At 35.4% G+C, this 63,517-nt stretch overlaps 3 protein-coding genes and 1 pseudogene across 4 annotated transcripts; 2 read left to right on the plus strand and 2 right to left on the minus strand.

The window, feature by feature from the left end:
* Nucleotides 1-15,289: 15,289 nt before the first annotated feature.
* LOC114748375 (DEAD-box ATP-dependent RNA helicase 53, mitochondrial) lies at nucleotides 15,290-21,341 on the plus strand. Its single transcript, XM_028936749.1, has 8 exons — nucleotides 15,290-15,698; nucleotides 15,912-16,039; nucleotides 16,199-16,610; nucleotides 17,139-17,237; nucleotides 17,467-17,691; nucleotides 18,844-19,005; nucleotides 20,121-20,712; nucleotides 20,792-21,341. The coding sequence occupies exons 1-7, from the start codon at nucleotides 15,318-15,320 to the stop codon at nucleotides 20,703-20,705; spliced, it is 1,992 nt and encodes a 663-aa protein (XP_028792582.1). The 5' UTR covers nucleotides 15,290-15,317; the 3' UTR covers nucleotides 20,706-20,712; nucleotides 20,792-21,341.
* Nucleotides 21,342-22,788: 1,447 nt separating this feature from the next.
* On the minus strand, nucleotides 22,789-30,601 carry LOC114748372 (N-acetyl-D-glucosamine kinase). The gene is made up of 8 exons (XM_028936746.1): nucleotides 30,463-30,601; nucleotides 29,892-30,141; nucleotides 28,197-28,344; nucleotides 27,413-27,604; nucleotides 26,683-26,811; nucleotides 25,665-25,834; nucleotides 24,088-24,218; nucleotides 22,789-23,198 (listed from the first exon to the last, which is right to left on the minus strand). The coding sequence occupies exons 1-8, from the start codon at nucleotides 30,517-30,519 to the stop codon at nucleotides 23,118-23,120; spliced, it is 1,158 nt and encodes a 385-aa protein (XP_028792579.1). The 5' UTR covers nucleotides 30,520-30,601; the 3' UTR covers nucleotides 22,789-23,117.
* A 4,546-nt stretch (nucleotides 30,602-35,147) lies between these two features.
* LOC114748376 (uncharacterized protein At3g49140) lies at nucleotides 35,148-45,550 on the minus strand. Of its 2 annotated transcripts, XM_028936750.1 has the most exons (12): nucleotides 45,352-45,549; nucleotides 43,039-43,132; nucleotides 42,315-42,540; nucleotides 42,060-42,162; nucleotides 41,834-41,898; nucleotides 40,113-40,229; nucleotides 39,898-39,996; nucleotides 38,904-39,057; nucleotides 38,153-38,262; nucleotides 37,838-37,978; nucleotides 36,055-36,150; nucleotides 35,148-35,529 (listed from the first exon to the last, which is right to left on the minus strand). In XM_028936750.1, the coding sequence occupies exons 1-12, from the start codon at nucleotides 45,389-45,391 to the stop codon at nucleotides 35,434-35,436; spliced, it is 1,341 nt and encodes a 446-aa protein (XP_028792583.1). In that variant the 5' UTR covers nucleotides 45,392-45,549; the 3' UTR covers nucleotides 35,148-35,433. The 2 variants fall into 2 exon arrangements, with proteins under 2 accessions (XP_028792583.1, XP_028792584.1); XM_028936751.1 differs by lacking the exon at nucleotides 40,113-40,229 and having other exon boundaries at nucleotides 45,352-45,550.
* A 7,324-nt stretch (nucleotides 45,551-52,874) lies between these two features.
* On the plus strand, nucleotides 52,875-60,736 carry LOC114748374 (auxin response factor 6-like; annotated as a pseudogene).
* Nucleotides 60,737-63,517: the final 2,781 nt, after the last annotated feature.

Here is a 63,517-nt window from a genome sequence, read left to right on the forward strand (position 1 = left end):
TAATTGTCTCCTAAAAATGAAAAAAAAAATTGTACCAAACTTTAGGGGTGAGTTCAAATAATTAATATCATATTTGACAACTTATAACAAGAACCATTCATTCCTTTTAAAAATTGTCTTATAATAAGAACTAAAATAGTAAGATTTCATTTTAAGATACTCTTTCGGATTCTCATTATAAGCTTCACATAAATAATTTATAAATAATGAATAATTAGTTAAAATTAGTTAAAAATAATAAATATGTTAAAAATATACTATTATTTTTAAATATGTCCTTATAATAAAATGAAAAAAATGATGAAAGAGATTGTATGGGAAAACCTAATAAGAGAGAGCATGGTAAAAGGAAAAAAAATAATTAAGGATAAAATTAAAAAAAATATTAAATGTTCAAATAAACTCCAAATTGAAGCTTATAAAATGGAGAGAGTATTTTATAGAAATATTTGTCATGCATTTCTATTGGTATTTTTATATTAAATGATTAAAAATTCTACATAAGCAACCCAACAATCACATCACAATAGGCATAAAACTTAGAACCAACTAGTGAAAATTGCTCCAAGATTGTACTATTGGACCTAACCTTAGCCCTGATGTGCACGAACAAATTTGTAGTGTTATAATAAGAAGAGAAATATGAAGCACAAATGCACATCCATCCTTGACAGCAAGTGTGGGACTCTAACGTAACACTTGGTCCCAACGGCAAGATTCTCTACGTTGGCTTATGAAGGGACCGACATTTAATGCAATAATACACTGAAAACAAAGTACTTAGAAGACTGGCACACCACTCCATTACTGAGAAATAGGATGCCTGTACTAATTTGTTACCTTATGGCCTGCAATGAATACGAAGGACGGATTGAACAGGTACTGTATATTTAGAATCTGCATGCTAACAAAAAACATGGAATTATCTGCTCACAAGTGAAAAGTCTTGGAGTAATTATGTGATCAAATAGAACAAATAAAACATTTGATAAATGATTAAAGATAGAATATATACAAGAAAAGAAAATGAAAACATGTTATCATGTCACCAAATTTTTTATGGGAGAATACTATAAAATCCCAAGCAAGAAACGTAATTATTAAAAAAATCTAATGACAATAAAACAGTTTGTAATGATAAATTTTATGATAATAAATACTCCTCCGGTCCTTAATATAGGACCCAATTTTTAAGTTAGTTTTGGTCCTAAATATAAGACCCATTTCTCATATTTATCATTTTTCTCTAAATTACCCCTATGGATACTCCCTCAATCATAATCAAGTAGAAGAGGGAGAGGGGGTATTAAGAAAGATGATTATGGTGTTTTAGGAAAAATATATAACTTTTCTTGTAATTAACTAACTTACCTAACTTCCTTAATCTAATCAAATTAGTTAAATGGGTCTTATATTAAGGACTGGAGGAGTATTACTCTTTCAGTCCTAAATATAGGACCCTTTTTGTAATGTAATTTACATTATAAAAAAGATTTTATATTTAGGTTTGAAGGAGTAATTCCTTCCTTATTACTGGGACTAACGGATAATTATTTTCTTTTATCACGACTTCATTATAATATTCCCATTTTTCAGTGACACATATTCTTCACAATGCGTGTGTGTACTTATTCTTCTGCATGTACTACTCAAGCTAATCTGAAAGCTGATCATTTGAGAATCGTTTTCTATCACGCTTCTGTATATTTTAGATAAAAACGTAAATAAAAAAAATGCCAGTTTTGAAGTCATTAACAAAGATGTATCACAATTAATAAATTTTTACATTCCCTACACTTTTTTTTTTTAAGATGGCCAAGAAGAAAGTGAATTTATTTGATTCCCCTTAATCAATTTTGAATCAACTAAAGTCTTTAAGTAAAAAATAGATTCAACTACAACAAGCTCCTCTAAACTTCAGACCAGGTATAAATAAATCTCTTTAAGATTTAAAACTTAATACCGAATCCACTTAAACTTTTGAAATCCGTATAAATAAATCCCAACTATCAATATACCCTTTATAACGCCTTAAATTTTAAGTTATATGCATATAACTCCCCAAAATCTTAATATATATGTAGAGAAGTAACGAACAAAACTATTAATTGTAGAGTCATTTGCATAAATGTAGGAAGATCGATGGCAAAGTTTCAAATGTTAAAGTACGTTATCACTTATCACCACATAACAGAAAATTAAGGAAAATTACATATAATTTCATTAAATCATAATTCAAATGATAGTGGTATAATATTATGCACCTTTAAACACATGCTGGAATCCAAATTCATAAATTCATGAATTCCTAACAATAATATAATGGGAAAGTAAGGATCACGCTGTTAAAGTATACTACTGGTCAGTGACACGAAAAGAAAAGGGAGAATTACAATAAGATCCCAAACAAGAAAAATAATTAAAAAACAAGTTCCAGAGGATATCATTCTCACTATAAGACTTGTTATTATAAGTTATTGATGTTATTATTAAAACTTTTTGGTAATTATTTTTTTTATATGAGATTTGATTGTAATTCTTTCAGAAAGAAAAATACGATCGGAAAAAAAAAAACACTGGTGGATGTGAAACTGAATAGAGAGTCAGAGTCCCACTCACAGAAAACAAGAAGATCAGCGCTAGTTTGAATTCTTCTTTTGCTTCGGTTTCCCAAATGTGCTAGAGAGTCATGTACGCACAAGTCTGAGTTAATATTTTATGTTAGTTTTCATCTGAACCCAATCTCAATAATTTTTGGTAAGAGGAGAAAGTTTTAGGAAGGGGGTCCCACAGTTCAAAGATAAGGCAACTAACTTTTGACGCACTCCCCTAAATAATGTAGCATTCTTGGCCAACTAATTTAAGATGGCAGGTCTTAGCTTTAAAAATAAGAAACAAAAAATCAGATCAGGTACTAAATTGGTTGAGATAGTGGTTCAAGAATCAGTAGATCAGATCAGGATCAACTCGAGATCAAACCGGTCATATTAAAATAATCTAATTTGATTAAAAATAACAAAATATAACGATACTAATAATAACTAATAACAAGATATAAGAAAATACAATAATAGTTTGATTATAACAATAATAAAGTATAACAATATTGAAAATTTTGATCTTTATGATTCATCAATAACTAAAATTAATAGTCATTGATACTAAAATCATTCTTAAAATCTATTTAAATTTATAATGACTGAGATATTAGGTACTGAATGAGGAAAAATAGAACAAATAGTAATATAATGATTTAAACCAGTTTATTATCGGTTCACACCGATTACTGGTTTTCATTGATTCACATTGGTTTGACCAATTCGAACTGGTCCTCGGTTTAATCTGTAAACTAGACTGGACCACTAACTGGTTCACCGATTTTCTGATTGAACTCACCAGTCTGGTCTGGTTTTTTTTAATATGTTTAAAAATGCCTTTCTCATCGTCGTGACATGCTTGGGGATCAAAGCTACACTCTTAGTGACGGAGTCCAACTCCTTTGCCTCCTAAACCCACGGATAAGGGGTCAATCGATTGTTATTGTTGGTTGTGTAATTTTGAGAATGGCAATACTAAACTTGAGGACATGAAAGAGCGAGAGGTAACGCAATAAATAAATAACATAAGTGATTAATGCTCTATCCCAATCAATAATCTAGTCATAATAATCGCGCAAATGGGTATTGCGGGACCAAGTGATTGGGTTGTATGTGATTAGCTAATTTTCTTACCTTATTTTATGGATGAGCCCAATCTCTTCGCTAGAATTTTATCGCAACAAAAAAATTACTACCCAACTTATTATGTAAATTATAAATTCCATATATTACAGAAGAATGAAGAAGCAAAGGGCAATCACCTCATTCTTCATGCAAATTTTATGTTTTTGTAGTATTTTCTATAGATCTAACCATCAATTTTGCGTATAAAATAGAATTATTTTTAATTTCTAAAAGCTAAAGCAAAATTGAAAGCTGAAACACTTGCTTCGACAAGTGAAGAAGTTCCAATGAGAACGAAAATTTGCTCTTGTAAAGTGAGACAAAATGGTCAAAAAGTCTCCAGTTTCTCATATCTCCTCAGTATTTCTTTTTGCTATGCATTGGTGTCCTCTTATTAAAAATAGTTCTATTTGAGATATTATCAGGCACTAAATATAAACATCTTTCCTGACAAAGATTTAAATATTGATTCACTACATTTTGAGGAATTAGCCTCTTCTGCTGAACCTACCTCTTCTTAACATTTCAATTGTGGGGCATTGGGACACAATTTCTCATCTGGCCCAAACAATTTCTATATTGGGCCAAGTCCTCTGTAATGGGCTCGAATTATAAGTGGATTAAACAAAGACCCGTTTTGTGAAAAAAACATTTAGTTGTGAAGCTGCAAAAAAAATTTCTGCAGTAGGCAGCTGAAAAAATGAAATAATTTAACATCACAGGTAACAAGCAAAAATTGTTTTATAGAAGTATTTATGAAATTATGCCAATAAGAAAAAATAATAATAAGAACCATAGGTATTTATTTAATTTGTATTGTCACAAAAACTTATTAATTACATTATCATGAAAATAGACATTACATGTCTGTTTGAATTAGCAGTAGAAAAAAGTAACTTATTTTCAATTAGATTTTTTTAAAAAATTAGATTAGGTAAAAGTTAGATTGGGTAATGTGATTTATGTTTGAAGTGACTTTTATAAATAAGTTATGTTGTGAAAGTAAAAGTTATTTGGATTATAATTGAATAAATAAGTTTAGTTTGTAAAATTATCAAAATAGAGAGAAAAATTGGAATTAATCAAAGATCATTGTGAAAAATAAACATACATCCCATATGACCATACCTGAATCTTCATCAAGCTCAACGTAGAAAAATAATATAAACTTTCCTCAATCTCATGATTGGGTTTAATCTCATCTAGCTGTTCATTAACTTTCCTTCTCATCAAACACCTATCATGCATAAAATTGGAATTAATAAAACAAGCTTCCCTTCTCTCAACTTCTACAACACCAATTAAATTTTTTCCTTCACACATTTCCTCAAACATCTTATGGACATTTAAAATTAACTCATAAATTACCAACCATACATAATCAAGTCTTACAAAATTTTCTCAATTGAAGTTTTTAACAAAATTCAACTCATGATCACAACAAAACAGTATTAACCAAAAATACTTCATCCCCACTCCTACTTTCACACATAACAGTTGAAATGGGGGGGGGATTGAGCATACCCACGGCCACAACACACCAACATAGCAAAGGAAAATAGAAAGAAGCTAGTAAGTAGTGAGGTACAGAACAATGGAAGGAGAAGAGGGATGTAGGAACCCACATAATATCCCTTGACAGTGGCAATCGGAATCTCGCGCATGCACACTGAAAAACGGCAACAAGGAGAACGGAGATGAAGATGTGGAATAAAACCAAGTTCGACTCGCCTAAATTTGATAGTCGCACCCCGCACCTCGGCCTAATCGGGAAAATCAACCACCAGAAGGATGCTAGATGAGACGGAGCTCACTTCTTCCTTAACAGCAGGTGACACAAAAAAACGAAGAAAGAAGACAGGAGAATTTTGGCAGCCTTGCGATTAACAGTCCCCACCTACCATGTCAAGCACAATTGAAAGGTCATAAGCACTGAATATCCTCCTCATCTAATCGTCCTCCCCCCCCCCCCCAAAATAAAAGCTTTTGGCCAAAAGCCTATCCAAACATGACCGTGAGTTTCCGATCATGCTTATAGGATAAAAAGTAGCTTTTTTTTGGCTCAAAACGTGCCAAACAAAGCCATAACCATTTAAGGTCATTTTTAGTATTGCATAAAACCGTAGTATATTACTCAGTGAGAGAGAAAGCTAGAGAGAGAACGTGTGAGTATTTTCCATGTTATTGCCGGAAGACACTTCCCCTAAGCTACCTCCCGACCGTCCGTCGGACGCAATGGAGATGGTGAAGGGGGGAAACAAACGTGAAACAAGCACGAATGAGAAAGGAGGGATAGAATCTCCTCAGTGTCAGCTACCAGAAGCAGAGAACACACGACTAAGTCTGGAAATGGAAGAGGCGAGAGGGAAGCTACAAAGGAAGGAAGGTGAATTCACGGGTAATGTTTCCCTAGCGCAGAGAGAGGAAGATTGGATGAATACTGAAGATTGTATCGAAGCCCCAGTGAAGGAGACAATGCTCTCGTACCGAGAAGCATTGAAACCAAAAGGTGACAGGAATGAAGGTAAGAGCAGTAACGGAGAGAAGGAAGAAGCGTGGGACCGCAACCTCTTGCTCAATGACGATCAAGAACTCTTTAAGGGAGTTACTATCAAGGATTCGATTGTAGGACCTGTCATAGAATTCTCAGAAGACGAACGGCGAAGATTGGCAAAAAGGTGGGAATTCTCCCTGATCATAAAACTCCTGGGTGGGACACTGGGTTTCATGAGGATGAGGAGACAGGTTCAAGCAATGTGGGGAAAAGGAGGTTATGTGGACCTTTCAGACATCGGAAATGGATTTATGATTGCTACATTTCAGAATATTGACGACTACTTCTTTGCTCTAGAGGGCGGCCCGTGGTTGATTCAAAACCACTACCTGATGGTCCAAACGTGGAAGCCAAATTTCAATCCTTGGAATGAAAAAATACAAAGAGTTACAGTTTGGGTTTGGCTCCCAGGGCTACCAGGGGATTATTATGATAAGAAATTCTTTTTCCATTTAGGGAACAGAATCAGAAGAGCCATCAAAGTTGACGAGATGACTTACCTTAGAGCTAGAAGAATGTACGTGAGGATGTGTGTAGAGATCGAGCTGAACGCCCCACTACTCCCCTCCTACACAGTTGATGGAAATACGCTGAAAATCGAATACGAAGGCCTTCATATGATTTGTTTTGGTTGCGGTAAATTCGGGCATGATGCAGTACATTGCCAGCTAAGACAGAACCGGGAGCCACAAGAGCAAACAAGGCAGGAAGTTTAGAATGAGAAGAGAACCGCCGATCGGGGAAAAAACACGGTACCATCTCCGACGAGTGTGTATGGGGATTGGATGGTTGCACAAGCCCCGAGGAGAGGAAGGCGCACTATCCAAAAAGAAGTAAGTCAGGAAAGAGATTAGAAGAAGGGGGATAGGTTGGCAAAGAGGGTCAGTATGAACTCAAGATTTGCGGTTCTGGAAATAGAGGAGGAAAGAGAAGATGACAGTAATACAGTCAAAGAGGTAAGGCAACCCCTGAAGGACCTGTCGAACATTACTGAGAAGGATGAAGGGAAAGGGGTGGATATGAGAGAGACAAGCAAAAATGTGGGCGGAGCAGGATGGAAAAAAGAATCTGTAGGGAAGGATAGCAAAAAGACAGAGCAGACGGCAAAGGGGATAAATGAAAAGGAGGAGTCAAAAGGGAAAGGAAAAGGCAAAATAGTCAATGTAACAAGACCATTAGTGAACGAAAGTAAGAGTGAGAACGGAGCATTTAAAGAATTGGGTCAGGAAAAGAGAAGCATCACTGGGCCGAGTAAGAAATTGGAAAAGGCAAGGGAGAACCAACAAGTGGACACCCTTCTGGGCCATACCGATAATCCAGTGGTTGTTAAGGAGGCAGGGCAAGACGTGACAATGGATGAGCATATTGTTGTTAATTTTTTAGAGAGCCTACCAGAAGAAGTGAATGAGACAATAGAGCTGGATCAACCCAAACCACCAGACCCAAGAGAGTCCACAGAACTAATGGGCCTGTCCGATGTGGAGAGGCAATTAGGCGACAGTGCAGAGATTGAAAACTTCAAAGATACAGAGTGCTAGAAGAGTATAGTAGCGCGGGGAACCAATGGATCCCAGGAAGGTTACTAAGGTGCCTGTTACTTTCATTACTTGTTTCTTAATGATTCTTGTGTGGAATGCTAGAGGAGCTGCTGGAAAAGATTTCAGTCAGGCTCTGAATGAAATAAGAAGAAAATTTAAACCGGAGATAGTTGTCCTAGTGGAAACTAGATGCAGTGGGGTAACCACCCAAAATGTGATGAAGAGATTGGGGTTCAATTACCAGGAAATAGTGCAGGCTTGCGGAATGTCTGGAGGCATATGGGTACTCTAGAATAATGATAACATTAAATTCAGAGTTCTGGAGAAACACAAACAATACCTGCATGGGGAAGTGACTGGTTTGAGCAACTGGGTTTGGCTATTTACTGCTGTGTATGCGAGCCCAAGGGAAACCAAAAGGAAGGAATTTTGGCAAGAAATAAAAAGGTTGTCCCAGGTGACTAATCGCCCTTGGCTTCTTGCAGGGGATTTTAATGATATCAAGCATCCTGAAGAGCAAAGGGGAGGTGTCCCAACCGATGCTAATAAATGTACTAGATTTAGAAACAACATAGAGGAATGGCGATTAATTAATATGGGTTCTGAGGGGCCAAGGTATACATGGAGGGGTCCTATCACCAGACATGCTAGTAGAATATATAAGAAGTTGGACAGAGCTATGTGCAACTCGGCATGGAGAAATATGTTTCATGAAGCGACTGTTAGAGTTGGCCGAGACTAAATTCAGATCATCATCCTCTACTTATCCAGCTCTGCTTGGGAAGAGGGAACAGGGAAGCAAGGCCCTTTCGGTTCGAAGCTGCTTGGCTACAACATGAACAATTTAAAAATGTGCTGAGAGAAGCCTGGTCCGGGAATAAAGAACTAGTTCGGGAACTTGAAGAACTGACCCCGAAGCTGAAGGAATGGAATTGCAATGTGTTTGGACATATTACAAAAAAGAAAAATGAGCTCTTGGGGAGAATTGCTGGAATACAAAAGCATAATAAAAAAAGGATAATCCCTACTTAGAGGAGCTGGAATTTGAACTGAAAAAGGAACTCTAGGAGGTGCTCGAGAAAGAAGAAATTCTCTGGTTCCAAAAAGCTAGAATGAAGTGGCTGCATGATGGCGACCATAACACTAGGTACTATCATACAAAAACTTCCATCAAGAGGAGGAAAAACAGGGTGACGGTGTTGAGGGATAATGAGAATAATTGGGTGGAAGGTAAGGAGGAAGTTGGTAAACTTGTTCTTGAATTTTTCAAATCACTATTTCAGGAGGAAGAAGAAGACAGGGAATGGGTCCAAACTCAGCATAATTGGCCGGAAGTGAATGAAGAGATGTGGGGAGTTGTTTGTGGGGATATTACTGATGAGGAAATAAAGTCTGTAATGTTCTCTATTGGAGGGCTAAAAGCCCTTGGAGAGGACGGCTACCCTGCTATCTTATACTAGAAGAATTGGGGAATTGTTGGAGATACTGTTACTAATTGGGTGAAGACCTTATGGGAAAGACCAGAGAAGATTGGAGAAATAAATCAGACCCTCCTGACATTAGTCCCAAAAAATGACTACCCTGAAAGAGTCAGCCACCTCAGACCCATCTCACTGTGCAATGTGGGATATAAATGTCTATCAAAGATCATTGTTCAGCGACTAAAGTCCATTATGGACTGGTTAGTCTCCCCCTTCCAGGTTAGTTTTGTACCTGGTAGGAATATTCATGACAACATAATTGTTGTTAATGAAATGATTCACACCATGAGAAGGAAGGAAGGGAAAAAAGGCTACATGGCTATTAAGGTTGATCTGGAGAAAGCATACGATAGGATGAATTGGAATTTTTTAGACAAAGTACTAAGGAGCTACAGTGCCTGAATGGCATAAGGGACATGATTATGTACTGTGTCACTTCAGTCTCCACGAAAGTACTTTGGCATGGAGAAAGATTAGAATAGTTTCGCCCTACAAGAGGACTATGCCAAGTAGACCCAATCTCTCCTTACTTATTTGTGCTTGGCATGGAAAAGCTCACACATCTCATTTTAGACCGAGTAAGAGAGAAACATTGGAGAGGAGTGAAAACTGGGAGAGAGGGTCCTATCATTTCCCACATGATGTTCGCAAATGACCTCGTGCTTTTTGCCGAGGCTAATACTGACCAGATTGAACTTATTTTAAATTGTTTGCAGGTGTTTAACAGGTGCTCGGGACATAAGATCAGCTATGAAAAGACTCAAATCTATTTCTCTCCTAACGTGAAGAGGGCAGACAGGAAGCATATATGTGATATCTACAAGTTTAAAGAAGTGGAGGATCTGGGGAGGTATTTGGGCGCTGAAATTGTGCATCCAAGACAAAGGAGAGATAAGTATAAGCTTATCACCGAAAGACTGAAGAGAAGATTAAATGGGTGGAAAGTAGAGAGCTTGTCGCTGGCTGGTCGTTTGACACTGGTGAAGTCTGTTGCAAGTTCTATGGCATTGTATACAATGCAGCATGACCGGCTACCACAGGGTACCACGAACATTCTTGAGCAAGAACAGAGAAGATTTATTTGGGGTGAACAAGGAAGCAGTAGAAAGAGGCATCAAGTGTCATGGGAGACAATATGCAGACCGAAGGAGTGGGGTGGGGTCGATATAAAGTCTTTACAGTGTATGAACGAAGCCTTTTTACTTAAATTGCTATGGAAAATTAGTACTTGTCCAAACGAACTATGGGTTAAAGTACTCAAAGCAAAATATGGGGGGGGGGGAGAGAAGCAACAACGAATTGGTGGCAAAGAACTATGACTCCAAGCTATGGAAAGAGTTGGTCAAAATGGTGGACACCTTCCAAGAGGTGGTGATGGTGGAAATCAAAAGTGGATGCAATACCAATGTGTGGACAGATAAGTGGTTAAGTGGAGAGGGTAATTTAAGCTCATATTTATCAACAGATTCAAATATTGAGCTGAATCTAAGAGTCAGCGACCTGGTGGATGAGGAAGGAAATTGGTGTCTTACCGGTATACAACAGTGGCTACCAAGAAGGATTCTGGAAAAAATAGCAAACTCCATTCCACCACGAAGGAGGGAGTCGGAACGTGATCGCTTGAAGTGGAAGCTCACTGGAAACGGTGAATTTACCATGAGAAGTGCTTATAGGTGGTTGAAAGGGGGGCACGAAGGAGTGAGGAGCAAGTTCTGGAAGGAGTTGTGGAAGTTACAAGTCCCAGAAAGAATTAGAACCTTTATATGGATTGCAGGACACAACAGGTTAACCACTGCAAGCATCTCTAGAAGATGGGACGGAAGTAACGGGGAATGTCGATTTTGCCGAGGGCAAGTAGAGGATGGGTTACATGCCTTAAGAGACTGTGTGTGGGCTCGGTCTATATGGAATAAATTGGTACTGGAAGAGAAGAGAAGCGTATTTTTCTCAAGCCAATGTCGAGACTGGCTAGAAAATAACATTGGAAATCATGCAAGAAATCAGGATTATGTTCTTTGGCCTGAGATTTTTGCTGTAGGGTGCTGGGCAATTTGGAGATGGAGGAATCCACGTCTTCATGGAAAAGGAGCAGATGTATCGAGCAACGCCGAGCTTTTCATCAAACAGTACCACAGGAATTATATGAGCAGATGGAACGGCGAGAATATGAGCAGATGGAACAACGAGGATACGCAGCGAAAAGAACAAGAACTCAGACTAGTAAGATGGTCGCCACCGAGAAGACGATGGTGCAAACTGAACACAGATGGGATGCTTAGACGAAGAGGAGTAGCAGGTTATGGAGGTGTGATCCGAGGGGACCAAGGAGAGTGGATAAGGGGTTTCTCAGTAAAATTAAACACTAACACAGTAAGAGAGGCAGAAGCATGGGGGGTTTTGGAAGGACTCATACTATGCTGGGAGTTAGGATTCAAGAAAGTGGAGGTTGAAAGCAATGACGCGACTCTAGTCACAGAATTGAATCGGAATGGCAGGATCTCGGGGTGTTACCTCATCTCGAGCAAGATCGAAGAAATTATTCTGAGAAACTGGGAAATCAAATTCATGCATATATAGAGAGAAGGAAATCAAGTCGTAGACCTTCTGGCGAACTTGAGCAGCAAATAGGCGTGCAAGAGACTTGTTTGGAGTCAACCCCCTGTCGATATAGTTGAAGCGTTACATAGGGATGCCTTAGGAATTGGGGCTTTTAGACACGTGTAGTCTGTTTTTGTGTTTATTTTTTGTCGTTAGGCGTTAGCCTCTCTTGTCACCAAAAAAAAAACCGTAGTATATTATGTATTTCTCTGTCTTAAATATAAGACTATTAATATTTACACTATAAAAATAGTTTTATATTTAGAATCGAAGGAGTAATATTTATAAATAATGAATTAGTTTAACTAATACTACCTCCGGTCCTTAATATAAGGCCCTGTTTGACTTTTATTTTGGTCTTAAATATAAGACCCCAATCCACTTTGTCTCTCATATTTATACATTTTTTTTCAAAGTAGCCTTTCTAACAATGATAGGTCTAGTCAATACACTTGGTTAGTAAGGATATTTTAGGAAAAACAACATTTATTTAGGACAAATAACTAACTTAACTTCCTTCCTTAATTTCCTCAAATTAGTCAATTGACTTTTATAATTATAATTAGGACTAGAGGTAGTAATAAATAACTAATAATAAACATGCCTTGGTTTTCTCATGCAATAGCTTTGTTGCCTATATATAGGATATTGTTTGAGGTAGTCATGCACGATCCTCTTTGTAAAATATACTTACAGGTGACAAATTTTAACGAACTTTTTTCATTTTTCCCCGTTGAACCCTTGATATCATTGCATTATGGCACTATCTATTCATAAACAAGGATATATCTGAAAAATAAAATACATTTTTTTGCCTTTAATTAATTCTAATCTGCCTTTTAATTTTCGTAATTCAATTATTTATATCTTGATGTAGGTCATATTAGCCCATGCTATAATTTTGGTCTAATTGTTGAGCTTTTATTGCTTATCCCCACCTAATGTAAGCCGCAACTGATTTGGTCCTAAATATAAAAATTAGACAAGGAGTTTATTTTTATTTTACATTTAAGACCTTGATCTATTTTACCTCCTAGATTTATAATTTTTTTGATCAAAATATTCTTATTAATTACACATATTAATGAGTTTTCTAATTAAGGGGTAATTCCAATGGATATGATTAAAGATGATATTTTAAGAAAATCAAAATATATTTGTTACAGATAACTATCTTAACTAATTTTTTTTAATACTATTTACAAATAAGTTATTCAACTCCTATGTTAAGAATGAGAGTTAGTATAATATTACTTTTGATCCTTAATATAAGAACTAGTTTGAATTTTAATTTGGTCCTAAATATAAGACTTCAATCTGCTTTGTCTCTTATATTTATCTATTTTTTTCAAAGTAGTCCTTGTAGTAGTTATACATGTTAAAAATTTCATCAAATGATAGTTCTAACCAGTACATATAATTAGCAAGGGTATTCTAGGGAAGACAATACCTATTTATTACAGATAACTAATTTAACTAACTTTTTTAATATACTCAAATTAGTTAATTAGCTCTTATATTATATATTGGGGCTGTGAAACAATGCTGTCTCGTTGTAACATACTAACATAAAGGGCCAAATCGCCCATAGAGTTCTCCCCATTGATGTTAACCTGAGGGCAATGATTAATGTCGTTAGGCAAAAACAAATGGATGTGCACTTCAAGTGGCTTCCTCCACAGTGAGGTTAGAGTAAAAACTAAAAGTGGACGTTGCTTTTGAAGACTAAAGAGGAGTCGCTACTTGTAGTTGTCTTGTTCTTGACCACAATTTTGATATTTAGATCAAAGATTCTATTAAAAAAGTTGACATTGTACTAACACTACCAAAGAAAATTTTGACATCCTTGAACGATCAAAATCATGCCCTGATCACAATTATGGGGAAAAAAAAAAGCAAGAAAAAGCGCCAAGTTATAGGGAATGGAAAATTGCAGGAGAAAAACATCATCATATATCAAAATCATGCCCAGATCAAAATTTTGTGATGTGAAAATTTTCCGCAATTTTTCATATTTATATGGCATTAATTTTTTTTTATATAACTATCTTCTTGGTTTAAATTGTGGCATTGTGAGGCTCATTGACATTTAAAAAAACTGATTTTTTTTTGGGGGTATGAAATATACATATAAGACTGCTCCATGATGCACTTGACATATCCAAATGTATTGTCATTATTTTTTCCCCCTCTATTATGAAATACTACTTTTCTCAATATAACAACCTGTTTGAATTTTAATTTGGTTTTAAATATAAGACCCTAATATATTTTGTCTTTTATATTTATTCATTTTTTTAAATAGTCCTTGTGATTTGCACATATTAAAGCTTCTATCAAATGATAGTTGAGGGTGTTCATGAGGCCCAAAGACCCGCAATGCTCACTTGAGCCCTGTGAAATATGCCCACTCTAGAACTAAAAAAGCAGCTTAAACAATAAATGGGCATTTTCCAATAGGACCAAATGTTGGGCAAGCCTGGGCATCGAACAAGATATACTGCCGTACCCACTTGGTCTTGCCCAAAGTTTATATATATAATTATATCTAATATATATATAATATACATATATTCATTAGATATAATTATATTTAATATACACACACATGTTATATTCATATATGGTAGAATTATATATTTCAAGATTTAAATCAAATTATGGTGGTTGTTTGAAAACCTATTATCTTGTTTTTTATTATATAATTATAAGGAGATATGGAATGATAAATAGATATATGAATTTGTAATGTATTGTTTATATCTCTTCATTTAAAATATCCTAAATTGTGGAATTATAAAATGCATTTAAAAATCAAAATATTATTTATTAGGTCTGGTGAAAATCTTCACGTAATATGAATAATATATCAACGCATCATCATTAAGGTAGGTAGGGAAGGCCATTCTGCCCAACTCTGTCCTACATAACTTTGGCTTTCATCGGGCAGGACTAGGTAGTAGGCTTCAAATGGCTTGGGTATCGGCCTAACCTTGCCCATATGCAGCTTTAAATGGTTCTAATTAATATATATAATTAATAAAATTATTTTACAAAAGTCAATATCTATTTATTAGAAATAAGTAATTTAACTAATTTTTTAATCTTTTCAAATTAGATGATTAAGTTTTATATTAAGAATAAGAGGAAGTATTAAAATGAAAAGATCTACATGGGGAGCTATACGAGCTCATCGTGCGCTCACCAAGAAATGAACGCACAGGATCATCCCCTCAAATATCTTCTCCGCATAAACCCTTTTGTTTCTCGAGGTTCTTACAGCCCTCCTTCCTGCTCCATTACTATAAACCCTACAACGCCTTTGTTCCCATAAACCCCATAACCCGTTATCTAGGGTTCTCTCTTCACCATCTCTGCAAATCCCATTCCCTCCCTCTCTCTTCTCTCTATCCCCGTGGCCACTATGATTAGTACAATTTTCAGAAGATCTTATTCTTTAGTCTCAAGGCGTGCTTTCGCCGCCTCCGCGTTGATCGAGAATCAGCATCACCTTATCTCATCAGTCGCCGGCTATGGTGGGGTTGCCGGTTGTGAGCTTCGGCCATTCTCCAACTTGTTTGGTTCCGGTGTGTTCAAGTCAAGCGCATTTCATTCCCAAGCGGGGCCGTTGAATTTCCGGGCGTCATTGGTTCCTCGTGCCGAGTATGCTGTTGATGATTACTCCTTCGAAGAAGGGCCCAAGGGAAACAGTGATGATGGCCTTGATATAGCGAAGCTCGGTATTGCTCAGGATATTGTCTCTGCTTTGGCCAAGAAAGGTATAACGAAGCTCTTCCCTATACAGGTACGTTTCAATTGCATAAACATTCGACCGAGCCACAATTTCGGTCATTTTTATGTTATTTGCTTGGGAGATATGCTGTAGTAAGCTGTATAATTATTTGTTTTAATCTGAATATATTATTTCTCTGTTGAGATTATATATCAATCGCGGCTCCTATTTCTGATGGAAATAAGTTCAAGGCACAACCGTTAATAAGCTCGTCTTAATATGTAGAGAGCTGTTCTGGAACCTGCCATGCAAGGTCGTGATATGATTGGTCGAGCTAGAACAGGAACTGGGAAAACTCTTGCTTTTGGGATACCTATCATGGACAAGATCATTCAGTTTAATGCCAAGCACGGGTTGGTTCACTCAATTAAACTTCTCTTACTTTTTCTCAATTCTGTGCTCATTTTTTTCTGCTTGAGAAGGCAATGTATGAGGCAGGGCTACTGAGGTATGGTGGTTGAAGAGTTTGATTCAATTTTAAATTATGCATGTTTTTGTGTCTCACGGTGCAGACGAGGAAGGGATCCTCTTGCTTTGGTTTTGGCCCCAACTAGAGAACTTGCTCGGCAGGTTGAAAAGGAATTCTACGAGTCAGCACCTAATTTGGATACAATTTGTGTTTATGGGGGAACACCTATTTCACGCCAAATGAGGCAGCTTGACTATGGCGTTGATATTGCAGTAGGCACACCTGGTCGAATTATTGATCTTCTTAACAGAGGTGCTCTAAATTTGAAGGACATTCAGTTTGTTGTACTTGATGAAGCTGATCAGATGCTTCAAGTCGGCTTTCAGGAGGATGTTGAAAAAATCTTGGAGAGGCTGCCTCCCAAGCGCCAAACTCTTATGTTCTCAGCAACAATGCCATCTTGGATAAGGCAGATTTCTCGCAATTACTTAAATAATCCATTAACCATTGATCTTGTGAGTATGCAATTCTGTTGTTGGCTCCTGGAGTAAGACTTCCGTCATTTCTAATATTCCTATTTGTTGAGTTCATTTAGCTAATTGGGTTTGTGTATTTCTTCACTTCTGCTTCTGTGTTTTTTGTAATTTGTCTAGCCTGCGTAGTCTAGACCCTTGTGTCTCTTCTTTTCTCCCGTGATAAAAAGTAACCAAGTAAAGCTTCGAGAATCTAAAGCTGTAGGACATTACAAACCATAGTAGCTTGTTATTTTTCGGGCATAAGTTTTTATGAGTTATTAAGTTATATATAAAATGTTTTTAATATCATGCTGTGCATATATGTAGATGTTGAGTTTTTATGAGTTATTATATCATTTATAAAGTGTCTGGAATGCTATGCTGTGCGTACATGCATATGTTGCTTTCAGGCCGCGTGCTCTCTTTCTTGATGAAACTTTAAGTTACAATGTTTATGTGTTTAGTGATTAAAATTCATGATTGTCTAGTTCTTATGTTCGGTTAATTATGAACTTGTTGGTGCTGTAGGTTGGAGATTCTGATCAGAAGTTGGCAGACGGAATTACGTTATACTCAATTGCTTCAGATATGTATGGAAAAGCAGGGATCATTCAAACTCTAATAACGGTATGAGTCTGATTCTATTATTTTCCAACTTTATAATTTGATTATCATCATTGTTGTTATTTTATTTGATCTAACTTTTTTAACTCTTAATTTAATTGCATTTCAATTATTGCTGGAATTGATTGCATTCTAGTGTTCCTGAGCATTTCTGCCGGTATAAAAGTTAGAAAATGATTAAATGATTAAATTTTCCATTTTTTTGTCTGTCCTGAACATTTTCCTTTCATAGGAACATGCTAATGGAGGAAAGTGTATTGTTTTCACCCAAACCAAACGTGATGCTGATAGACTAGCATATTCCATGCAAAATAGCCTTAGGTGTGAGGCCTTGCATGGAGATATTTCACAAGCGCAAAGGGAAAGAACTCTTTCTGGCTTTAGAGAAGGACATTTCAATGTTTTAGTGGCAACCGATGTCGCTTCACGTGGGCTTGACATACCGAATGTTGACCTTGTGAGTTCTGTACTTTAGTTCTAATTAATTCCGTTATCACATCCCTTTCACCTTTTGATTGAGGTACTCTGGATGCTTTATTTTCTATATGATGTTTCCCCTTGATTTTTAACTTTGCTTCTTAAAATATGAAAGTTAAATATATATGGGCTCTGTGCTTGGCATGGTGTTTAGAGGAAGAGGCAGGCTTTGGGAAAAAAAGGGAGCCAAGTCAACTTTGAAAATGGTCCTGTCCGATTGCAGGAAAAATTTTCCAAAACGTTTAGTGGCTAGAGAAACGATAGGATGGGAGACGTGCCCTGTTTGGAGTGTGTTTTCTATTCAAGATGTTGTGAGAGTGATGAATCTAGTAAGCTTTATCTGCTTACTTCCTATGATATGTACACTTGATGACTATTGCCTTCAATTAAGAAACTGCCAAGCATGTTTTGTTACTATCAAGTAGGATCATATGTGCTTTACTTGCATTAGTTTTGCGATGGATTCAATGTAAATTAGTTTTTTAACAGACTCATGCATCATCTTTAAAAAGGAGTACTTTTTCTGCTCTGAAAGTATTAGAAGTTGCACATTAGAGACATCCAGGATGCAGAAGAAATCATTAAATGAAAAGAACACATATCTTGCAAGTTCTGAAAGTATATTCATTCATAAACTTGGATTTTATTTTACATATATCTTATGGGCTTATTTTATGATGATATAAATTTGAAGAGGGGATGCAGCTTCTTTGTTGTTTTTTTCCACTGTTAATGATGCTTATCTTTTTTTAGGCTGTCAACATTTCATGCTTAACTCATGCCATTCATTTTGTTCAATGCACAAACACGTAGGCAATTTGACATTTATGAATATGCATATTTCAACTGATTGTGATTTTCTGGTAGCTGCTATTGTAAAGCTTCCTCTTGGACAGAGAAAATCACACACACTGATGCGTAGCTTCTTTATCTTTTTTCTCTCTGCCCTTAATAACTTGGATGTTAATGGCTTGTGTGCTGCATGCAATGCTTTTATGTTATCCACTCAATGTATAGCTTCTTTATCTTTTTCTCTCTCTGCCCTTAATAACTTGGATATTAATGCTGCATGCAATGCTTTTATGTTATCCACTCAATGATATACCCTTGTTGTAACTGACGCTCCTCACAGGTAATACATTTTGATCTTCCCAATAATTCAGAGATATTTGTTCATCGATCGGGAAGGACAGGTAGAGCTGGGAAGAAAGGAACTGCTATCCTTATTCATACTCAAGATCAAACTAGGGCTGTCAAGATTATTGAGCGTGATGTTGGCTGTAGATTTTCTGAGGTGATCTCTCTTCATCCTTTTCATCTCCATTCTTCAATCCTGTTTACTTGAAGTTGTTCCTAGTTTATTATTTTTTTTCTGGTCTGCAAAAATTTAACCTAGATGACTGCCTTTACTTCTTTGCCCTGTTTGGGGGAGGGGTGGTTCTGTTGAAATATAAGCCACATGACTACTGCAGCAAAGAAACGAGGTTTTGGGGAGGTAGAGACTATCCACCTTAGAATTTGAGCCCAAGACCTCCAAGTTAGAATACTTGGAGTTCAGCTGTGGGGTTGGGCCCTTGTAGACATCCCTCATTTAAACTGGAAGACATTAAACATGTGTGGACATTATTTAATGTGTGATTAACGTTTTCTCTAAGAGTAAGTGCCAATTACGAAGTCTTGATAAAAAAAAAGTTGCTGAAAATCTAATCTACTATTCAAAGTTCTTAAATGTATTGATAGATTGGTTGGTGAAGAATTTTCTCAGCTTTAAAGATTTCTGAGAGATAGAATGAATTTATGGTTTTACAGGAACTTGCTTTAAAACCTGCCATAAGATGTTTGGGAATGTTAACTCTGCAGATGTTATACAGATGATAACTTAGGATTGGTTGTGAATTGAGTGATGTGTGAAGGCTGAATACTTCTATCATATAATCTCTACTTAATGCTCAGTAAGTGGGGCTCCATCTTTCATTCCGATGAATTTTACCATCAGGTAGTACAAACGTTTTTTTTTTTTTGTTGGGGGGGGAGGTTGGTAATAAACAAACAGGTATTGGTTTTATGCAAGTATTGATTCACGTGGCGCTTTCTCTGGACACAGAGCTCGGGATTTCAATGCTTGCCCCATACCTTTCCCACTTTTACCGGCCTTGTGCCTCCCTTGTAATCTAAAACAAAAGGGTATATTAGTATGGTTATGAGATGGTTAGAACTTAAAGCTACAAGTATGCTTTAGAATTTAATGTATTGAATATGCACTAGCAATCAAATTGAGTCTTTTGTTAAAGACTTGTTTGTGCATGCAGAACTTAAGTTTTTTCTTCTATGCTTCAATTTGTAGGTCACATTTTGATTATGTATTTACATTAACTTATTGTCTTTTATACTAATATCCTTGTTCATCAGCTACCGAGGATTACTGTTGAAGGTCAATCAGTAGGCATGTTTAATAGCATGGGTGGTAGTCGATTTAGCAGTTTTGGAGGCATGCGGGATCGTAGATCTGGTGATTCAGGTTTTGGCCGTGGTCCGGGATTCAGCCGCTCCAGCTTTGGTAATTCTGATGAGAGGGGAAGGTATGGTGGACCTAATTCTGGTCGTTTCAGCGGCCCTGGATCAAGCCAACCAAGAGGTGGATTTGGGGGATCATTTGGTAATTCTTCTGGTGAAAGTTCTGGTCGTTATGGTTCCTTTGGTGGCTTTGGCTCTAGACCATCAGACAGTGGTTTTGGCTCTAGGCCATCAGATGGTGGCTTTGGCAGATTTGGCATGGATCGAGCAGGAAGCACTGGAGGATTTGGGTCTAGTCATCCAAGTGGTGGCAGTGGATTTGATGGTTCCGCTCGTTCTGGTGGTTTTGGCTCAGGTCAATCTAGTGTATTTGGTGACAGATATTCAAGCCAAAGAAATGCCTTTGGTGATTCTCGAGGTAGTGGTGCTTTTGGGAATGACCAGAATAATGATCAGGACAGTGGGAGAAGGCCCTTCTGATTTTGTGGTAAGTGGTGCCTTTCTTCCAATTCTTATTGTTGGCTTCTTGCAGAGTTTAATTGCTGTCATTTACTCTGAAATTTCAGGCATCTTGGCTTTATCCCCACATATTACGAAGGATGGATGAGTTTATGGCATAGGGATCACTAGTTACATCCATATATTTGTTTAGGAAGGGAGCTGTCCTACAAGTTCCAGCAAGCCTCTCTGGATTTGTTTGGCTCATTATCTTTCTTTTCTCGCGGTTTACTGCATGAAGTACCTCTAAATTTTATTGGAAGTTTTGAAGAGGCAACTTCATGGGGTATAGTAATTCAACTTAAATTCCTTCTAGCAGTTGATGGGAGCAGATTAAAATATATACGAAAGGGTAGGGTGCTCTTCTGTTTATATTTAACTTCTACCATATAGTGGAGAACTATCATGGGGTAGCTAATTGATTGGTAATAGTCATGCTGTCATCATTGTGTTTATCGTTACCCTCTTTTATCGTGATGCTTTCTTGGTTGTTCGTAAAATGAGTAACTGAATTTATTGTTACTGAGTTCATGTAATAAAAATGTCACTAAAGTTGATTTTACGTAACTAAAGTTGATTTTATGTAATAAATTGAGTATCAAATAGTTTTTGGCGTTATTGCATACGGCAGGTTGTGATGGAAATTTGAAGGAGTCTTGCTGAGATTGAAGTTATAATATATGTATCACATCCTCTATCGAGGCCTTGAATCACCGTGTGGGAAGGGAATTCTTTCAAGTTTCTCCTTGTAAATTCTTGAGATTGACTGGAAGCTTCTTTGTTTTTTTTTTTCCCCCCCTCCTTTCTCTAGAATTTACTTTGGAAACTTGGAGTTGGGGATATACAGAATACACCCTTGTTGCTGAACTTATTCTCAGGGTAGTTATTGATGGCACGCATTTTTGGTGCCGAACGTTAACTAGCTTGGCTTATTAGTAATTCAGCTATACTTATTACGGCCCTCGAGTAATTTCTTTTGCTGGAAGTTTTTCTGCTACATTTTCCATGCTACTCGCTATTTACAGCGGTTATCTTGGGAGGTTCGATCTTTAGCTTTTCTTTTAAAATGCGAAAATGGTTTCACATTCAGGCTGCTTTTGGCGTCCTTAATGTAGAGGTGTTTAGATTAGCTTTTCAAAAGTAATTTTATAAAATTCAAGATTAATATAGGGGAGGAAATTGCGTGAAGAGTATTCTTTTTGAAAATGCTTACATGGGATTACTTGGGATCATACTTTATTGCAAATTACGATGCTTTTGGGGGGTAATTTTCTTAAGCACATTATTAATGCCTTGAGCATATTATTAAATTTTTGCATTTTGTTGAAAAATATATACATCGGATAATGTAATTTAAAAGGTTGGTTAAAATTGATTAAACATACTCCTCCGGTCCTAATTATAAGACCCAATTGACTTATTTGAGAAGATTAAGGAAGTAAGTTAAGTTGGTTATTTATAATAAATAAGTGTTGTCATTCCTAAAATATCCTTGCTAATTAAGTATATTGACTAAAACTATCATTATTAGAAGGATTATCTTGGAAAAAATGCATAAATATAAGAGACAAAATGGATTGGGGTCTTATAATTAGGACCAAATAAAAAGTTAAATGGGGTCTTATAATAAGGACCGGAGGAGTATTAAATATGTTTAAAATGTAACTTACTTTCCAAAAATATAGAGGGGGTGAGTGGGAGAGAGAATGAGGAAAAACGAGGCTAAAAATGAGTGAAAAAAAAATGAAACATGCAATTAATTAAGAATAAAAATGAAAAAAATATGCGTTAGATGAACTCAAATGAAGCTTATAAAAAAGAAATCAGATGAATTTTACTTGATAAGATTTATAACATGTTCATTGCTCATCCCGAGCTTCTTTCTTTTGGCATCATAAAACTCATGACCTTTATCCAGTATCCACGTTCAATTTCACCCTTGTCACTAGCTCTTCCATGCATCGACAGGGATCACCCTTGCCAAGCATTAAGCATAGCCTGCTAATAAAATATCACTGTAGTATATCATAATCACCAAAAAAAAAGTAAAGCCTGCCCCCGATGCTGAAACAATGTAAGTCCAGCACAAACACTTTGAGCTATTCCGCGACTGACTCGAACCCGTTTACTCCATTACAAATACGTATTTAGTATTTACATCACATATAATGTTTCAAGTTACTCGACCCAATGATAGGAAGGAAGGAGAGGAAAAGTGAGCCTGACAAGTGCTTAGGCAAATACTGAAAGGCGCACAAACTTGCAAAGCCGGTTTATTTCATCATAAATATGGCACTTTTATCTACTTCATTAATCAACAATATTGAGTGGTCACATCACTTTTTTTTTTTTTTTTTGGTTTTCTTTCCTCTTCTCCATTCATTCCATCCATTGTTAGCTTCTGCATATTTCCTTGTGAAATTCTTTCATGAAAGAATTCCACGCTAGCCACGCTGCACCAACTGCAGGCTCAACCTGGTGTTGCACATGAAATTAAAAGGACGCATGTGAGAATGGAAGAGATAAGATTTATTAAAATACGCTATTTTTTAATATAAAGGTCATTCACAACTCACAATAGAAATGGTGATTGAAAAAATTTCGAGTGCAAGGAAATTAGAAATGGTTGTACGTAGCAATTGTCCAAAGGTAAGAGAGCACTGAATATACTGCTTGTGGAGAAATGAAGAACACTAAGGTACAAAGTATTAGAAATGAGAGGTAGGGATTGAAATTGGGATTCAAAAAACGTGTTAAAAGAGCATTTAGCATAAGACATTGCTTGTTATATGAGATTAAACAAATCCATGTTTGTAAAATTGGAGAATACCATGGGAGAAAGTTATATCCCCCAATCCCACATCTATAGGTTTACCTAATCCCATGAAACAAATAATTACTTGTGATAAATACTTTTTTAATAATTTTTCTTAATTGCTATCTTAGTTCTATCCCTCATTTTCAATATTTCGTACCAAACGGGATCTAAGTTTCTTGGCTTTATCTCCAAGATATAGCCTGCAAGTGCGCATAAGTTGAATTTCCAAGTTGTATCATTTTTTCCAAACAATATTGTGATAATTCTTTTACCACGACTTTCTTAACATCACATAAATCCTACCTCGGTTTCCTGCTTGATCAGCTTTTATGGTAGATTTTTGCTTTTATCCCTCACTTAAACTAAAAAGCAAGACTATAATCACTACCCTTTCTCTTGCAAAGAAAGGAGCATGTCAAGCCATGTAAATTAACTGGAAACAAGATCTGATTTTTATGCACCCATTTCCCAATATGTTTACCCACCATGTGGTTTTTCCTTGGTGCATTAATCAAGATAAACAAGAAAATAGAACATTAAGCTGACCTGAGGTCTAATGGACTGTACCCCGGGAAAGTGCTTAGAGATGCATTTTATGACTTCTTTTCCTATATCCCACCGCCTATTTGCTTCAAGAACACCACCAACCATAACAAGGGGAAAAACACCCTTTCCATCTGCCACCAAAAAGAAGAAGTAGAAGAAGACGAAGAAATTATTAGCCATACATTATCATCACTTTTGAGATTCACAAATCATGCATTATACTCCTAACAGGCAGAGCTAGGACCTAGGTGGATTATTCATATTTTACAACCAAATATAATCAACCTTAGCATTGACACAGCATAGGCTAGCAGTTCTGTCCTCAAAAGAACTACCTGCTGGCTACGTGTACAATATATAATCAATAGAAGTCTCAGTTAAACATTTTAAGGTCTATGCTATATCCATTTTAGATTCAATAAAATAGTTTTCTGGTCAGAGATTGACAAAATTTGGGAAACTTTATTAACATATCCTTATGAAATTTATATGTTTTGCCAATGAATCCTTGTGTTTATTGAATGGGAGGTTAAAGCAAAAGGAGTGGTAAATGGGAAGTCTCTCTCACTTCTAGGTGTATAAACTCTATCATTGAAGCTCCCTTGATCTTCATTATTCGTACTAGACTGGATAAATCTGAATGTGAAAAAAAAGTTCTCCAGCAGAACAGCAACTTACTGGAAGATAATGACAATTACAAATTTATTGGAAGACAATGATGATTAATAATAACTATGAGACTCCTAGGTTATTATAAACCCTGAACGATAGATGAATTTGATAGCAATCCCAATTGCACTTTATCCTTCGTAACTTCCACTTAATGGGAAGATTCATTCTTGAACAGTTAACAAGTTTCCAACAGATCTCAAAATAGAAAAACACAGATGCATCACCAGGAAAAAAAAAAAATCGCTAGCCTTAAAAAATCCCAGCAAACCGTGTTGAATGATGATAATCACGATACACCAAACTACCCATAATAATATTTCTATAAAAGAGAAGACGCATCTGTACTGTAGATATTCAAGCAATTCCGGGTTCCAACTTCCAACAAGAACACCCCCAACCCCCCCCCCCCCAAAAAAAAAGAAAAAAGAAAGGGATTGTTAAAAAGAAGTTTCTTGTTAATAGAACTCCATGAAACACCAGTTGGAGTCCAAGATTCTTTTTTTTTTTAAAAAAAAAAAGGAGAAAATGCAAGTCACTAAAATCAGCACACAAGGCAACTAGGCGCATGAGCTTCAACAGCCAGATAGCAAAGCAACCGGTATCTTGTAATTCTATAGATAACATAACGAATAATAAAAATCTTATGTCATACTGCGACTTTATATACTGAACTCATGGACACCCGCATATACACAAATAATTATAAACCAAATCAGCTCTTCAGGTTAGATAAGAACCTGAGAAGAACTTTAAATCACCAAAGTTCCCTAATTGAGTATTTAAAAATTAGTTCTATAGCTTACTTTGACTAGTTTTTCCTTTATCTCCAGGAACACTAACATTAATATCATGATGAGCATAGATGTCAACTACTAGTAATAAGACTAATCAAAAAATCACCGGACCTTCGCCACATAATCCAAGTCTCTCTACAACGGCTTTTACACTTGAAGCCAGCTCTTGGACAGAGTCTAGCAGGATCTTATTTGCGACCTCATCTCCAGCCTCTGCACAGGACACCACAACAGGGACAAGTGCTGCAATACGAGCCCAGGAGGGATCTGCATAGGTCCACCTGATTTCCAATGAGACAAATAAAGGTTGTGACCCTACATACTCCTCAAATATATATAAATTAGTGCAAGAAATTATAATTAAACTATTTCTAGGCCTTCCCTTAACAAGTAAGAACAAGTTCAGTTTTTGAGTCACAGTGATCATTGACACAGTACTAGAGCCTCCAAAGTTCAATCATTGCCAAATCCCATTTAATAGGCCTGTGCTTTATCCGCACTTAGATCCCCAAGGGCTTCTTTGCAACGAGGCATGTAAGAAATTATAATAAAATTATTCCAGGCTCTAACTCTAGCATTTAACAGCTTGAGCTTTCGATTTGGAGTGTTAGTTAACAGACCAATTCTCTATAGATATCTTCAATTCACTCTCTCAATTTTCCACTTAACAGAGGTTTCCAAGCATTCCCACCATGTTGCCTCTTTTTTTGGGGTGGGATGCTGATCATTTCAGATGTTCTAAATTACATCAATGCAAGACAGTAATAGTACAGTTGCATTTTCAAAACAACTTGAAATCCATTTCAAAACCATATCAATGTGCATCATTTCATCACATCAATCAGAAATGACCTAGGAACTTAGTTTGAAACAATTACTAAATCATGTCACAGAAATTACGTCTATCTCAGACTTGTTTCAGGCAGACAAAAAATCCAAAAACTTGTATCGATTGTATGATGAATAGGAAAGGGGGTAATGCATGCCAAACTTTTGGAATTATAGAACAGACCTCATCATTTTTCATTCACTAGCTGCACATAAGACGGCTTCAGACAAGATTTCTAAGTGCCAGCTATTTACTCCACACAATTTATGATATGAGTAAGTATATAACTGAAATATATACCCGATAATTTCTTCAGGAGAAGAAAGATCGAGTTTTTGTAAAATACTACTTGTTAGCATTGTACTTGGACCACGGCCATCATATGCCTTGATTACGGCGGTTAATGCCTGTGCAGCTATTCCATATCCACTGTAAGGAAAAAAATATCAACCAAAACGTTAGATGCTATTGAAAGAGCATATCCTAGAAGTGATGTGAAATGATAGAAAAAAATCAAATTAGTAAAGCAAGGTCAGTCAACTTTATGTGCAGGGAACCTTTTTTCAGCTAATTGAGTTCCCAATCTACGTATTACAGTACTACATCTCTTTTTTCCTTCCCCAACAAAAGCTAACTTCCTTGGACCAAAAAAGAATATATATATATATATATATATATATATATATATATAAAGAGTTCTTCAACAATAAACTGTTGCTATTTAATAGGTTGGGGACAACTGAAATTTGTTATATGTCTTCGATCAAAAAGGATAGTTCATGAGGGGCCCGTTGTTTTCCTCTTAATGAATGGTCATTGGAAGCAGTTATGCTCGTGAGAAAGATATAACATGCTAGAAAGATTTATCAGTACCTAAAACGCATAGAAGAACATAAGATATATATACATTGAACTATACACATAAAATACATAATTGAGTACTTACTTTCATTACATTTTCAACATATTCATTCAAATGAATGCAGAGAGAGCAGCCATGAGAGACATAGAAACAGCACCAGTGAATTACCTGCCCCAGTCACCTAAGACAGGTCCTGCACCTGCAGCCCTTGCTTCTTTGCCATCTTCGGTAAATCCATATGCAATGGTCCCTGTCCCAGCTATTAATACACAACCATGAAGTTTGCCCATTGTCCCACTTGCCAAAGCAGCCACAGCATCATTCTGAACATAGAGCCTCACATGGCTTGGGAAAATATCTCTGAAATATCACCGCCAAAGAATATTGAAATTAAGAGATTCTGCCTTACTCATGTTTGTTATACTCATGTTTGTTAGAGAATAAAGAAACTAATATGGAACTACACATGAAAAAACAATTTTAAAAGTTACACCAGCAGAATAGACAAAAAAGTTGAAATTTAACTGGTTTTATAGGCGAAGAAGCTGCCTTATACCATCATGGGCTAGTTTCATACCCAGACTGATTACAACGTTGTAGAAATGATATGCAGTATTATTCAATATAACTTACACAAAGCATATATTGTTTATTATCACTCCGCATTTAAAACATCTTCATTGCTACATGTGATAGTTATTTATGGCAGCACTGTCTCAGTAGTTAGCCTATATTGAATAGAGAGAGAATAATAATAATTCTGTTTTATATAAATCAGACTTGAAAATCACAAGAATTAACCAGATATTTTCCACAATAAAGAGGATAGGGGCTTCACTGGAAAAGAAATTTAATGCACCACCAACATGATATGAAAACATAAAATGAACAAAAGATCATTTACTTTCTTCTAGGAGTTAAGGAGAAAATAAGCAAAATTACATGTAGCAACCTTAGCCAAGTGAGAATTCTCTGCTGATCTGTTGGATGGTTAACACCAGAAACAGCCAAGCAAACAGCTCGGACTGAAGATCGTTTTGAGCCACACTTTGAAAGTGCATCTGCCATAACTTGCTCTAATGTTTCCCTTGCAGCAGTTTCTGTGTAAGTAAATAATTGTAACAGCATTACTACTTTTACAATGTTATCTCCATTATATTATCACAGTTATACCCCTATAAAGAGCTCAATAAGAACAATCTGAAAGTATAATAACTGCGCTAATATGACAAGAAAAAGTACCATAAGTACATAAGAAATCCTCTCAAGAGAAAATGTAATATGGAGATGAAAATGAAAATGGAAAGGGGTGGGATCTAAAAACCCCATTACCAGACTACTACAGAATGCCGAATAGACAATCCTATACCAAATTAAATGAAGAGGAAGAATCTAGTATTACAGATGCTAATAATGTTAGATTACCATAATACTACAAAATTCGCTCATCTTCCCAAAATTTCATCCTCTTGCGTCCACTCAAAACCATGAATGTGAGTCAAAAAATATTCCCGCAAAATCTTCAGTGATGTACACCGATCATCTATTGTAGCCCCTCAGCCCCAAAGAAAAATTCAAAATATTCTACGAAAGAAGCAAGTTAGGGGATGATAGTTATTTTTACGCTCCTTAAACGTTGCATTAAAGCTGAATCCCAATGACCCTAAACCATGGATGCTACATGAGAGGAAATGGCAAGGGAATGTTTGGTTGCTATAATTGAGAATGCCTGAAGTGTTAAACAAGATTGTTTGGTTCATATAGCAAATTAAATTTGTACAGTGGCATTTATTGTTATTATTATTTGCAAATTTCATTTGGTGCCCCAAGTCAAAGAGAAGCCTTGGTCTTCGTGGAAAACTTAATCTGTCGAAGTAAATGGACGCGAGGGAGTTATTCATATATGCAATAAACTTATAAGTTAGAATGACCAAAAGGCGTTTGATGATGAAACATTTTAAGCCTAATGTTTGACCTTGGAGCAAGTAAATGAGTAAAACAAATCCAAGCCGTGGAGTCAGAAAATGAGAATTTTCCTTTTTCACTTCATGTGCGTGTATGAAGAAAAGGAAAAGAGGTGAGGAAAAAACAAAAGGCGTGTGATGAGGAAAAGAATGTTGGCCAAAAAAAAAAAAGAAACTACATAAATGAGAAAATACATGGCCAAGGGAATAAGAAAACGAGGGGGGGGGGATGGAGGAGAAAGAGAGAGAAAATAAATGGCTAAAATAACTTTTTCCCCTGCGTTCTCTGGGGAAGTGAATGCAGGAACAGAGACTGTCAATTCAACAATCAACAACCTGTCAAAATAGTAGATTTCCTAAGCAATTTCCAAGATTAGACATCAAGTTTTGCATCCATCTCGTTGTTGACTATTGTCAAAAATATAATTACGCTCTTCACTAGAAGAAATCACCTTTCTAAAAAATTATCGAAATCAAAAGCACCCTCCTTTCTACAATGTATGTCCAAGCTACGCAAGTGGCCTTTTTTGTCTCCCCAACAAGGAACAAGTGCAAATGATCAGGAGTTAACGAACAACCCAACAATCCCAGAGAAAGATGTTCACAAAACAAAAATATCATAAAATTAACCCCACAAAGAGAAAACAAATGCAGGATTTTTACAAGAAAAAACAGAGAATCACCTCCCACGCTATTGTGGTTAGAGCAACCGGCAACAGCCCGAGCAAGGATGGGAAGAGATTCGATTTGAGGGTGTGAAAAAGGAGTTATGGGCATGCAAATACAAACTGTGGAGGTTGTGCCACCATCCAACCCCAGAACGACGCCGGAGGCACCATCCGCCAACGGCATTTCGTACTCGAAATCCCAAATCTCACCATTCCTATACCTCTTCATGCCTGCATCGGCAATCCCCTCGTCCTTGTGCTCCAGCTTCATTAGCAATTACTTGGATTAAATAGAAAGGGAGAGAAAGATAGGTCGTTGAAAGTAAGGGATAGGACAAGGGACAAACGACAGGAAGAATGAGAACAAGGAGAAGACGACTGTGAAATCCGTATATTTATGATCACACAATAAAATGGCGGGTGTGTGTCTCTCTCTATACATATAAAATATAAAGAAGCACAATTCTGAGAGTGGGACGGCCTGATATGAGAAAAATCAAGCCCTATTTCCTCGTGTTAGGATCTTTTAAGGTGAAACTGAGAAATTCAATTAAAAAAAGGGCAGTAGAAAACAGTAAGAGTGGACCTCACAAAACAAATTGAGGATAAATGGAAAGGCAACGACATTCTCTGCAATGCTCATGCCCCTTTTCAAATCCTTATCATTTGTTTCAGAGACTCAACGAACAGAGAGAGAAAAAGAGAGACGAGAGATAGAGAGAGGGAGTTTTGAGAGAGAGAATCGCTATCGAGAAGGAGGGGAGACTTCTGCAGCTTTTGAAGGCTTTATGTGCAAGGGAAGGGAAGGTGAAGTTGTAGGAGGATATTAAGGTCAACGAGAAAATTTTTTTGGGTTTGAAATAAATATTATTAACTTTGTAATTTTTTGTCTCTTAAAAATAATTTATCTTAAAATTATTTTCTCAAATCCTAACTGAAAAAAAATTATATTTTTCATTGAATTACTTTTAATTTAGTTCTTCAAAGATTTCTTCATTCCCTTGCTTCTTTGCAAATAAAAGCATTCTCCGATAGCGAATTAAGAAATAGAAGCGTCTTTTAAATAAAAACTTCATATGATTTTTTAATTCATTTCAAATTTCAGTACATGAAATATTTATTCAATTTTTTCTATTATGTTGAATAATAATTAAGAAATCAAACAAAAATAGATGATGTTAAAATATAAAAATGATAAATCGATAAGAATATAGTGGTGACGAAGGTGAAATCTCTTCTTGTGAATCAAGCTAAGTCTATAATGATTTTTAGTCTCATTATAAGCAAGCCTGGAAAACACAATTAGTAGATATTTTGGCATTCAAATTCCCAAATAAACTTGAAAAATATCGAGGCACTTACTAGGATTAAGGAAGGATAAGGCCAAGCTTTATAATGATATAATATTGGAAAAGCTTGAGAAGAAATTGCAAGTGTGGCATGCTAAACTCTCCTCAAGCTGGTAGATTAACGCTTATTGAACCTGTTATATCTTTTAGTGTTATTGTGCCCTCTTACTTGCATTAAGTTTTCTTCTTATGTCTTTTTCCAAAAAATTGACATGAAGATTGCTTGCTCCTCTTAGAGTATATGGAGAGGTCAAAGAAAAGGTACTTGTTGTCTTAAGGATAAAATCTGCTAGGTCAAATCATTCGGTGGCTTGCCAATATGAATTGGTTTGGTTAGGTAGATGAGTAGGTTCATAATTCATAAAATCACGAGTTTGAATCTCATTGTAAATTTTAAAAATATTTTTTGTGAATAATCTGTAAATATCTCTGTAAGCACTTTTTGATCTCAAGGCATATTCTGGTCTTTTATGGGCTCTCTGGATCCAATTCACTTAAATTTTTTTGCTATAAAAAAAAATTATTAGGTGGTTTAGATATCAAGAAAACAGAAGATTTTAATACAGCTCCGTGAGCAAAGAATATTTGGAAACTAATAATTGTAGATAGGGGTTTATTGTTGAGCCAAGCTATTCAACCCAAGTGCCTATCTTCCATAGAAGAGGGAGTTTTAATTCAAAGATTTCTTCAATTGCCACGTTGGAAAGACATATTATGTACAAAAGACTAGATAATCTAAACCGTACAAGTGCATACAGTTCTCAAAGCAACCTCTTTAACCACCAACGGTGACCTATGCAGTGTGTTCGCCCTTTGACTTCCTCGTCAGTAGGGATTCCATAACTGCAAGATGCTGGAATAGCGGGCTTATCAAGATGTTATGTCATAGCAATGTGGGGGAGGAAATTTTGAGGACTCTCTTTTCCCTTTTTGCTTATGCTGATGAGATTAGTTGGAAGGGTAGTTATGTGGGTTGCTATGCTACTGCTGATGGATATAACCAAATTTGGAAGCGGTGAAATTTGGAGAATTCTGAAAATTAGTTAATGATATACTACTTTTGATCCTAATTATAAGAGCCATTTGACTAATTTGAGAAGATTAAGAAAGTAAATTAAGTTAATTATTTGTCCTAAATAAGTATTGTCTTTCCTAAAATATCCTTGCTAATCAAGTGTATTAACTAAAACTATTATTGTTAGAAGAGCTATTTTGAAAAAAAAAATATAAATATAAGATACAAAATGGATTGGGATCTTATATTTAGGATTAAAATAAAAGTCAAACATGATTTTATATTAAAGACCGGAAGTAGTATAACCAACAAAAGTTACCCCGTTATCTTATGATGTCCTTGTTTAGGCAGAGGATGGCAAGCTAGAGGTGTCACTTGGGATTGCCTGGTCTTATATATAGCTTGGTTTGTTTAGGGGCCTTAATTTTTCTTTTGTTTATTATTTTAAGTGATTTTTCATTTTATAAAGTAAGTTCTTGGCATTTAAGGATTTTAGTTATTGCTAGCTATCTTGCCAGTGAAATGTGAGTATATTAACCTTAAAAAAAGCAAAAAAGGTTACAACCACTTAAAATTTGCAACCTTCGCTTGATGCCACAGTGGCACTAATCTACAATTTAGTTATAATAAAAATGGAATGAATGTGCATAAATATTTTTTTTTAGGAGCCAAACTTGACTTTTGGCATAAGTTGCACTTTTGTTGCTCTCCATGCTTTTGCTCCTTCTCATTGCGCCCCAAAATCGTCCAAAATTTTTCTTTAATATCTTGCCTTGTATCTTTATGGAAAGAAAAGATTTTTTTTTATGAAGAGAATAAAAAATAAAATATTTATATTAATTATTATTATTATTGAATAGTAATTATATTCTCTTGTTACACTTTTGTCTTGTACTACCTCTGGTCTTAAATATAAGAACTAACTAGCTGATTTGAATACATTAAGAAAGTTTGTTAAGTTAGTTATTTGTAATAAATATGTGTAGTTTTCCCTAAAATACCATTACTAATCATGTGTGTTAACTAGAACTACCATTTGATAGAATATTTAATATGTATAACTATTACAATGACTACTTTAGAAAAACGGATAATTATGAGAGATAAAGAGGATTGGAGTTTTATATTTAAGATCAAATTGAAAGTCAAACTAGCTCTTATATTAAGGACTACAGGTAGTATCTTTTTTCTCTCTTTAATAAATATATGAATAAAAAAGATCTAATTTATTATTGTGAATGTGCCTTTTTTTTCTCGGTTGCTATATTTCCAATTATTCCTTTTGTCTGGTTCTATGAATAATTTTTTGCTATGGTTGATTAGGATAATATTGTATATCTTAACAATCTGTGAGAAAAGAATCATGTATCTTTACTTTTGACATTTTTATCGAAGCGGAAAAAATAAAATATTATTACTTTTCTTCGAGGGAATATTTGTTTCCGCTATCTTCATAATAACCTTTGTGTTTTGTGGGCATGGGGGAAAAGAATAATTTTTTTATATTGGGAGGATGATAGTTTAAGAGCAAAAGATAAATTTGAGTTGAGTCCAGAATCAAAAGATTATGAAATTTCAATAAATAATTAAATATTATTAAATAATTTAATATTAATTATCAATGTCAAATTTGAGAATATTAGTAACAAATTATCCATTAACCTTTTACTTTTTTGTGTCAAATTTTAATAAACATCTTTAATATGAAATTTTAGAATATATAATATATTGTCAAATTACTAGACGGCTTGGTTCTTAATTGACATTTATTTTTTATCTCATCCATCATTCTCCAATTTATATTTCACCTTAGACTGGGTTATCGTTTATTATATCAAATGAGCATGTTAAATATTTTGAAAAGTGACAAAATCTTCTAAAAGAATTGTCAATGTAAGTTCAAAAAAATTATAGAAAATACTTTTTTCATTATATTTTTACTATCAATCTTTTGCTTTCATATAAATAAAAATATACAATATATTTAAACAATAACTATAAAATACTCGCTTTCCCTTTTTCCTTTATCTTTAATATTTTTCCTATTTTCAGGTATTAAGAATCACTCATTAATCGTCGCTACACTTGTTACTATGATTGATAGGCTTATCGAAGATCTTTGCAGTTTCTGAGAAAATATGTCCATTGTTACTTGTCTTTTTGCCCTTTTTGGGAGCCAGTTCATTTTTGTCACTTCAATAAGGAAAAATAAAATATTTCTTTTTTGTAGGGAAAAATTCTCTTCTTCCAATTGTCTCCATTATGTTTACTTTTTAGAACAAATTCTCATATCTCACATCAGACTAACTTTTAAAAAACCCATTTTGTTTTTTCTGTTACCTGAGAATAACAATTAATTTAAACCAAGTCAAAAGCAACTTCTTACACTAACCCTATTTTATTCTTAATCAATGTAACAATGTATCAAATGCATCACTGAAATTTTAAATAATAGGGAGAATTACAATGAGATTCTAAAGAAAAAAATAATTACAAAACAAGTCCTAAAAATTATCATGATTTTTTAGTATTTTTTTTTTTAGGACCTCATTATAATTCTTCCTAAATAATATGAATAATGACGAGAAGAGAGGAACCCTTTCTTTAAAGTCATCTGTGGAGCCAAACTTCATAATTTATGTATTACAGGACCTTAAAAGACGTAATTTCAATGCTTTGCCACAAAATTCTATAAAAACTATTACTTTTAAAGAAATTTATAATTTAAAAGAACTTTCAGAGAAAAGGTCTAAAACACTGTAAATCTTAACTTTTGAATTTGAAATTTTGAAAATAACCAGTTTTCAAGATTTTCAATATGAAATTTGTTTAGATCCTATATGTAATATTTCCCAAAAAAAAAATTACAAATTAAAATGTGAAGTGCACTAAGCAGAATATATTTTTTCAGAATGACAGATATTAGCAATGCCCCTTATTATTACCAGCAAAGAAGAACTGTTGCCCATATATAATTATTTATTTACTGACCAAACTCTCATCTGAGAGAAGGAAAAATTAACCGCCATGAACCTCCTAGAACAAAACCAAAATGGTGTCCAGAACTGACTATAACTTTCATGTATTAACTGCTCTAGAGCAAGTTGTTACGAAAACTTGAAAAGGGAAAATAAAATGAAGATAACTGCCATGCAAGGTTAGACAATGATGTACTCAACTTGAGTGCTGGTTCTTAAGCTTGTCGCCATGAGTTCATGCACTTTTTTCGCCTAGATCGTGGAAACAGAAGTTGTTGAATCTGCTTTTCAGCCCCAACTTCAGAAGTTGCCTGCAAATGTGGATTGAAGGCTTATTCTTTAAAATGTTTATACGCATGACTCCATGAAATATCATGAGTTTGTCTACCACCCACTTTACAGAAATGGCTCGAATTTGAAAACACGGCTCATTCATCCAGATACTTATAATTTTATTAACAAGGCAGTCAACTTTTGGGTTTTACAATTTAGCAAATTGTTGCAAACCAGGCAGACATCTGGCTTCTAAAGGAAGACACATTCTTGACAATGACATTACAGCATATCATAAGAATGTGCACTCGGGGAAATGATCAATCTGAGTTGCTTAGCAAATTGCTTTCTTCTTTAATGCATGATATAGGACATGGAGGGAATATGAAGAAAAATAACAAAAGATCTCCCCAAAAAGGAGCCACAAATAAGAGATTGGCAGGAGCCAAGATTATTTTAACAACAGACAAGTTCACTAAGATGTTCACGTAAAATCATGACTTTTAGCGTGACAGCCAGAAATACCACACAGTTCATTGCAAGCCAAGATGCAAGATGCTTACTGGGACTTTGAATGGAAATCGATGAGTTCTGACTTCTGCCCCTGAGAAAACTCTGACATCCAAACCAAGGCTGTCAACCCCAATCAACCTAGCTCCCTGAAAGCCAATTAATAATACTAAGTTAAACAATCAGCTCCATACTGCAAACAGCAGAGAACAGTCAAGCATTTTGAACCATAATTTAGGTCAAACAAACGGCACATGTGAGTGTGAACACAAAACTAATTAGTATATATGCAAGAGCACAACATAACAAATCAGATGGCAGGCATTTTCTACACAAACATCTGGTCAGATCTTACATGCATAAGAGGTACAGGTTCCTTGTAAGGCAGTATCCACTTATTTAGATGATTCCCAACTGTATCCACCTACCCACCCACTCTGTTTAAAAAGGGGGGGGGGGGAAGAGAAAAGGAAAGGAAAGAAAAGAGAAACCAAACCCACCCCTTTTCGCAGGACAGCCAGCCACTTGATGATAGACTTATTCACACCCAAGTCTGCCCCCACAACATTCAAAAAGAGATGCCCAAGGGCACAGGCATTGACCTTGTGATCCCATTCATCTATTATCTTGTATTAGGAGTCTACAGGATTTGGATTTAAGGTTTCCAAAGTGAAAGGGCCGAAATGCTTGTCATTAATCAGAAAGATGGAGAAGTATAGGACGCCAAGTTCCACTTTGAGCGGTTTGGATTGTTTGTGGGATATTTAGGTGTGTTGATCCTCCCACCCTAACACCTAGCTTTGGAGAAGAGTTACCATCCCACTTCAGAACCCATCAATTGGCATTAGAGATGGTGGTAGATGATTTCAGAGGGGGGCTGCCTATAGAGGGTTCAAATTGGCGAGAGAGTCAACTAAGGTGTCACTGAGTGAAGTGTCATGTTGTAGAATGCAGCTACCGAGACATCAGCTCTCTCTTATTAATGGAGATTCAGGCAGCATACGATTCATGAGTTTCAGTATCCCTATACAAGTCCCACCTCTATAGCTAACTTCTGGAAGAGGGTTACCCATCCCACCTGAGCGCTATTTACAAACTATGACTAATCAAATTACAAAATCAGTTATGCAATAAGACTCCACTCTCAACAGACAACAGAATATTCAAATCTGATTTTGAGAACTCTCTTATCTCAATGGTTTCCTCTGTTACAGATAAACCAATTCCAACAACAGATGACCCAAACCTTGTAGATTTTGGATTAAGCAGTTCCAAGAAAAAGTATTAGAATCTTTACGATTGAACAGTCTGGCAGTATAATGATTGTTGCCCCCATTTCTATAGTTAAATAACGTTCAAAGATGATTAAGAGCTTATACTTTATCCATGCTTCAAAGTAGAGCCAAATTGATTTAAGGAGAAGACACACTCTCAACCTTTAGCTCTCTTTGGTTGGGTCACTTCCTGACAACCCTCTCATATTTCTTTATAGTTTGACTTACTTTTGACTTCAATAAACCTGTGCCTATCACCCACAAGTACTTCAAGCCTTGCTACTGAGAGGTCATACATCCTTGGATGTCCAGAGAAGTAAAATTGCTTCCATCTTTAGATTATGAAGCAAAACTGAACAATACTTGCTCAAATTCAACCACCTGCTCATTTATTCTACATTTTAAGTAAACTGGTTCGAGTACACCTTTAATAGTAGTTTACATTTCCACATCTCATTCAATATTTCATCAGAATCACCCAAGCATTACATCTTATGGTTGGTCTAAAATCCAGTAACTACAAATAAGTCTGGAAGCTATAGAATTTTGAAAATTTGATTACCTCAACATCAAGTCCTTTCTTTTTGCATAGGGCTTTAAGAGCAGCATTAAATCTCTTATTGAGGCGTTCTTGAATAGCCGGGTTAGAGAATACAAGAATATCAGGTTCGGCATCTTGAAAGTCTAGTAAATTAATTTCAGACTGCAAAATATTTGGACAGACAGAAGCTTCAGAATAAATTTAAACATATTAACTACTCTAATATTGTGGATAATACAATTCATCATTTCAGGTGATGACGCTTTTGCACGTAAAATATTAGTTCAAAACATATTATTAGATAAATATGGAGAATATAAGGTTTTAGATACATGCCTGATATCCATAGACAGAAAATAACTCTATTTTCAGTATCTCCAACCGATAGAATGTCAACCCAGTGTCTCTGTGATCGCTCATATTGTTGGGGAAAAAATTTTCACCATCTAAAGATTGAATTGAAAATAAGCAATTTTAGAGCATCAACAGTAATTTTTAATATCTTGCTTTAAAATATATTACATCTTCATCTAAAATCACCAATTCACCGTACCTGACAAATCCCTAATCTGAAACCTAAATTATGTGAATTTTGCTAACAGTAAACGCACTTTACTAGTTGTTAGCCAAGGGGGGAAAAAAAAACACACACACACACACGTTACTAGTTAATCAAGTACCATCCTGATACTTCAAACAAGATTATGCAAACTGAATTTAAGAAATACTTGGTTTAATTTAAGCCAGAAAACTACTAGGTGATTGTTTGAACTTGACTCAAGAACACACGGACCTAGGCTTTTTATCCCCAGCTCAATTTATAAAGCTTGTCTCCAACATAAAAACCTAAAAATTTCACTCAAGGGCTCAACTTTCTAGTCACCACAAAAGCTATTGTGGATATTCCCACACCTGGGCTAGGTGTAAAACATGCTCACAGACGTACAGTTGTATTGTTGAATCAAGTTCGACACAGATCCCAAAACAAGATAGGATATGTATCAGTCAGAGATATACTGATCAGAAGTATACAGAAGTAATATGACAATTTCAAGTCAACATAAAGCAATTACCAAGCATAAGATACCTTTAGAGTCTGAGCTGTATCCATCATCATCTTCACTGCGATATACTGTTCTTAGATATGACTCTTCATCAGCAAAAGCAGGTCTAAGGTAACCTAGAATTGAAACACCATTTGAAGGATGGTCCATTCTTTTACCATATTCTGTGTTGACAGCCTACAATGAAATTTTTACTTACACTCACTCTTGTTTCTTCTAGATTTTATGAAGTTGTCCAACTGCTAATGTAGAAAGGAAAGTAAAAGACAGAGTAGATAATGGTCAACATGAACAAACCAGGTGAAGTAAATCTACAATGTGATTGTTTACATTCGTTCAAGCACATCAATGATCAAGAAGAGAACATAATTTTCTCCCCTACCCCATTGCTTGGGTATCCAGCAGACAAAACATTGAAGAGTAGCAAAGTAACTTCAAAAATTGACATCAATAGTGAAATCTATGACCATGCATAATTTCTTAAAATAGTTTTTGTAACAATCCAATCCAATTCATATGTTAAAGTCGGGGTGAACTTGGTAATTTACAGATTGATTCCCAAAGATATAAAGGAGCCATATAAAGTTGGATGGGGTGATTAGAAAATGAAAAGAAAGAAGTAATTAGCTAAAAAAAAGCCTAGGATGTGATGAGTTGAAACAAAATTCATCAAAAAGATAAGGAGGTTTTTGTTTTAAACATTAATAATAGAATCTATTGGAGAACACATGTTGCACATAATAAATTTAATCATCTTCCACCCATGAGCTTTAAAACTTGGTGAAAGGGGGGAAAAAAATGAATGTAGAATACTGGATATAGAGCATGATAGAACAAGAATTGAAAGCAGAGCATCAATATGACAACAATGAAGATGGTAAGGTTTATGACAAATGGAAGTTCTGGTAGACTATCTAATCCCGAGAATTAGAGAAAAATTTAGGATGGGAGAATTGGGTAAAGGTAACTAGGGGCATGACATCAGTACCAAATGGAAGTCCACTCGACGAAAAGTACCTTTGATAGGCACTTTGCAAAATAAACAGGATGAACTGAGACGATGGTATCTAGCGTCTCCCAATTCACTGACAAGTTCAACTCTTCAGACTCCAGAATCTGCATGCAACAAAAAGTAGACTTGTGAATTGGACCCTTAAGGTACATGAAAGAGACAATAGAGACCAAAAGAACTATGCTGTAATCTATAAATTAAGCGTTGGGAAAATTCAAACCTCAATATAATCATCATCAAGTAGGAATTCGTCATTGTTCCCACTATTGAATATGTTGTATTCACTAGCGATCCTTCTATTATTATACAGTGGAAGGTCCATTCCAATCAAAACTCTCTGAAGAAACACAAACATCGTTTATTCTTCAAACGCAAAGTAGCCACATGACGTGTAAGAAAAAATTTGTAATTGTTTCAAAACTTATCCTACACCTAAAACAGATGTCAGGTGAAAGCACCCTATTGGTCTCCAATTTTGCAGTACCTAACTAAAGTCATGTTTTAGACTTGCAGACTTGATAAAATTTTCCACTGATATGTGTGGTGAGTACGCTAGCATTTCTCCTAACCTTTTACACAGCGTGATTGCCTAGTTCTGAAATTCTTGCTCATTTATTCTCCATGGACTAAGGTGGGTGAGACTGATAGAACCCTGCTTAATAATAACAGCCAAATGCAGAGATAAAGGACAGCAGAAACAATAAATGAGGGAAATCCTTAAGTTCTGATATTAATACTTCAAGATACCAAATCAGTGTTACAATGAACTCCACTGATTCTAGCTGAAACCCTATTCTCCTACTACAACCAGAAATCTCTAAGACACATTGGCAAATACTGAAACATAGAACAACACTCAAGATCAGAACATAACCACATCTCCCCTCACCCCGTTCCAAAATGCAAAATATGACCTCCCTCTCTAGGAGACTCCCACCACTACAATATGCCCAAAAAGTAACCCACACAGTTCCCAATACTTCCCTCACCTAGACCAGGCCTAAAGCAACCTATACCAACTCTAATTCATCATTTCTTTCTCCTTAATATTAGGAGTCTCAAGGTCAACGCTCTTACCATCAGAAAGCTGCTTTCCATTTTCCTGAATCTTCCTAAATTACCTTTTATAGGTCTTTGCAGCAAAAGTGATTCTATCAGAGATCCTTCAAGAGGATGAAGGATGCCCTACATGATCCTCCTTTCTTACATCTTTCCTTTTTTATACAATTCTGACTTCATACTAAAAGAAACGATGTGATAGAATTTGGATTCCAAATCATCAAATAGATTCCAAATCTCTTTGATGATTATGGATTGTGATGTTTTTGCATTAGATAGAAATGGGTGGAGGATGAGATATCCTACTATGGATAAACCAATACTACCTCCGGTACTTAATATAAGAGTTAAATAACTAAGTTGTGAATATTAAGGAAATTAGTCAAGTTAGGTATTTGTAACAAATGTGTCTTGGTTTCTCTAAATTACGCTCTTTAATCATATGCACTGGAACTACCTCTTCATAAATGCAATCAATAGGGATACTTTGGGCAAAAAATTATAAATTTGGGAGGCAAAGTGGATTGAGGTCTTATATTTGGGATTAAAGTGAATCCCTTGTCTAACTCCTATATTTAGGACTGGGGGTAGTACCTCAAAAGCCACAGTTAACTATTTTGACTAAAGATGCACAAGCAAGTTGAAAATTTGGAAAAGAAAAGGAGCATAAGATCAGATACTAAGAAAGTAGAAGAAAGAAATAAATATAGGAACAGAACAGACACAGTAACACGGACAGCAACAAAAAATAAGAACTAGAAATCTAATACACCCAGCTTGACAGGAAGGAATATTAGAGTTTGGATATAAAAAGTCTTGCATGGTCAACTGTCTTGTCACTTGTCAAGAGAATCATAATGTAAATGTTCATGAAATCCTTACCACAGGATTACTTGCCCTACGATCTTCCAAAATGTTTGCATCATCAGAGATTTCAAAATATATATCTAAGAAATAAAAAGGAAACAATATATTAGATTGAAAGACACTTGATCTTACACATCAGAATAGGAATTCGTCTGCATAAATGGCTATTCTCACTGCGATTACATCAAATCTGTCACTGTGATTATATAAAGAAAAGCACTTGTATTTGGAGACAACAAACCTCCATAATCATCGATAAGATATTGAAACTCTGCCCATGAAATCTGTTCGTGTGGTTCACAGTGCACTGATCCAGGAAATACTAGCAAAGCGTTTCTATTAGCCTAATATCAACAAACAGCATGGTGATAGGAGGTATTCACATACTACCTAATTTTTCCTACAAACAAAAAATATAACTAAGCTTACTAAATTCTTTTGGGCTAAAATTTGCAAAACAAAGGTACCACAGAATCAAAAACGTATGAGGACACACCTCAACTGTTGTTCTTGCAATTTCAGCAGAAGAGAGTTCAGTCTGCCGAGTGTTATGGCAAACTTTTAAATCTTCGAGAGGATGATATGCTTGGTCACTTGTGTAACTAGACGAATCAGGTACAGAATCTGAGTAGTCTGCAGCAACACAAGCCTTTTGAAGACACAGATCATGCCCCGTCGATAGCCAAAGGAACTGTGATGGCCCCAAAAAGGGACTTTTGCATCTAGAAAAAAATCAAACTTTCTGTTTCAGCAAAAAATGTGAATTAAAACTTCCAAGAATCTAAATAATACATGAAAAGTGGCGATGATAAACTAATATGAGCAAATGCAACTATTACTTTTGTCTTTTTGAAACAATTGTTAGTTCCCAATCCAGGCCAATGGAATGTCAGATTGCAGCATTGGAAAGTTTGCAGCGCTAATGGAATACATGCCTATTTATCAGGGCAATTATGAAAACATATATACTTTGAAATTATGTCATATAGAGGCTTAAACTTGCCTCACTCTTGGAAAAGAAAATACTGAAGTTAACATTCATCCATGTAACATTCTTGAAATTCGTGAAAGTTATTAAAAAGCTTCATGCTTCCTCACATCAAATTAATGAAAGAAGTTAATAATCTCAAAACTTCTGCAATACTATAAAGCAGGAGAAGAGTAAAAATATTTTCAGCACTCTTTCTGAAAAGTAAGTACAGCATGAAAATTGTAAACACCTCACACTGGAAAGGTCAGACACTCTTCTACCATCAAGAGGAGATTTGATCAAATTGCTTCCAATTCCATTTGATATTGAGCAACATATTCCTTCTGCAATACACAGAACAGACATCAAAAGACCTACCAACACTTCAACAGAAATGGCATGTGTGTTTGATTATCTTCTTTTTTAAGGATATGCTCAGAAATGGCATGTGTGTTTGATTATCTTCTTTTTTATGGTGAACTGGTGATATTGCAAAATATTACTATCACAGGCATTTGAAAATTGCTATCACGTTAAGTGTGATTTGCATTAGAATATGTCATGCTGTCTATGAAAATAGTATTTTCCCCCGTATAAAAGAAGAATACATTAAGAAGAATGCAATTTGGGAGGATCAAGAGCCCAAAGCTCTGAACTTCAGCAAACAAAGATCTGTTCCAGAGCACCTCTCTGGCTCGCTCTCCTTTCTACTCCCGTAACCTTTAAACTGGAAGAGAAAATGACTAACACAACCAGAAAAATGCTCCACACAAGTTTTTTTGAGATTGTTTTCTGTTTCTTATAGGTAATGGCAATCTTTACTTTACAAGACAATACAATAGCAGTAACCTCACAGAAAGAAAGTAAACGAGCCAAATGAATGGATACTAAACAATTACTAGCTAATTTCTCAGAAACCCTATAGTCTTAGCCTTGTCATGATCAAAGCTAGCTTGAAATCTACTCGCAACGATAACTAATCAATTACATCCACAAGTCACAACAATGACTCCCTTAGTTTTGAAAAAAAAACAAACACACTCTACAAACCATCTGCTTCAAAGAAACAGCCTTCAAAGTGTCAAGTCTGTTGCATTGTTTGATGACAAAATGTTTGACCACAAAATAAATAAACCTTCATAAGGAACTTGCAGATTTGACGGAAAACCAAGGTAACATCCCAAACATACTCAAACCTTCATGGACAGCAAAATCCTACTACTCAACCACCAGATATTGCTATTCATTTATTTCACACCAAGCACCAACCAACTTGTCTTAGCTGCTAGCAAACTTTCTCAGTTCATCATGAATCTTGGTTTTATCTGTTGACTCCCACTTATCAAACAACAAACCTTAGTTTAACCTTGAGACAATCACTTCATCATATTGTTACCCCAGTGTACTAATAATTATACTAATTGCAAAGGGAAAGGCACAAACAAGCTTGACAAAGTCGCATGTCACCGAAACCATTTCATTGATTCTTTATTTTCTGGGTCACAAAGAAACAATTATTAAGACTTAGCTCTTTCCTCTAACCTTCAAGTCACCGTTTTCTGGAAACTCTAGTTTTGGATCTAGAAATGTCTTGAGTAAATAGCGGGGAGCTTCTTGTAGCACACCCAAAGTAAAGGGATTAAGAGTTAAAATGTAGGAGCATTAATACATATTAACGAGGATGAGGGGCCAATATTCTTAAGTCTGCCAATAATACATTATGTTCTCCCTTACTTTTCTCCTTAGTTTTAACTCAGTATTTTCTTAACAGTTATTAAGATATCTAAATAGCCTTAACAAGCTTTTTCATTCAAGCAAATGAGATTTCAATTGCAATGTACCACCCTGAGCATAGGGTTAATTGTGTTGTCTAACATTACATGTCTGACATTGGGCAGCAATCAATAATTCAACACTGAAGGCGTACTTCGCCTTGAGTCTCTCCCTCCAAATAAACTAGTATTTAGATATGAGCTCTTCTAAAGTATCATAAACTTGACCGCGGCTTAGATACAAACGTGCAACATAAGTGGTCACACCAGCATTTTGGGGTGGGAGCTAACACAAATACAGCCTTCAGCGCATGACGGAGTATTAAGACACGACCCAAGTGGTCTCATTTTCCCACCTATATTCCAATTTGATAACTTTATCGATTCAAAGAACAGACTTATTGTCGCTAACAGCATCCCATGTTAGAAATATCTTTGGCATTACGGCTGTAAAGCTAGACTCTGCAACGCTGGGTGAAAATACAGAGTGGGGTTCATATCTGTCCCATTAGTCACCGATGATGACATTCAAAGTATTCATAACCGAAATGTCCTCGCAGTAGAAGTATGCATGGGAGAAAATTTCCCATTGACCACAAAAACACCACGAGACAAGGCTGATAACCATTTGAAAGTAAGTTCCCCCAAACAGCAGATTATGAATAGCAGCTTCTTCGAAACATGGGAAAATGAAATACCAAGATTAACAATTTCCCCATATATTCCTTCGATTCAAACAGAAACAAAAAAGCGAAATCATAATAAACCAGAAAGCACTGGGCGAAGATTACCAGAAGGAAGGGAAGAAGCTGCAGCTGCGGCAATGGCCATAAGAAAGAAAATCGAAAAGAAAGACAGAGTAAAACGATTATCAATATTGCCAAACGACTAAGCCCTGGTGTTTCAGTTACTCAGTTTCAGATTGAAGATTCTCTGCGTGTCGTTTCTGTTGCAGCCTCTCGGAAGCACATGGAACGGGGGGCTTCAACGACGAACGTGCTTTACGGCTTTACCTAACCTGGGTTCAAATGAGGATAAATATTAAATACGTGATTTACGCAGATCCAAATTATTATTATTTAATTTTATCCTCACATGGTATGATATAGTCGTATTTAGAAAATCTTCAGCATTAATTAATTGTATGTGCTATTATTTTAGTATGCTACATTACAGAATTAAGTGAGATTTCATAATACTATCTCAGTGCTTAATATAAGACATTGTTTGACTTTTATTTTGATCCTAAATATAAGATTCTAATCCGCTTTGTCTCTCATATTTATGCTTTTTTTTAAGGTACTCCATCTAATAATAGTAGTTCTAACCAATACACTTGATTAGTAAGAATATTTTAAGAAAGACAACACATATTTATTATAAATAACTACTCCCTCCGTTCCTTATTATAAAAGACATTTGATGCTTATGGCATGTTCCCATATATAAGAGACACTTAAAAGTTGTCTCTATTTTTTTGTATTGATTTTCTATTTTACCCTTATTTATTTTGTCTCCAACTCATACTCTCTCTCCCTCCCACTTCTCTTCTTTTTAATAATTTAATTGTTCTCTCTCATACTTTCTCTTCTTATTAATGGGAGCATTGTTGGAAAAAATATTATACTTTTTACACATTAATTGTCTTCAACTAATTTTAACTGTTTTTTTTATCAACGTAATATGGTTATTTGTCTCTTATAATAAGAAGCGGAGGGAGTAGTAGAAAAAGTACAAATTTAAACTCGTGTGAAAGTAAAAGAAGTGGAAAATTCTCAGGTCTCAAGTACAACAGTGGAATATAACTTTTTTTTTTTTTTGGACTCAAAGTGGAATATAACTTTATGAACAAGCATATTCCATCTCCTTTGCAGTCCACATGTTATTTGATATTAAAAATATAGTTTGTAATTGGCCAAATATATATATAGTACCAAAATAAAGAACGTATATCGTGGCATAAACACGTTTGTCTTGTTTTTATAAGCAATGCTACGTTGCCTAATCCATTGAGCATGTGGCAATAACTGAGTTTCATGTTACCAACTCGAGCATCAAAGTGAAACACATGACAAGGACATGTGTGTGCCTTGGAAGGTATCTTTAGGAAGTATTTGGATAGAAATCAAATCATGATTTTAAAAGTGTTTTTATGGTATACAAAGTAAATATATAGAAGAATTTATTTCATTTTGTGAAAAATCACTTCTCAAAAACACTTTTAAGGATCACCAAACATCCCTTTAGTAAGTGAATACAAGGCACGTTCAAGTTCCAACTTCCAACTTTGGTTAAAAATAAAATAAAATCCCATAACCGAAGATTCCTAAGCCTTGCGGCACCAACCTCCTCTTTAAACTTGTGCTGCAGATATGTATTTTTCATTTGATTCCTATATTTGAAAAATGTAAGAAATTTCATTCACAATCAAGTGATTAAAAGGCATTTTAGGATGATTAGTTATTTTCGTTATTTTTAACCTAATTGAGCAAAAATTCTCCTATTTATTTAGGTAAAAACTCAAACCTTAATTCTTCATCTATTTTTTAGTCCGATAAAAAAATATTACTTTTGGTCCTTAATATAAGAGCTAGTTTGATTTTTAATTTAGTCATAAGGTCCCAATTCACTTTATCTCTTATATTTATTCACTTTTTACAAGATAGTTCTTGTAGTAGTTGCGCGTGTTAATGGTTTTATTACATGGTAGTTCTAATTAATACACATGATTAATAAGGATATTTTAGGAAAAACAACACATATTTATTACAAATAACTAACTTAACTAATCCTTTTAATTTATTTAAATTAGTCAACTAGCCTTTATATTAAAAACTAGAGGTAGTACTAAATTATTTGACTCTAACCATGAATCTAGTATATTACATGAAGTCTGATAAACAAGCGACAAGGTTTATGTTTATAAATATAGCAAACTTGTTAAAATTTCTATATGGATAGGAAAGAGGTCTCATTAGTGCTTGATCATGTTCCAGATGTTGTTATTGAACAGAATACCTATGCATGCAACGAAGGAATATGGGCAATGTTTTCTGATTACTAATTGTAGCGTGGGCTTAAATTATGATGATGAGGATGTCAGTGGGCCTATTAATATTGGGCCAACCTTCTGGTTGGCAAGCTTCCGATCCCCTAATTTTAGGCCCAAGCCCAACAACTAAAACCAGTTCTATCTCGTTTGTCAAGCCCACTTCGCCATCCTCTTCCCCTTGGCATCTTCCTATCCTATGGCTCCTTTTTCACCATCTCTGTCAAGTAGACGTCACGACGACCCACGTAACATTAATAATTAGTACTATTTCCGATTCTAATTATAAAAGCTAGTTGGCTAATTTGAAAAGATTAAAGAAATAAGTTAAGTTAGTTATTTGTAATAAATAGGTGTTGGCTTTTCTAAAATATCCTTACTAATTAAATGTGTTAGCTAGAACTACTATTATTAAAAAGATTGTTTTGGAAAAAAAAATACATATTTAGAAACAAAATAGATTGGGGTCTTTATTTATATTTAGGACTAAAATAAAAGTCAAACAAGATTATATACTAAGGAACGGATATCAAACAAGACAAAACTTGGAAATCTGAATCACATCGATTCATATATGACTGTGCGCGTTTAAAATCGCAGAACAATCCTATACGTACTCACTGTTAATAATTTATTGCTTCTTAATTGATTTTGTCTCTATCGATCTCCCACTTGTTCATGAGCTGCTATATATAATAACTTCGCTTTAACCCTACTTTCTCAGCAGATAGGACAGTAGAAATATCCATTATACAATAGAACAGAGAGTTACCGAAAGATCGATGGTTGAAGAGTGGCGGTGTGAGGAAGACGGTGGCTGTTGCGGTGGGGATATGTTGATGACGGCGACGATGATGGTGAAGCGAGGGAGGCTCTGAATTGTTCGACGATAGGGACGTCGTTTTATATGTGTTTTCTGTACCTGGAAGGCGACTTCGATAAGCCGCCGCCGGAGTGCTGCGCCGGCATTAAGGTGGTAAAGAATGAAATTGGGCCGAACCGGGATGACTGTCGCGCCGGCTGCGAGTGCCTGAAGTACGCGGCTTCGTTGTTCCCGAGATTGCAGCCGCAACGGGCTGTGACGCTGCCTGGACTTTGCCAAGAAGACGTCTGCTTCCCTCCGATCACCAAAGACACCGATTGCAGCCAATGCCGCGGGAACGCGCCAAAATGTGTGTTTGTGTGAATAGCTCAAATATGGCCAGCAAAAATGGTTTGGTGATGAGCACAAAAATTATTTTTTTGAAAAAATATTTTAAAGTATGCAAATTGAAAAAGTTAATACTCCCTCCGGTCCTTAATATAAGACCCATTTGACTAATTTGATTAATTAAGAAAGTTAGGTAAGTTAGTTAATTATAAGAAATATGACATGTTTTTCCTAAAATATCATGATCATCTTTCTTAATACATTTCTCCTTCTTCTACTTGAGTATGATTTAGAGAATATCTATAGGGATAATTTATAGAAAATTGATAAATATGAGAAATGGATCTTATATTTAGGACCAAAACCAACTCAACAATTGGGTCTTATATTAAGGACCGGAGGAGTATAATTTTTGGTTTATTAAATTTGTTCTTATTTTAGTTTTAATCATTCAAGTTTCAAATTATAGTTTGAGAGAATATATTTACTGCTGCCTTTGGTCCTAATTATAAATACAGACTATAAACAAAATCTTGTGATAGGATTAGAGTTTAACATATTATGCTTTGTTAGTGAAATATAATAATGGACTAATTAATCATAAAAGGTTATTAGTGATTAGTTTTAAGAATTGAGGTTGATTTATTGTAAACTTCTAAAAAGTCAGAGGAGGCGTGCGTATGAATAATATATGGCTAAAAATTTCAGGGGATTAAGTAATTTTTTTATTGGTCAAAGGGGATTAAGTAAGTTAATTGTATTCTTTTTATTTTTTTATATTTTGATTTGATCTTCATATGAATATATCATATAATTGTTTTTTATTTTTATTTTAATTGATTGTATTCTTCACAATTTAAATTTGGTGTTTGATTTTCATTTTAGATTATGTAATATATTGTTTTTTAGAATGTGTGTTTATTTTGAGTTATAACTGAAAATGTGATGCTTTGTTGGGCAGGATTCATTGAGTTTAAAGGGCAGGGAGAAGAGCAGCCTACGTAGAAGAGGGAGCTGAATTGGAAAAAGTTGCCTGTTTTCGTATATTAGTATAAATTTGTATGTAACGCATATATTATAATAAATATGAAGAATAATTGCATCTCTCTATGTGTTTACTCTTCATGTTTAATTAATAGAAATTAATTAAAATCATCGCTGAAATTATTTTTCAGCTTTTGAAAATGGATTAATCAAAGAATCACATGGGACGCACTATACATAATTTCTAAAGCCCATTAATTTAAGGAAAAAAAATGGTACTGTAAACTTTTGGTGTGGTATATATAGGGTTAATATATATATGTGTCTATATATATATATATAATCTTCATTGCTAGAACTATATATCTAGCTAATTATATCTAGTTGGCGAAAAATCCAGCTATTATATCTAACCATCTCAAATTATTTCGACATGCAATCATATAAAATAAATTTTCAATAAATCAAAAGGTTTTACTACAAATAAATTATTTTAAGGCTATTCAAATCAGCTCAAACTCGCATATCTTAATATACATAGGCTTTTTCTATCTTAAGTAATATGCATGTGATTCTTTTTGATACACTCGCCTACTAAAACTCTAAAATTTTGATCGAACAAACCACTATTGTTTTCATATGATATTCTAAATAGGCTTTTTATTTGGAAAATCAGAAGTTGTTTTTAGCAAATTCAAATTCTACTACTTAAAAAAAGATCATTTTTGTCTATTCTGGAAGTCTTTTTTCATCTATTTAAAGGAGGACGTAAACAAAAAAGACGTAGATCAAAGCTTGATACGCGTCAGTTATTAACAGATGAATATGGAACATCATATTAATTTGTTTGTTGAAGCAGAACAAACAAATATGTGGTCTCATATTCCTCTGTTCTACAACAGACGAATATGGGCGCCCTCGTTCATCTGTTTAATCATATGTGTTTGTTCGGGCCTTTTCTGAAAAAGGTTAAACATATGAACATGTGGCCAGTCTTCTAGCTTCAATCAAGCAGGGACCTTGGGTTAAACATATGAACAGGTCCTATATATGAGTATTTTCTTCAAGACCGACGCTTACGCATCCTCCAAGTAGAACTTCTCGAGCACGTCTAATTTACTAGAAAGAGAGTCAAACTCATCATTAAAGTCAGCTAGAAAGAAAACCTAGCTCGTTGTCAAAGACGAAGTAAGTCACTATGAAATTCTGGTTGTCAACAGATCATTCTTTGAAGTCACGTGCCAATAGATGCAAGCTTGCGTTCAATGCCTCTATAATCTTTTATCCATGTTTCTTGAATTCGATCATAGCATGACATTCACCCATTGTTTGATCTTGAAAGATTGCCGAGGAAAGACATATTTCGATACCGCCATTGTATGATTGATAAGAAAGAAGAAGAGAATAGGAAAGGGATAAGGAAAACATAGAGGGAGGGGGGGGGGATTCAAAGGAGAAGAGGGAAAGATAGAGAAAAGAAACAGAGAATGGGAATTGACACTAATCCATGTCATATCAAAGTGTACGTATTCATCAGCTTAGACGGATGTAAAATAAAGTAACACCTATAACTTCTAACGGTCACTGGCTAACTAACTAACTCTTTTTTTTTTTTTAAATATTGGGAGAATTATCATCAAATCCCATATAAGAGAAATAACTACTAAAAGATCTAATAACAACCTGAGCAGTCTGTAATGATAAGTTCTGGAGTAGAGAGTAAGAGACTTGTTTTGTAATAATTAACCTATAAACTAACATTAAAAAAAAAACACATAGTCATCTATGATGTAATAACAACTTGAACAGTCTGTAATGATAAGTTCTGGAATAGAGAGTAAGAGACTTGTTTTGTAATAATTAAACTATAAACTAACATTAAAAAAAAACACATAGTCATCTATGATTGAAAAACTTAACATAATAGGTATAAAGTAATTGAATTCAATATTTTCCTAAAAATAATATCATGCTAAAAGACATTAAGAGGCAGAGAATTATTTAATCTGAACATAAAAAAATAATTAAATTTACATATATTTATTATGATTTTAAGTGAAAATATGATTGTAATATTTAAAAAAATTGAATAATGGTTACACATTTTTTAAATATTACTCCTCTAGTCCTATTTATAGGGAAGAGAAGAAGACATTTTTTGGTTCTATTTATAAGGTACTGAGAGAAATTTTTTGTATGGATGTGCAATTTTATCTTTCATTTATATTATGTTAATTTTGTTTACATAAATATAATGTATATTAAATAGGAACAAAATTAAAAAATTATTAAATTTTAATAAAAATTAATAAAATTTAAATTTTTTCTTAACTAGTGTTCACATATTAGAAGTAATTTTTAAACACAAGAGGATTATTATCTTTTGGACAGTAACTTTAATTAAAATAACATGTAATAATCGTGTACTATTCCCCGTTTGCTGGGGGGAAGAAAGTCAAGTGACAGCGACAGTGACAGTGGAGTGCTTGAATCCTCATTTTTATCTTTTTGATGAATGATGATTGATGAATAGGGATCTACGAAATGTAGAAGGTACGGGACGTTCCTGTAGATAACTACATCGCTACTTACAACGATCGGCACTATAAATAGCCAAACGTTCTCTCTATCAATTACCATTATTGTATTGATCGAAGTGATCGTAGCCAAGACTTTATCTTGACCAGAGGGTTGAGCGTGAGCTGAGTAAGAGTTCCGCAACACCACAAGTCTCTCTTGCCTTATTTGCTATTCACTCCGCTTTCTTACACTGAAATCCAATCCAGAAAGCTTCCACGACTGTCGCCCTCGCTTCCTTAAGCTTTTGCCTCACCTTCCCCGCGTTCATTCCATGCTTCTAGTATGCTCAATTTGAGATCTGGTCGCCTAGGGTTTTGAGCTGCAAAAAGCTGCTTCTGGGGTTGGGCTTGTGGATTGGGGGTTCGGGAGGTTTTGCTCTGGGATGTTGGATTTGAATGTGGTACGTCTTCTTGGGGGTGGAGGTGTGAATTAGAAGATCTGGGGGTTATGAGAACGAGAAGTTTGGTATTGCATTGGAACTGGTTTTGGATGATATTTTATGGCGTCTTCTGTGAATTTTGGAATTTTGGGCGGGTTGGGGGGGGGGGGGGGGAGGACTTGGTGCAGAGAATATGAAGAACACGCCTTGATAATGCTTTGAGACTGGGCAGCCTAATAAGTGATTGGACGCTATTGGATTTTGGGTTTGAAGGCTGAGAGTGGTTTTGGTTGCTTAGAGATATCTTAATATGAGGCTTTCTTCTTCAGGACTTGGTCAACCGGTTCAAGAAGGTAACATCTCCTTTGTGCAGTTTAGTTTAGCTTATGCGTTGCCAAAATTTCCCCCTCCCCCCTCCCCCCCCTCAAATGTAATGTTTACTTTGTCCGGGGCAATTCTTAGTTTCGCGAGGCAGTTGTCTTTGTCGTCACATGGCTCGTGCATCCCATTTCTGGTATTATATGAATCAACTGTATTATAGGAGTAAAGTAGACTCTGCAGTTTTGTTTATAAATTTGTTTTGTTTATAAATTTATAGGTTTAGTCAAGTTCACGGTGTTTGAAACATCTAAGTCGTGTCTGAATTGTTCAGCTGCACTAATGGCGATTTCTGTAAATATGTTTTAGTCATACGTGATTATTAATATGCGATCCTCTTTGTATATGTATAACTAAGAAGATGCATTATAATTTACACAATTATTTTTTGATTGTGCAAATTACAATCTTATAGACACCTTGTATCAGATTGTGATTATACAGGGGAGAAAAAATGTTTAAATTCCGAATTATGGCATGCATGTGCTGGTCCTCTGGTGTCTCTGCCGCCTGTTGGAAGTCGTGTGGTCTACTTTCCCCAAGGTCATAGTGAGCAGGTATGTATGACAACTTTCATCTTATTAGTTGAGTGCTATTATGCTACTTTAATCGTTTTCAATGGGTTTTTGATAAGAGATTTTATGATTGTCCAAGAACACAAGATTGCATAGAGATAAGAAATGAGTTGTCAGAGAGTCACAATGAATAGGTCAATCATACTATTTCAATCTGCAAACTAAATTTTGGCGGGCTAGACTTCAACTTGTTTCTTTCTGTAAATATATGGTAAAGTCGCATGTATGCGCAAGCCCATATATTAATACTAAGTTCATGGGATTTTTATATGGGAATAAGAAAGAATCACAGTGAGCCTATGATAGAGCTTGCTGACAATCATACGTTATTGGACCTTGTATGACAATCAAGTTGCACGTGTCTTCTATGTTTGTATATATTGGACTAGGTTGAAAGCGAGCACCTCTCATATTATCTACTTGGACAAATAAAACTCTGTCATGATTTGAAGTTTGCATTAATCCCAATAGATAATGTTCCTAATATACTTTCACATTTTATATTTCTTAAGGACAGATTGCTTCTCATACTTTTCATTTGTACATGCTTTCATTCAGTTAATTGACAGAAATTAATGTTCCTTTGCCTTTTGCAGGTTGCTGCTTCAACAAACAAGGAAATAGATGCACATATTCCCAATTACCCTAACTTGCCACCACAGCTTATCTGTCAGCTTCACAATGTGACTATGCATGTAAGGATTGCTGTGTTTGATTAAATCCGCTTTGAAACTTTATCGTAGGGTTACTTCCTAAGCTTTTAAGCTTTATGACTTTCAGGCAGATGTGGAAACGGATGAAGTATATGCTCAAATGACTCTGCAACCTTTAAGTCCGGTACTTACTTTTTGACTGTTTGGTTTTTTGAAATGTTTTAATCTTATTTATTTTAGTGATATCTTGCCATAATTTGTTTTGTAGCAAGAGCGAAAGGATATATATCTACTGCCTGCAGAATTGGGTACTGCCAGCAAACAACCAACCAACTACTTCTGCAAAACATTAACAGCAAGTGATACCAGCACTCATGGAGGATTTTCTGTCCCTCGAAGAGCTGCTGAAAAAGTCTTCCCTCCTCTTGTGAGTCATGTGGACTTTATGGTTTGGTCAGTTATATATGACATGTAGAAGGTACTTTGTAAGCTCTTAACCTTTCAGCCCTTTCTTGAATTTATTATTTAGGATTACTCGCTGCAGCCTCCTGCACAGGAACTAATTGCCAGGGATCTCCATGATAATGAATGGAAATTCAGACACATTTTTCGAGGTTGGCCTTTCGAAGCATTTGTTATATTTATATAATATTTGAGTAATGTTGCGAATTTTGTTCACTTTATCCTGTTAGGAGTGTGGTGGGTTGTTGGTTCATTTTTGTTCTTATTTTCTTTTGTGCAATGGGTTTATTTTGTTTTTCCTCTTCCCAATCTACTGAGGAGAGGTGCAGACCTGATTCCTAGCTTAAGAATCAGATTCCCAACATTAGATAATTTATCTATAACCACTTAAAACACTTGAATTGAATTGGCATGTAATGGCCTTGTTATGCTACACATGGATTGATATTGATGCTTGAACCACCTGGCTTCTCACTATTTTTCTGTTTTTGATTTTGATTTTGTCTTTGTAGGTCAGCCGAAGAGGCATCTTCTAACTACAGGGTGGAGTGTCTTTGTTAGTGCTAAGAGGCTTGTTGCTGGTGATTCAGTCCTTTTTATCTGGTACACATTATTTCTTATATCTTTTGACCTTCAGGAGATACATCTTCCATTGGTCTCACTCGTAATTGTTGTTTTTACTATCATTTTGAGGTTTATGATTACAAGTGAAACAACAGTTGGCATTTACAAACTTTGGAATTTGCCAGCAAATCTGCAGTGATTGTTTGAGTAGATTCTTAGAAGCCATAAAGGAAAAATAGGGAAGTTTAGACTATAAGTAATGCATTTTTTTGTCAGCATAAGTAATGGATTTTATAATAGTCATAATAGTCAAAGAGTTTAACCTTCTAATAGAACCTCTGTCTGTAGGGCTTTCTTAACCAGATTTTATACATTGATCTCATTAGTTTGTCATAACAAAATAACCAACCTTTCTTTACAGAATCTGTGGTCCTCATCGATTTGAATGATCAATGATGATGAATTTTTCTCTGTATCTCTATTGGAGGCTTTAAAACTTATCAATAAATATTAGTGTAACCCATCTTCCTGTTTTTTTGCACCAGGAATGATAAAAATCAATTACTCTTGGGAATCCGGCGAGCAATTCGTCCACAGACTGTTATGCCGTCCTCAGTTTTGTCAAGTGACAGCATGCATATAGGTCTTCTTGCTGCTGCAGCTCACGCGGCTGCAACGAATAGCCGCTTTACTATATTCTATAACCCAAGGTTGACAAATTTAATGATATAGATTGTAGCTATTGCAATATTGCTGAATCCTAACTTTCACATTTCAAGCCTTGTTTAATTTCTTTTTTACTTAATAGGGCAAGCCCATCAGAATTTGTCATTCCCTTAGCCAAGTATGTCAAAGCTGTATATCATACCCGAGTTTCTGTTGGCATGCGATTTAGGATGTTATTCGAGACAGAAGAATCAAGTGTCCGTAGGTAGGTATTACTTTTGTTTGTAATTTTCCACTGGTCTGGTCATTTTATAATCAAACTCTACTTTCACACAATATTCATTGTTTGCATGGTGTTTTGTTTTAGAATGAAAGGAACATACTTAGATGCACGAACAGGAGATAAATACATGATCTCACATCAATCACTCAGTCTCTTTTAGGCTTTGCAGATAACTGAGTTTGCCATTCATAACTGGAGAATTTTTTGTCGTTGGCTGGACAAGTTTGCTCATCTTTGGTTACCTTTTGTTTTATATCATTTTGGTTCTCTAGCTTCCTCTTTCAGAGACTGTGCTCATAGACTTCTCTCCGCTTTTTATTCTTTCTTTCTCAAAATTTTTTTTCTGCTAAAGAATTGTTGTCACGGTTGGCTTCTGTTATTAATATTTTTTATATCAATATAAATAATGAAGTCTACAAGGAGTTATACTATTCACAAGTCATGAATAAAGCAGCTCAGCCTGGGGACTGTGCAGCTGCACAGGTTATGCATTCGTGACAGTTGAAGCTTTTGTGAATCATAGCAATTGTCATCGTTGTTGTCATTGTTATGATGATGATGACCATTTCCTTTCGTTACTGCTTATTTTCTTTGGTTTTATTGAGCAATGATGCGTTTACTCTATTTAATATGTCCTTGTCCAGGTACATGGTACTATAACAGGCATTAGTGATTTAGATCCTGTTCGCTGGCCAAATTCACACTGGCGTTCAGTGAAGGTTTGTCGAAATCATTCACTTTAAACAGCTATGGGGCTTTGTCAATACAGTTTTTTCAACAATATTAAAATGTTAAAATATTGGGAACCTTTGGAAATGATGTAGAATGTATAAACTTTTGCCTATTGGTGCAGGTTGGCTGGGATGAGTCCACTGCAGGGGACAGGCAGCCTAGAGTTTCCTTGTGGGAGATTGAACCGTTGACAACATTCCCTATGTATCCATCCCCATTTCCTTTGAGGCTGAAACGCCCTTGGCCGTCAGGACTACCTTCTTTTGGTAGCATGCATTGCTTTACTTGTGCAGTGAGTTACGTGGCATATTCTCCTTTGGCTCAACTTAATTGTTTCCCTTGTTTGTGTGCTTCAGGTCTAAAAGATGGTGACATGAACATTGGTTCTCCATACACGTGGCTCCAAGGTGGGCTTGGGGATCAAGGAATGCAATCTCTGAACTTCCAGGGACTGGGGGTTGCACCATGGATGCAGCCAACACTTGGTGCTTCCATGTCCGGACTTCAGCCAGAAATATACCAAGCAATGGCTGCTGCTGCACTTCAGGAAATGAGAGCAATGGGTCCGTCTAAACCTTCTTCTGAATCTCTGCTGCAGTTTCAGCAGTCTTCAAATGTTCCTGGTGCTCCTTCTTCTGGTATCCAGAGGCAAGTGTTACAGCAGTCTCAGTCCCAAAATGTCCTATACAACTTTCAAGAAAACCAGATTCCTTCTCAGTCTTCACTTCTGCAACGACAGATGCAGCGTTACCATCCTTATAATGATCAGAGGCAGCAGCAGCAGCAGCAGCATCGACCTAACAGTTTACCTGTTCAGCAGCAGATCTCAAATGTTGTTTCTCCTTTGTCTAATTTTGCATCACCCACCCAGTTTGTCTCTCCACCCATGCCAGCCATTGCTTCAAATTGCCAGCAGCAGAGTTTCCCTGAACCTGCCAGGAACCAGAACCAATTCCCAGCTCTGATGTTTCTGCTATCCACAGTCTACTTGGATCGCTTCCCCAGGATGGAGTATCCCAGTTACTTAACATGAATGGATCCAACTCTCTGGTTTCTCCTGCTTCCTTACTACCCAAGCAAATAACTGCTGAACCTCAGTTTCATACTGCTGCTGCTCAGTGTGTATTACCCCAGGTGGGAAACTTGGGTACATCACACTCAAATGTATCTGAACTTCCTATTTTGCCTCCATTTCCTGGAAGAGAATATTCTGCATACCCAGGTGCCACTGATCCTCAGACCAATCTTTTGTTTGGGGTTAATATTGATCCTACTCTTATGTCACAAAATAGCATGTCAAACATGAGAAACGTTGGCAATGAGAATGATACATTATTGATGCCCTTTTCAGCTTCAAACTTCGGTGGTGCTACAGGGACTGATTATCCTCCAAGTTCAGATATGACAACATCAAGTTGTGTAGATGAATCTGGTTTTTTGCAGTCTTCAGAAAATGTGGAGCAAGCAAATACATCAACTGGAACCTTTGTCAAGGTAAAGTTTTCTTTTAAATTTTGTACCTTAGTGCCACTGTTTCTTAAAATAATGTCCTCACTTTTTGTTGAAACTGGGCATTTTATATTTGGAGGATGGAGGGATTGCTTTCTGAAGTGTGGGACGTATCATTTTTTCTTTGGACTAATTTTGTGAGCTAAATTCATATAACAAATTGTGAGGATGTACTATAGTTGATAAAAACACAATTGCGTCAATGTTGAATTGTATTCCAATTGTTCAATAATGCGGTTTACGTTAGTTAAAATACACAAGGAAGGAAAGCTGGTTTATAACCTGTGAGCTCAATAAGAACTTAATATCATATTTTGGTGTTATTCATAGGTTTGGAAACATCAAAATTTCTGGGAACATGGTGATATAATTGAGCAGCATCTGAACATTTATGGAAAGAAGGAATTTTATGTTGCAGAGATAATGTAGGTGAACCTCTGCAAAGTAATATGTTTAAATATACTTGCACTGGTCATATTTGGTTGAAAACGGAAATGTAAACCATCAATAAATGGAAACTAAGGCCTCAAAGTTCTCTAGCTCCCTTCTCCAGGAAAAGAGGGCGGGCATGGCTGATTTTGGAGTTCTATTACATTTTTACTCCCAGAATGGTGGAGTTATACAATACGTCAATCTCTTTATTGTGTGTTGAGAAAGAGGTCTGCTGTCTGTGTACTTGTGTTCTGCATAGCATTGTTTACTATGAATGGATACTTACGTGGGCGGCCTTGTGAGTATGTGAGTTGCACCTCTCAAAACAACACCCCCCCCCCTCCCAAAAAAAAAGAGAAGAAAGAAACAGAGAGAGAAAAGGAAGGAAAAAAGGAAAAAGATGGTTGGAAAGAAGGAAAGATGATGGATGGATCATATCATATTGGAGGATGAATATGAAATGAATATAATTGGAAAATCTTTAATTATGTACATGAAAGGACCAGGAGCAAACGGAACACTGGCATGTAGCATGTTCATGTGCATTCTGGATGGGGTTCTGCATGGGGAGTGGGAGGGTATTTATATTAGATATACTAGGTTACCATGAAGAGCTTCATATTTATGTATGATTTCTTTTTGCATGATGAGCTTACATCTAATGTTCTCTACTCTTATTTGTTTTTCTCCGGACAGGTTCACAAGTTAGGGTGCTTTGGGAGGTCACTGGACATCTCTAAGTTTAGCAGCTACGATGAACTACGTAGTGAGCTTGCCCGCATGTTTGGGCTTGAAGGCCAACTAGAGAACCCTCAGAGATCAGGCTGGCAGCTTGTATTCGTTGACCGGGAGAATGATGTTCTTCTCCTTGGTGATGACCCTTGGCAGTAAGTCTTGCATTATACTAGTTTTTGGTAAATTTTTGTTCAGTTACGTCATATTGGTTGTCATTTATTGATGACTAGCTTTCGCTAGTGTCTGATAGTGATTATTTGTGGCGTGGTACCCATAATTTGGAAATGTAACATTGATAAATGTTTTTTCGGTCTCTCATATTACCCTGGTCCTTGATATTGAATATATTGATTGCTTTGATACTACTAAATTCTTTGTACTTAAAAATACTAAAATAATGTTGGTCCACGAAAGAATAAAAAACTACTAGAGTCTTGTTGCCTCTGCTTAGCCATAGCCTTTACAGGCACCATGCCATTTCTCAAGTATTTCTGAGACACTTCTTTTGCAGGGAGTTTGTGAACAATGTGTGGTACATCAAGATTCTGTCTCCACTTGAAGTACAACAAATGGGCAGAGAAAGTGCTGGTCCCACGGCTTCTGCATTAGCCCACAAGCTTTCTACCACTGACAACTATGCGAGTCGGCAAGAGTTGAGAAATCCTAGCAATGGGATTGCGTCAATGGGGTCTCTAGACTATTAGAATGATCTGCTTCACAGTCATAGTGGTAAAGAATGTCTGGAGTCTTTATGAAAGATGTTTCTCGTCTCAGGATTGGCCTAGTATTCTTATATATCCATTTTATAGTTGAGTATGTATTAGTGATTCTGCAAGGCCTATTCAGATCTACAGCATATCACTGTAAATTATAATAGGTGACCTTGTTTCTTCAGCTGTCACTGTAACGCTTAGATCAGCACTAAATGTAGAAGATGGAGTCATGTCCTTATCAGTAGGGTTTGTGCTTTCTCCCCTTGACGTCTTCCAAATTATTGGTCATATTTAAAAGAAAACTTAGTGAGTACCAAGTCCTTTTCACCCCCCTAAAAACCTTGGCAAATTTATTTGATGTTCATGTTATGCTCTCAAGATTTAAGCTCTCTGTAGCTATCTTCATTTCATTAGACTCATCTTTGGTATCTTATTACTATGTTAGCTTTCTTTTGGTACGGGTTAAGAGGACGTCAAAACCCACGACCCAGATTGATTAAAAGGCACGTTAATTTTTTTTGGTATTCAGTGAGACAAGCGTGTTTGATCTTTCCTGATTGGGTCGAATGGGGCTATATTTTGTTTTCTGAAAAGTTTTAAAATTTGAACACTTCATAAATTAATTTAAGGATAATTCTTCTATGGGAAAATGACTAATAAAGAATGTCAATCCTTCATGAGGTATCTAAAGTAGCAAAATCCTAAAATGGAATTTTGAAGTTCAATGAAAAGACAAATGCTCTGGTTTATAATTTCTATTTCGAAATAAGGAAAATGAGTTGAAAATTTTGTGTTACTCGTTGAAATTTGTAATTGAACATTCCTTAAAGATATGTTTTTTTATTTTCTCAAATTTTTATGTTAAGATCTTGGCTTGTTAATTTATAGGTTAAAATATATTTCAATTCTTTAAATTTACACAAGGTTACGATTTGGTTATGTAAATTTAAGAAGTATATTTTTAGTTGTTTAAACTTGAATTGTTAACCAAAAAAAAAGAAAGATATTGAGCTATTAAATGTTGATAAATTATTTTCAAATACTAACAGTTTAATTTAAAAAAAACTATAATTGTTACAAAAAAAATCATTATATCAGACTAATAATTTTAGGATTAAAGATTAAATATACACGTCAATGGATCAGATTGAAACCTTTTATGAAATCAAGCGCTAGCTAGATGTAGACTTTAGCCTGATTTCTATGCCGAAATTGGGAAAATTTATTCAAAAGTTGTTAGTATTGTTTGAAGTTTAGGAACCGAGATAATGTTACGTTTTTAAGGTTATTCAAATCTTTTGTACGGTTTGACTATACATCATATATTTACCTCGGTCCTTAATATAAGATCCTGTTGACTTTTATTTTAGTCCTAAATATAAGACCCCAATCCACTTTGTCTCTCATATTTACTCAATTTTTTTTAAGATAATCCTTAATAATTATAGGAAAGACAACACCTATTTAGGACAAATAACTAACTCAACTTACTTTCTTAATCTCCTCAAATTAATCAACTGGCTCTTATAATTAGGAGGCCGGAGGTAGTATTAACTTTTATTTAGCAAGTAAAAGGTTATTCTTTTGAGTCATTCACAACTTTGTATTGATTTGACTATATTTCATTAGATGTTAACACTTTTGTTTAGCCAGTAACAAGGCTATTCTTTCATGTCATTCATAATTTTGTATTGGTATTGACTACATTAATTAGCTGTTAACAATTTTCATGTGATGGACACGGATCTTTTGGTGGAATCTTTCAATGTATCCGTTGATGTTGACGGAGCCTTTTCTCTCAACGACTATAATGCCGCTTGTGGTGAAATTCTCAGATATAAGGACGGTTCTGTCCTGGAAGGATTTCAGTTTGGAGATGCTTTCTTAGCTGAGCTTTGGGGTTGCCTTATGGGCTTGAAAAGAGCTGGGACGGAGGTCATAGGAATGTGCTTTTACGATCAGGAAACTTTGAAGCTTCTGCAGACAGACCCCCCTGACCTACACGAGGACTTCAACCTGATTATGGAAGTCAAGGAGATGTTGCAACGGGATTGGCGTGTGAGACTACAATACTTAGCTAGACAACAATCAGGTGGTGGACTCCTTAGCAAAAAGAGACTCGGGCGAATCCTCACGGCCTTCAACTTTTGGGTGCTGATGCTGTTACCCGTTTTATGAGCTTAGGCTCTGGAGATTTGTTGGTAATTTGTTTTCTTTCCCTTCTATTAAAAAAAAAAACACATTTCATTGTGACAAGTAATAAGATCACTCTTTCAGGTCACTCATAATTTTTGTTTAGCTATCAATGACATTCATTAACTATGTAATCACTCTTGTGGTCAAAGGGCCTTGTTAATTTGTTTAAAACACGATATGAAATTTAAAAAATCGTGATTGCTAGATTGCTGGATGAAAGTTGCTAAAACTAATTAAATGTAGTTGCTACCTATAAAAAATTGTGTGACCTTGTTCTTTATACTAAAAAAAATTATTAATATTTGATGAAGTGTAGTTAAAACCAGTATAAAACTGGTGAATGATCGCAATCAAAGATAAAGAGTTAACTTGTACTACTCCTTTCGGTCCTTAAGATAAGACCATTTAACTAATTTGATTAAATAAAAGATTAGGTAAATTAATTAATTATTAAAAAAAAGTGACACATTTTTTTCCAAAAACACCATAATCATCTTTCTTAATACCCCCTCTCCCTCTTCTACTTGATTATGGTTGAGGGAGTATCCATAGGGGTAATTTAGAAAAAACTGGTAAATATGAGAAATGAGTCTTACTATTAGGACCAAAATTAATGTATCTTAAGAATTATGTCCTATATTAAGGACAGGAGGAGTATAATTTTTACATTATAATGTCAATCAAATTGGAAACTCAATGGTCATCCTTGATTTTAGAATGTAAGTGGTCATGAGATGAAATTTCATTCTACTTACTACTTAGTCCAAAATATTCCCACCAGTGTCGAAATATTTCTCCCAGCAGTCACTGGCAGGGTTACGGCAAGAGGGTGAGAAACCTTTTTTCCTTAAACAAGAGGCACTCGTGTCTTTTTGATTGAATTTCAAAGCTTCAATTTATGTTTCTGCACTTTTTAA

The sequence above is a fragment of the Neltuma alba genome, unplaced genomic scaffold (genome assembly GCF_004799145.2).
Source record: "Neltuma alba isolate B1F8T4 unplaced genomic scaffold, ASM479914v2 tig00005687_pilon, whole genome shotgun sequence".
NCBI lineage: Eukaryota > Viridiplantae > Streptophyta > Magnoliopsida > Fabales > Fabaceae > Neltuma > Neltuma alba.

Coding starts and splice junctions, on each gene's coding strand:
- LOC114748375 (XM_028936749.1), top strand. CDS start 15,318: ATGATTAGTACAATTTTCAGAAGATCTTATTCTTTAGTCTCAAGGCGT. Junction 16,040..16,198: donor CAGTTTAATGCCAAGCACGG/GTTGGTTCACTC, acceptor CTCACGGTGCAG/ACGAGGAAGGGATCCTCTTG. Junction 17,238..17,466: donor TCATTCAAACTCTAATAACG/GTATGAGTCTGA, acceptor TTCCTTTCATAG/GAACATGCTAATGGAGGAAA.
- LOC114748372 (XM_028936746.1), bottom strand. CDS start 30,519: ATGAGCATTGCAGAGAATGTCGTTGCCTTTCCATTTATCCTCAATTTG. Junction 30,142..30,462: donor TCCTCAATTTGTTTTGTGAG/GTCCACTCTTAC, acceptor TTGCTAATGAAG/CTGGAGCACAAGGACGAGGG. Junction 26,812..27,412: donor GTCTTAGGTGACTGGGGCAG/GTAATTCACTGG, acceptor TTTTCCTTACAG/TGGATATGGAATAGCTGCAC.
- LOC114748376 (XM_028936750.1), bottom strand. CDS start 45,391: ATGGCCATTGCCGCAGCTGCAGCTTCTTCCCTTCCTTCTG. Junction 40,230..41,833: donor GTAGGGCAAGTAATCCTGTG/GTAAGGATTTCA, acceptor GTGTTTCTTCAG/AGAGTTTTGATTGGAATGGA. Junction 39,058..39,897: donor TTGCAAAGTGCCTATCAAAG/GTACTTTTCGTC, acceptor ATTTCATTGTAG/GCTGTCAACACAGAATATGG.